This window comes from Parasteatoda tepidariorum, chromosome 1, assembly GCF_043381705.1.
Source record: "Parasteatoda tepidariorum isolate YZ-2023 chromosome 1, CAS_Ptep_4.0, whole genome shotgun sequence".
Classification (NCBI taxonomy): domain Eukaryota; kingdom Metazoa; phylum Arthropoda; class Arachnida; order Araneae; family Theridiidae; genus Parasteatoda; species Parasteatoda tepidariorum.
The window spans coordinates 96818819-96869401 of NC_092204.1; the positions used below are offsets into that span (position 1 = coordinate 96818819).

General features: G+C 31.0%; 2 protein-coding genes across 3 annotated transcripts in view; one reads left to right on the forward strand and one right to left on the reverse strand.

Moving 5' to 3' along the window:
- Nucleotides 1–967, forward strand: part of LOC107438321 (ribonuclease Oy) — a 25610-nt gene extending 24643 nt beyond the window's left edge. Inside the window, exon 11 of the mRNA XM_043045462.2 lies at nucleotides 482–967. Within this exon, the coding sequence (XP_042901396.1) occupies nucleotides 482–500 (19 nt within the window). The 3' untranslated portion in view covers nucleotides 501–967. The remainder of the gene's footprint in view (nucleotides 1–481) is intronic.
- An 8451-nt stretch (nucleotides 968–9418) lies between these two features.
- Nucleotides 9419–39009, reverse strand: LOC107438320 (uncharacterized). 2 transcript variants are annotated; one of them, XM_071184254.1, is made up of 4 exons: nucleotides 38675–39007; nucleotides 38553–38599; nucleotides 15547–15806; nucleotides 9419–12018 (listed from the first exon to the last, which is right to left on the reverse strand). In XM_071184254.1, the coding sequence occupies exons 3-4, from the start codon at nucleotides 15739–15741 to the stop codon at nucleotides 11740–11742; spliced, it is 474 nt and encodes a 157-aa protein (XP_071040355.1). In that variant the 5' UTR covers nucleotides 15742–15806; nucleotides 38553–38599; nucleotides 38675–39007; the 3' UTR covers nucleotides 9419–11739. The 2 variants fall into 2 exon arrangements, with proteins under 2 accessions (XP_071040355.1, XP_015906069.1); XM_016050583.4 differs by lacking the exon at nucleotides 38553–38599 and having other exon boundaries at nucleotides 38675–39009.
- Between the last annotated feature and the right edge of the window lie 11574 nt (nucleotides 39010–50583).

The window sequence follows — 50583 nt, forward strand, 5'->3', positions numbered from 1 at the left end:
GGGGCCTCCCTGGCCGAGCGGTATCGCCGGTCCAAACGCTCTGTTAAGCGTGGAGGTAGCGGGCTCGATTCCCGCCGTAACCCTGGATGTATTCTTTGTGATGTCTTTCTCTGAATTGTTCTATCTGTATTTTCTACTTGACAATGACTTATAAGCCTATATTGAGCACACAAGTCAGCAAATGTATGTAATTTCAATTAATCAAATCATATATATATACGCTGCTGATCTTTTTAAAATCAAGTTATTTACAACATCCTGCCAAATCTTTGATTTATAAACACTTCATTAGATTCATATACAGTATGATTTTATACTTATAAAAGTGTAAATTTCAGTGTTTGTCAACACTATATTTCTCTTATACTGTAACAAAGAAAATCCTCATTTCTTTTTTACATTGGTAGCAAAGATGTAAAATATCAAGCGTGTGAGCTATCATAAGCATGAAAGTTTAAACGTGCTTGTTTACAAATTTCAGAATGAAAATTCTTTTCTGAGATGGATGACAAAAAGCTGAAACAAGCTGAGCTATAAATTGGGAGGAATTGAAAGGTTAAAAATGTATAGTTCATATCAACAAAGTGTTCTATATTATGTCTTAATTATATTTATGCAGGTTCCATAATATTAATTTTATGCATTGTTATTGTTATTCATTGAAAAATATTAGTCAAATGAAATGAGCATAAGTGAATGTTTATTTTTATTCAGCAATATTACTGTAGAACAATGTATTCTCTCATATTATGAATTATAACTTTAAAAACTCACAAGTACATGTGAAATTGGTTTTGTATAAATGTATTGGTTTGTATTAAATATGTAGCTTATATTAATTACTGTAAATGTCCATCAATGGGTTTATTACTGTTAGTCATTTATTTCTTTTAAAAAAATAGTGTATTTCTATGTTACTGTAAAATTATTTGGACTGTTGAAATAAATAAAAATTTATTTTTTTGAATTTTCTTTCTTATCTCTGTCTATTTTAGCATTCCATTTAAATTAGGAAAGGTAAACGATTGGTTTTTTTTTTTTAAATCTTTGATTCATGCACATATCTCCAATATTTTTATTTTAATGTAGTTTTTCTGTTGATAGCCAAGGTTCAAAATCAATTCTATAGACATTCAAATAGAAAATCTCCGAAGTAAGGTATCATTTTTCTACGATAAGAACTCCACAAAGTCCAAGGCCCATCTGCTACTGTGGAAATAAGAATAGCGCATTTCAGGGAGGGTAGCTTCTCTTCACTCTAGGGCTAACTCAATTGACTGAAGAAAAAGAAGAAAAAAAAAATTTTTCTCTCTGAAATGTTGTTGAAATCTCGCTCTCTTTCGTTGAAGAGGCATAAGTAACGTCTGAGCTAACGTTTACCACTAGCAGATAACCACCGATAACCATACACGCCTCGCTACAGCCGTCTATTTATTCGGATCCATCCGCCGTTCAGAGGGCGCTGCTCAGCATACGCATGCGCTACGGGTCTGAAATTGTAATCATTTGCATATTATGCTCTACTTTGCATTTCCTGAAAATTTCAGCACACTCGCGAAAGTCCTTCATGGTGTTGCAATTTTCGCAAACATGGGTTTATATATATATATGAGTTTATATATATATATATATATATATAGCATAGTAAATAAATACAATAAGAAAAGAAAATTAATAAGTTTTATTTACTGCGCATAAGCTGCAAGTAAGTAGAACTCATAGAATAAGTTCAAAATGTAGAGAAAACATGGAGAAAAAAATACAGAACAATTGGGGGGGAGAAACCGGGGAAAAAAGGAAGAAAAAAATTAATAAAAAACCGGAAAATAAAAGATATAATCTTTTCATCAGCTCACACGATTATATCTGCAAAAAAGAGTTTTTCGGGCCCATCCTTGGTAACTAACATATCAAACGCACTTCAGTACTGCAGTAAGAACGGACTTTAATACAAAATTCCTCTATTTACGCTTTTACCTGAATTTGCACTTTTGGTTTCATATTTTGCAATCTTGTTACGAAAATATTTTAAATCATTCTTGAAAAATTTCCCGTTCATGTAAGTTCATTTGAATTCGCTACTCTCTTTATAGATTTCATTTCATGTTTTATTCTGTTTTTTCTTAATATTTTATTTTTTTACGTGATATTTTTACTTATTGTGTTCTATTTTATTTGTTATAATTTTTTTGCAAAAATTTTTTTTTGAGTGCTCCTCACACTATTATATTGATATATTTTTCTTTAGCTATATTGATACAATATTAGAAAGCGCTCCTTTTTGCGGATATAATCGTGTTAGCTGATGAAAAGATTATATATTTTATTTTCCGGTTTTTTTATTAACTTTTTTTCCATTTTTTTTATGCGCTGTAAATAAAACTTATTAATTTTCCTCGTGTTTTCTTCGCCAAAATCGAAAATCATTTTTGTGTAAAGAACTCTCAAACTCAGTCGGCACTACTGCAAACAGCCGCCGTCGGTTTCTTATGTGTACGTAGTTTTAAACGGGAGCCGAAGTAAAGATGTGTGCGTGCATATTTTGTCCAAACAGTAGCCATCGGTTCCTTGTGGTGTTAAACGGGTGAGAACTGGTATTAAACGGGTTATGTTAAAAGAACAATAAACGCGTTTCTCTCGCTTGGACCCCTGATAGATAAGGAGAAAAGATCGAGGAAACCCAAGAATAACTTGGTAAGAGAGAAATTTTAAAAAAATTTAGAGGAAGCCAGGGGGGGGGGGGCACGGTTNGCGGGGGGGGGGGGGCACGGTTAAATAGACAGAATATCATGTACGCTAAACAGACTAATGTAAAATGCAGTAACAGAAAATTTATAAAGGCGAGAAATTCTTAAAAAATAAAAAAGGAATGCTTTTTTTTCAGTACGAAGTCTATTAGGTACAGTTCGATTTTCATATCGAAAATAAAACGAAAATGAATCTATATTTTTGAATGGAATTGCGGCAAGTTCAATATAAAAGAATCATAATCCATTCATAAGTCTGTTCGTGCATTGAATGAAAATTATAAAAATTCTCCAATTTTTTTCGCATAAAAAGTTCTGCATAGAATTACATAAAAGATCCTATAATCTAAAAAATAGTGATAATATATTGTTAAATAAAAGTAACATAAATAGTTTGCATGAGAAGTCGGAAAGAATAATTATAAGAAAAAAATGCCTTTAAAATTTGAAGATTTGAAAAAACTCCGAATGTTTTTTTTCTTTTTCTGTCTACGTGCCTGCCGCATCTTAAGAAAATCAAACATTGTTATAAAACTAAATCTGTCAATAAAATCGAAACGAAGGAAAGATCACGAAATCTATTAACAGTTTCTGGAATGTGTCAGAAAAAGTGAGTTGTCCTGGTAGAAAAGATATATTCAATGTGTCGTTTTTGACACAACTGTGCAAATCACTCAAAAGTTTGAATAAAATTCTAACACATTGTTACACACCCACATAAACTCCAAGAAAGTGAGTGGAAAAGTGAAGTTCAGAGTAGTTTAGTTCTCCCTTGATTTTATTTTTTAAAATAATGTTATTCGTATACATTACCAATCAAAATATAGATAAATGTAATCATAATATTTTTTTCGTTTTCATAAAAAATTTATTTTAAAAATGCATATTAATACAATTTATACTCTATTTTAAGAAATTATATAAATTATAGCTTGTTATATAACTTAAATATTAAATTGAGTAGCTTTGAAAGACCAGCAGCATATTATGTTGATTACGCATGCCATTCATTTATTTCAAATAATTTCTTGAAACATCAGTACAAAAGGTCATTTACAGTTAGAAAACATTTTCAAGATTTTAAAATTTATTTTGTTGTACTTTTTTGATGCCATTTCAGGCAAAAGATTATTGCTAATGCATTTTATGTAAAAGTTTGTCGTTTCTCTGCAAGGTCAAGTGAGCTTATAATACAGTTTCCCCAATTCAATGAAATTATGATGTAGAACATAATAGCATAATAAATTTTCTGGAAAAAGTTTTTTCCCTTTTATACGGTTTTATGAAGATTTAAACAGAGGTGCAGTGGGGCCGGAGCTCACCGGTATTTTTTTTTTTTGAGACTTTAATTCGAATAAGTTTTTAGAATCTTGATCGAAATGAAGTAAAAACTGTATATAAAAGAGAGATCCTAAATAAATTTTAAAGCAAAAAAAAAAAAAAAAAAAAAAAAAAAAAACGACAAACGGTATCAAAATTTAACAAATCATATCTCGGGTTTACAGTACAGAAATCATCAAAAACAGTTCAGTTTCATTACGAAACTTAAATGCGTTTTTAATAAAAGACTGTTAAAATTCTCCCTGTTTCCTCCGGCAATTAAACAGACTTTAATGTTTTCAGTCCCGCTTCCCTAGTAGTGATTTGTTTGCTTTCGATTGCTCTGGAATATGTAATAATTTGGTTTTTTAATAATTTATTCCAGTTTATGTAATAATTTGGGATCCTTAATATGTTTATTTCTTTGACTTCATTCACAGCAAGAATTTGAAAGTTCATATTAAATGTAAGTTCATATTAGTAGTGATTTGTTTGCTTTCAATTGCTCTGGAATATGTAATAATTTGTTTCTTTAATAATTTATTCTAGTTCATGTAATAATTTGGGATCCTTAATATGTTTATTTCTTTGACTTTATTCACAGCAGGAATTTTGAAAGTTCATATTAAATGTGGTCATTACAGAACACCGTATGTATTTCTTATGTAAATCGTCCTTCTCCTTATCCATTCTGAAGAAAATATTTTTATCCCGACAACACTGGGTTTAAAATAGCATTGAATAACATTCCGTGACAAACTTTACTTATTTCAGCTGTCAACAAGCAAGATAAATAGGTAATTCGGTTTTGAAAGTTTTTTTTCCCTTTTATAAATTCGGTTCTTGATAATAATAATTTTAAAAAAAGTAAACTTAATAGGGTAGTCAATTCGATAGGTTTGTCTAGTACTGGCCTAGTCTTTTAATTTGAGTAGTATGTAAAGATTTGCAATTTGTTTAAATAATAATAATTCCTTTCAATCAAATTAGGCACATAGTATAATCAAGGAAAATAATTCGCTTACGTTGTTTGGCATTTCTTCTGCAAACTAAACGGCAATAGGTTAGATGTCATAAACCGTATAACGAGTGCTTACATCATACGTGACGCTACTGCCACTTCATTTTCTATTTCCTTATTTAAAATTAAACTTCTTTTGTTATAATTCTTAGAATCCCAGAGGCATTTTAATATTTTATTCCACCGCGTACTTCACTATAAATTGACAGTCCTAATAAAAAAAAGTTTTTTAAAAAAAAATCCATGAAATGGCAAAATGATTAAAATGAAAAAGAAAAAAAAATATTCTCCTATACGGCAATTTCTTTTTTAATTCTCAACAAAGAACTAGGAATCGCAATGTAAACGAAAACAAAATATTCCTGCTGAGGGTCTTATCAATTTACGTCATTTCTGAGGGTCGCGCATGCTCAGTTCCCCCACTGTAAAAGCCTTAGGCCTTTTCGAATCTCATTACATATCTTTCAATCCGGAAGTTCGGATGGAGTGCAATAGTGAGGGAGTTTTCCTCAGGGATGTAAACTTGGGATCTTTCATCCTTGCTCTCTGTTTCTAGAGGGATTCCTTTTTCATCCTAAGCCAAAATAAAGAAAGTGGATAACATGCAAAAACTTCAACTTGAGCTTAAATAAGATTTAAATTCGAAATAAAGTTTTCCACTCTTCATCAATTTCATTAAATAAATGGTCCCCCCCCCCTAAAAAAACTACTCATCTGTTATCGTCTTAAATTGAATTGTGTTCCATCCTACCGAAAAAAAATACGCATTTAAATTTTGCGTGAATAAATACCAATCATAACTTTGTAAATCTATAATAAATGCGAATCGTAATTTCTCTCCAGTAAAATTCTGTTTTAACAATAATTCATAATAGAAGATGAAATTGTCATTATAAGCAAATATACGTATTTAATATTAAATAAGCAATAAAAAGACTTATAAATGAAATTGACATATTTACCTCTTTTTCTTTTATTTTCAATCATTTTGATTTAAAATACATATCTAGATTATTTTGCTTTTGCAGTAAGAATTAAGCAGCTTACTTTATGAAAGGCAGATATATCAACGACAGGAATGTTTGAACAACAAATTTTCAAATCCTAATAAGTTCTTACAGGAAGACATTGAAATGTTCAGTAGTTTCTGACGTCACTTGATAACAGTGAATTATAGTGAATAGTCAGTGATAACAGTGATTTTCATAGCAAGTTGTCAAGAAGGGAAAAATGGATATATAATAGGTATGAGGTCAACAAAAGGCACAGTTTTTCTAAGGGCGCAGCAGGATTTCTGAAAATGGCGGAAGATTTCCTTTGCTAGGAAGAAGATCACTTAGCCAGTGGTCACCCACATATTGCTTTAAAAATAAGGGTCAAAACTGTAAGAGGAAACGATGATCATTTTCGCTTTTTATACTGAAACAATAATACCAGAAATAAATAAAGACATCTTCCGTTTAAATCTTTTTCGCATAACATTGCGAATTTATGCAGCAAAAAAGTGTATTTGGCTAAAAACACTTTGTCCTAATCGCGGAAGGCTGATTATTTTTAATTTTTTAAAAGCATGCAATTTTTGTGCCTCTAATATTAGAATTTCGTTGGTGACTTAGAAATTTATCGTTATAGCGGACTACTCGTAAAAAAAAAGCAATCGTTAAATCGAACTTTAACTCTATTTGTACAAAAGAAAAATGTTTTATTTTAGTGACACAGTTAAAAATATCTTAAAACAAAAGGCGTTGCATATTTTTAAAATGAAGCACTTTTGCTACACTAAGAGTTTGAAAAACAATTGATGTCTGAGTTCAGGCTTGTAACCTATCATGTGGAGTTGTCAAGTAATTTTTAATAATATATATACATCTATATATATATATATATATATATATATATGCTAAAAAATTTTCTTTGATAATTTAAATAATTTTTCTATGTGCTAATCCATATCGTGCAAATCCGCGGCTAAAATTATTTGCAAAGCAGGCAATTTATGTTTCTCTCTTCTATTTTATATTTTTTCTTAAATAAACATGTATGTTCTAAAACTATTTATGATCAATTTTTTAAAATTATCCAGTATAATATTACCTTGCGCACATCCATTTCGGGCCCATCCTTGGTAACTAACAAATCGAAACTCAGAATAACAAATCACTTCTGCAGTGCAGTAAGAACGACGCTTTAAAACCCTCTTGTTACACTCAATTTGCGCTTTGTTTTCATATTTTGTAATATATCTTATATCATATTTGTAATATATATGGATTATATCTTTTTTTTCAGGTTTTTTAAGTAAAATTTCATCTTTTTTCTTTTTTTTAAAAAAACTGTTGTTTGTTATTTTTTTACTTATCATCCCCCCCTTTTTTTCACATGTCTATAATTTTCTTTGTTTTATTCTTCATTTTGAACTTATCTAATGAGTGCTTTTTACTTGCAGCTTAAGCGCAGTAAATGATACTTATTGTTTTTCTTAACNTTTTTTTTTTTTTTTTTTTTTTTTTTTTTTTTTTTTTTTTTTTTTTTTAAATAAAATATTGTTTGTTATTTTTTTTACTTATTATTTCCCACCCCCTTTTTTTCATATGTCTATAATTTTTCTTTGTTTTATTCTTCATTTTGAACTTATCTAATGAGTGCTGTTTACTTGCAGCTTAAGCGCAATAAATGACTTCTTAACTTTCTTAGTGTTTTCTTGTATTTATTTATTATATATATATATATATATATATAATTTGAATTGTATGTTGGCGCAAACCAGTATCATCTGAAAACTTAGCCCTGTAAACTTAGTTTCAGCAACTTATACTTTACTTTTACACCGCCGTCTAAAATTTTGAAAATAATTGTGTAATTTACGAAAAATATTAACAAAACACGTTACTCAAATTGAGTAAAAGAAAGTAGAGGACTCCACGAAAAACAGATAGTGATGCAGTGACGTTTGCTTCAAAACGTCAAGCATTACTTTCGTAACAAAACTTTTACCATCGTCGGAAATCCCCCCCCCCCACAGTGTTAACACTTAGCCGACTGACCAGAGAAATGTCTCAGTTTTGTAATAGTTAGTAGTATCTGTTTAAAAATGGTGATGCCCGATACGTTTATCGTTTAAGAATTTTTTTTTTCTAGTTTTGCTTCATCTTCTTGGTTTGACGAAAAGTAGGCGAAATTTAGATTGATGATAATGTGGCGATAAGTTTAGCTCCATTTAGGAAACAGGTGTAACCATTGTTCTAGTACGCTTCACGTGGTTGAAGCCTGGAGATCTGGCTGGTCAATCTATCCAACCAATCTCTTCACTTTCAAAATGAGTGATCATCACCTCCCGTAAAATGGAATAAGGGCTAACTACAATTCTAAAATGGTAAATATAGGGCTCTACGACATTATAAAGCAAAATTAACGGTCGCCACCAGCAGCAGGTCGATTAAATGCAATAAATGGTGTTTAACAAATTGTCCACCAATCGCCCCTTTTTACATCAAAAATGCATCCTATGTGTAGATATTATAATTGTTTTAAAATAAATATGGATTTGTTATGTTAAAAAGTTTATGATATAAACTTAATAATACTTTGAATATTACTTTATGTATCGCTTGTTTCTATTTATTTTTTTTTTAAATGTATCTCGTATTATTCATTTTCAAAATAAGAAATGCTTTAAAAGAAATGCCTTAGTTTTCGAATCGTATAAAACTTTCAATGTATGAAAAAATGTTCACATATTTTTAAAAAGTGGCCACTGTTAGGAAATGCTACAACTGTAGTCTCGTCTCTGACCAGTAGCAAAATTCCCTAATTTTGCCCTATGCAAGACACCACCCTTATACCTCATGCTAGTCATATAGAACCACTTTCAAAGACTGAAAGGTTGTGCGCCAATCCGATATGGACTATCAACCACTGCTATAATGTTCTATTTCTCGGACATTTGAAGGTATACTTGATTCATGCTTTTATATAAAGAGATCCGTTACCTACCCTCCAATGTTCGAGAAATGGCATCAACGATTTGATGGACTCTATGTTGGGTGTACTTGACGACTGTAGAATAGAAACTGACTGGTGTAAGGTACAGAGATGAATCCGATGTTCCCATTTTTTTATGTGCACCGATTAATGGATGAAAGCAGTGTTCAAATAGTCGGTTATTTTCTGGAAAGTAAACGATCGTCTAATGAATAACCCAAATAAATTTGATTAAAATCTGTTCAGTGGTCTCGGATATATACGGTGAAATCTGGAAATTCTCTTAATTTTAAACACCATTATAGGGTTGCAGAATATTGTGAAGACTGTAACAAAACAAAGAAATATATTTTACATAACACATTTTGATCATTTATTTGCTAAGGCATCATATCAAAGTTTTTTTTTTTTTTTTAACATCCCGTACATTGAAATTTTTCATCTTTACTAATTTTAAAAAATGTTCAAATTTTATAGCTCATTTGAGAAATTTTTAACACAAATCATTTTAAAAAGAAATGGAAAAAAGGATTTAGAAAAAAAAAATTCAACAATAATACATGAAATAGCTGCAACATTAAAACCTTTATACTTCTTTTTAAAAACACCTTTTTTTACACTCTCTATATCTAACAGTTTACCTACTTCTACTGTATACAAAAAATTGCATACAATATGTGTAGTGCTGTATACAACAATTCACATTTAAATGGACGGGATTAGTGCATAGTTGAGTTGGATATAATAGGTCTTTGAACACTTAAGATACCATTGGCACATTAACAATGCATTGTGTGTTGCAGGTTGTTCATATAAGTAGATTGTTCATTTTTATTCATCAGTCTCGCTTTAACTGCAGCCATTCTGAACTTTATATTCTTTGAAGATAACAATGATTTTAAATACCAGACCAGAACGACTGCCTACTGTTACCTCCACTGAAACTGCAGAGATTTCTATAGCGTGACCAGGAGTGTACCCTGTTTCTTGTGATGGACATGTCACGTTATCACATGTTACGAACTGCTCCTTAATAATGACAGCACAAGACAAAGTGTTTGGTTTGCTTGGCGATGAGTCGGCCCTTCATCTTTTAAAAATGCTATGAGATGTATGCATAACCTTGCTAGGGTCACTTAAATCGTAATGTAGTTGTTTTTGGATATACCATGCAGATTAATGCAGTCTGACATAACAGGCCTGGTATAACAGTCTGATAAACTTTAGTTTTTAAGAGGTTCACAAAAGAGAAAAATATTCGATATTTATCCAAGTTTTGACCAACGAAAAGATAATCTGTTTCCTAACAACGAAGAGGCATTCGAGAATTCTGGCTTAGAGACGAGATGTTCACTTCAGAGGCAACGGACTTTGCTTTCGTAAAACAAGACCGAGCAACATTCTCTTGAACCCTAAGACATTAGACTTAGTTGTAGTTTGAACAACTATGAAAAATAATTTACCAAACTCTATTCGCAAATATTCTAGCCCCCCCTCCCCCGCTGTAAATTATTAATACTCCAAGAAGCGACTTTTGTTTCGCGCCAATTCCTTGAATACTATAATATTTTTGTTTATCTTACAATAAAAGATTTTGAACATTTTGTTATACAAGACGCAGGTTGTTTTCACAAATATAAAAAGAGATGTTTTTGCAGTGATGTTAATTGTGTGCTAAGACGAATATATAACATAAAAAATTGTCTTTTAACAGTCATGTTTTTGCAAAGTTTGTTTGTAAAACATGAATAATTAATCTTTGCAATATGACAGACCTAGTGATACACATATGTTTCAGGTGACGAAAGTGACAAATTTATCATAAACGTAGTGGTGATAACTGAGTGGATCCTTGTTAGTTTAATTATCAAAATTAAGAAATCAATTAAAAAAGTGAAATATAACCTCTAAGATGCAATTTTCTTTTTTGAAATCATTATCAATTTCATGCTATTCAAAGCTCTCTCAAATCGCCACATCAAAGACTTGCATTGTTCCAATATAGTTGCAAAACTTTAGATATTTTATCGTTTTTGTAAATAATTCATAGGGATTAGAGGAAACTCACTAAAAGATTTCTGATTTATTGTTTCCTGAATAGAAATCTTTTTAGTATCGTCACACATTTTGCGGCATCTTGTGGTGGTCATCAACAATTAAAATAGCTAACAATTGATGGAAGGGGAGAAGAAAAAAGGTAAGTTTAAAGACTTTTGGTTTCGTTTTGTATGTCGTTGGCGGCCATCAAAGTGTTCCATAATTGACTATGGACAAAAATAAAAAAGAGAGCAAGTTTTTAGACTTTCTTTCTTCTTGTATGTCGTTGGTGGCCATGTATAAAAGAGTTATGCAGTCGACAGTTGATGAAAACGAAAAAGAGAGCAGGTTTTCTGACTTAGCCATCCTCTTATATGTCATTTTGGCCATTAAAGAGTTCCATAACCGGCGGTTGATGATAACGAAGAAGAGAGTAGGTTTTCAGATTTTCGCTTTCTTCTTGTATATCGTTGGTGGCCATCAAAGAGTTCCATAACCGACAGTCAATGAAAACGAAAAAGAGAGTAGGTTTCCAGATTTTCGTTTTTTTCTTGTATATCATTGGTGGCCGTCAAAGAGTATCGCAACTGACGATTGATGGAAAGGGGGGGGGGAAAGGAAGATAGCAAATTTTCAGACTTTGCTCTCTTCTTGTATGTCATCGTTTGTGTCTGAGGTATAAAGAGTGGCACTAATTTCAGGGATTGGATTGGTAGGTGACAATTCCAGGTCGTTGCCATTGATAGTTGGGACACATTTGGGGAGAGATGACCGTCTTCTGGAGAGCCGAAAGAACCTGTCTCTTTGCATCAGATTGTGGAACAATCGGGTCAGCCTAGCTTCGTATCGTTCAGAGCGTACATATTTGATAATAACAAGGGTCATCGCCAAAACGTAGATAGCCAAGACAATCTGTAAGAAAAAATTAAATTCATTAAGAATTAAATTTGATTTGGTAGCAAGTGGTCAGGGTAAGTACTCTTCTTTATTCGACAATATTTTGTAATGCATGCAAAGGTAAATAAAAATAAAAAATAATAAATTTCAAATATAAATAAAGGAAATGAAACACCAGATTAACTTATGATCAAATGTTGGGATTTTCATATACTACCTGCTGCAGGTTTTATAACCGTCGTTGAACAGTCGACCCAATTTTTGGGTTTACGACTACTAATGTTCAACTCCGTAGCCTTATAATTTTGAACCCAATCCAGAAGACAAGGGAACTCCTGGATCAAGTATTGTGAGAAATTTGCCTTCGTGGAGGACTTTTTGATGGAACTAACCCGCATTTGCGTCATATGGAGAGGAAGACCATGACAACCTCCCACGGTTAACCAGACGGCAAAGGTACACTGACCCATGATCCGTCTATCACTGAGGATATTTCACGTCAGCATCGTGGTCGGTGCAAGCCAGATGCGGAATTCGTATCGACCAGTCATCGCCGGGATCGAACCTCGGTTCACATCATTGGAAGGCGAGCGCTCTATCCCCTGAGCCATCGCAGCTCCCTGATGCAGGTTTCGAAATAAACGGGGTTTTTAATACAATGTTATTACGACGTATTGATTTCAAATTTAAGTTTCGACTTTTTGATGCTCTCGATTCATGAAAATTCTATCATAATTTCACGTTGTGTGAGAAGTTTTTTCAGGAGTTAATTATCATTTTTTCGAGGAGTTATTTATCATATTATTCATGTCCCGCAGATACCTTTGCATGTCCCCCGTCATGTCAATATTAAAACATAAATACCGATTAAGCGCCCCCTTAAATTTCGATGAAAATTAACCGAAGATGCTGAATAGAGCGGATGAACGGTACCAAAGATGAGAAAAAAAAATTATTATGTTTAAAATGACCTTAATGCTATTGAATTGAATTATAAAAGTAAGAATTTATAAATCTTGATAAGCATATCATTATTTATCCCCTTAGTTAAGGTTATTTTTATTAAAAATAAGTTCAGCCAAATCACTAGGCAATGTGAAAGTAAACAAAGCGCAATAATTACATCGATTTATGGGTGATTCTCACGAAACATGACAATTCAGACCAAAAAATTTCTTCAAATTTGAAGTCTTCAAAATAATCTAAAAATTTTTTTGTATACTTCTTTAGCTACACTTATTAATATCTTATGGACAGNCATCGATTTATCTTGATTGATTCTCACGAAACACTTGAACACTCGAACTTGGGTGATTCTCACGAAACATGACAATTCAGACCAAAAAAATTTCTTCAAATTTGAAGTCTTAAAAATAATCTAAAAATTTTTTTGTATACTTCTTTAGCTACACTTATTAATATCTTATAGACAGCAGTGTAGTTTATTGACATTTGCTCGAGAAAAGAAATAAAATAGATATTCACCAATTCTTGAATGCCAGGAAAATGACATATTACCTTAGAAGTTTAAAAAACAGTCATTTTAAGTTAATAGTAAGTAACTCAACTTAAGCCTTTATGTTAGATGGACCATAAATTGCTTAAATTAATTCTTTTTATCCACTGTAGAAAGAAACAAAAAAATTTTTGTTGCTGATATGTACAGAATAAAATTGTGTATAATAATCAATCATTAAATAAATAAATAACTTTGATTACATCCAAGCATATTACAATCATACATAAACTTGGTATTAGGTTAATATTTGCTTTCCCTCTTTACAGTATTAGCAGTTAAAAAGAATTTCTGGTAACACTTCAATGTCCTGGCATTCATAAGCCAGGAAAATGACAGCCAGGATAATGACAAATTCGCCATTTTATAGCATATAACTTTACTTTAATTTAATATTTTGGCCGAAGACGTTTATATTCTGCAGAAAACAACAGTATTTCTTAAAATAACTCAAATAAATCTATGTAGTTTTTGTTATTAATGATTTCAAGAAGCCAGGAAAATGACAGCATAAAAACCTACTCACCTTGAAAAATTTTTTGAAATAGATTTTGAGCCAGAAAATTGGTTCTTTATTCATGCAACAAGACATGTTCAGATAGGAGGGTATCTAATCAATCTATTAACATAAGATATTGATTCCTGGCGCTATCTATTTTGGTTATAAATCACTAAATAAAAGTAGCCAGGAAAATGACAGATTTTCATGGGACAAACAAATTATTGACAAAAAAAACTATTTTAAACGAAGTTTTAGTAAACGATACCCTCTGCGGATGTTCTAGAAATGCTTACATAGGATAAGATAAAAAAAATTAGATTTTGAAAAATGTATGGGAAGTTTTAAAGCTAGTTATTATTGGAAATATTGTTTGGGACAAGCCTGGAAAATGACATTTTGACATTCAATTAAATTTTTTAAGTATACAAAACAGTCAATGCTAGTGCAAAGTCATTTTAAAATACTAACAGCAATGCTATTTATTAATTTTTTTTTTAAATAAGTTCTTTTAGTATTACAGTATTAGATTTTGGAGCAAGGGACAGTGAATTTCATGTTTCGTGAGAATCACCCTTATATAATTCTCTTTTGAGATCAGCTTCAAAACTGTGTGGGTAAAATTTCTTTTAAAATTCATTCCAATTAACTGAATTTTTGTTAACATATTTGAACTTCAAAGGCCTTTTCTTATTAGGAATTACAGTGGAATTAGATATACAAGCAAATTACTTTGATTTACAATCGAATTACTTTAGAATCACGTTGGATATTCACTGGAATTCGATATACAAGCAATTATCATTTTTTTGAAAACGCTAAGTTTTTTTTAAAATCAAAACTTCACTTTACAAAGTTGTCATTTTCAAGTTAGAACGTTAAAATCTGATCGCTAAGAAAGTTTTTGTTACTTGTAAAATTAAGTTCTAAAGCTGGTTTTAAAATAAAACACCTCTAATGCAAATTGGTTTAGAAAATATGAAATTTTAATTCTTCAAGATTGGAAACATGTTTAAAAGGATTTGAATCCAACTGTGTTAAATTTCGGCGTTTCGTGATTACGGCTGATTAAAGCATTCGCTCTGTTTGGATTTTAGCTATCGGTATTGTGTCCACGGAATTCAGTTATCAATGCGTAACGTTTTAAATCTCTGTTTTGTTGTTCTTGCTGATGTAGGCCATTAGGGATGGGGTGTAATTTTTCTTGTTTTCAAGTGATGCCATCTGTGGCCAAAAATTCGACATCTGCCACATCCATACGTCACACCCGTTTATAGAGTAGACCCATTCATACATCCATTCATTCATCCACAGATTATAATTTTGACCTAAACCATCAATTCAATCTCCATTTCAGTACCCTTGAAGGTATGATTTGTTATGGGAACAAGGAGGAATTTGTGACCCGACAGATTTAGCGTGTACCAGTCACCATTTACTATACGGGGGGTACAGTCTTCGGGCGACGGGATTCGAATTCCGGCTCTCACCTGCAAATCTCTTATTTTAGTTAATGGATTTCAATTACCAGAACATAAATGATGGCGTTTGCCGAGCTATTTGCGTGCATTTCCAAAATGGCTTCATGTCCAGGTGACAAAGTCGTCTGCCTGAAAAAGGGTGGAATGAATACCGGGGGTGGATTAGTTGTTCTGATGATGGAGCTGGCAGTCGGTGGTCCGGCGGCATCTCCCAAATCGGTATAATTTTCAAACGGTGCCATTTGAACATGGTTGAGATTCTCACAGGATCTGAATGACCTTCTTTATGGCCCACAAAAGAAATAATCTGAAACGTGAAAAAGAAAGTATCATTAATATTTAAAGCAAGAAGAACACTTTATATGTTTACTTACAAGTTTTTTCCCCTTAAATTTCTTTTCTTTTCTTTATTAAAATGCATTTTATTTTCACTTATTTTTAAACCGTTGTCCATTTTTTTAAAAACTTAGTTTTAAATCTGAAATAACTGAATAATTGTGAAAATTGTTTTTATTATTATTAAGTTATTTCATTATTAATTTATTCCATTATTAGTCGTCATAGGAACCGATAAAAATAAAATGAGTGAGAGAGGTATTGTTTGATACGCTAATCAAGACCGAGGACGCAGATTTTATAATCACCTTTCTTAACCCCTTCCTTCTGGTTCCCGTGAAAATGACGGGGTGAGGTTTCGCCTTCTATTTCTCGCTCCAGTGAAATTTCTGGGCTGGGGTGTTCAGTAGTAACGCACCAATAAGAATAAAACTAATTCATTTCTTTTGGCCTGAAAACATTTTATTTCTCATTTTATTCACCAGATGGCAGTACCAGGGTATTTTTAAGGTAATTGTAGATAGTTAGTTTATTTTAAACTCGGAGCGAGCACTAGATACCAGTTTATTTAAAAATAGATGTCAAAAAAATAGGAACTTTTATGACCGTTTTCTTCAAAATTAACCGAACGTTAAGGGGTTAAAAAAAATGTAATTTTCATTATTTTCATATTTTTATAAGCTATATGATTCATTCACTTTTTCTTTTTGAAAGCTTTATATTCTCGAAAGATCAATTTTCATAAATATACAAAATTTATAACTTTAATCTAGAATATATTTTTAGTGAAAACGTTGCACTTATAACCTTTTATTCTGTTGTGGTTAAGTTCAACTGCGAGAAAAAATTGTGATATATTTCAAGTATACTTTAAAATTCCCTGCATATTTTTTTATTATGCACTAAATAAAAATTAAAAAAACGTTACATGTTTTGTAAAAATTTTAAATTGCCCCTACACTTTACTTGGATCCCGGCATAAATGTAGTCCCTCATTTACTTGAGTACAACTAGGGACATGTTTTGCGTTTCTTTCTTCTCTTTTTTCTTTTTAAATGAAACATTTTTTCAAATTTAAGTAACTGAAAAAAATCAGCATACTAATTAACTAAAACTGTTTTGATTACTTGATACGATCTATTCTTTACCGAAAATATCACTACATTCCTATACGAAATACAATTCTTTAGAATGACGTACGAATTTAGGATTTCTTATTTATTGAATTCCCTCCCCCCCAACCCATATCATCTATTTACATTTCCACAAAACAAATAAAATTTCAGAAGCATTAAACGTGGGAATTTCACAAAATACGTTTTTTCGAATACTTTAAGGCCAAAGTTGTTCAGAGTAAATATTGATGGAAATATATATTTGGATTCTCCAAAATATGAAATACTCCTCTCAAGACAGCATCAATCGAGGGCATCCACATTTTTCTTTATTTTTTTTTAAACTTTTTTGAAAATATATATATATATTTTGGTATTTGGTATTTCTCAAGGTTGAAGAGTTTATGGAAGTTTAGATTTGTTTCCCTTGCTCAAAAATGTATGTATTATTTCATTTATGGATAATTCTTTGCGAGTCTAAATGAATATTCAACTGTATGCAATGATAAATTGGAATTTATATGATCGGATTACGTGTACTTTGTTAAACGTTGCGAAAAAGCCATCTGTGAGTGTAAATTTTAGGATCGAAATACGATAAATAAATAGAGTGTCATTCTTATATACACTTACAACTAAAATGATATACAATATTTGCAATGTACAAAATAAATGATCCATGTGTGTAACTATTTGCATAACATTAGTAGCATTCTAATGTGCAAAAATGATTGGACAAAAGCAAAAATCTATAACATTAGCAGTGTACAGTAAAAAATAAATAATCTAAGGATCGTGTACAAAGATTCAATCTTGATGTTTCGAGTGTTTAATTTTAAAAGTGCAAATTAATTAATCTAGACGATATTTCAAGAACGTATTCTCTCTGAATAAACGTATCTATTCCTTATGGATTTGGATCCTCAAAATTGGGTTAATAACCGCATTCTTGAAAGCATGGTTGCAATGGAGTAGAAAGTGGGTGTCATTTAATGTGAGTCTCACTTTTTTGCGTAATTCACCGTTTCAAAGTAGTCATAATTTGAATCTTTTATATCATTAGAACTATTCAAAATGTAAATTTTGTGATTTGAACTTGTGTTGATAAATTTGTCATAAAAATGTGTGTACCTTACTGTTCTAATTTTTTTCAACTATTAGCAAATTAAATAACAGAAAATAATTATAAGAAACCTGTTTGAAATATCGTTGGCCAAAGAAGTATGCAAAGCGTTCGGACTCGTTTCATAAGTTGCAGGAGCCGGCCAGGTGGCCTAGCGGTTAGCGTGTCGGACTGCGAAGCCAATGGCTGCGGGTTCGAATCCCGCTCTGGGCATGGATGCTTCTCTCTATCTGTTGTCCTCTGTTGTGTGTGATGTGTGAGTGTGGCCCACCCTATGAGCGGGTATTTGTGGCAGTGTGGTGTGAGTAATGTTGCTCGCCTCCGTGACCTCTGGGTAACGTTAAGTGAGCATCTGTTATCTTCCGAGGTGAAGAAAGAAAGTTCAGTACCTGCCGTTAAAAAAAAGAAGAAAAAAAATTCGAAGAAATTTTCTACATTTTCGACCTCTCTCTTGCCAAAACATGACCAGGTGGTGGTTTGGTTACCTATATTTCGAGGGTTAAGAATACATATCTGTCAAATTAAAAAAAAGATGTTTATTCAGAAAAATACGTTTTTGTATCTGATTTTGTAATTTAAAATATCACCTGATCAATGCTGATTAATTATAGTGAGGTCCTCAAACCATTAGGATTGAGTACTTTTACGTGAAAATCCTATTATTTGATCATAAATTACTAAGGTATTCGTTTTTTTTAATTGTGCAAATATGATTCGTGAAATACAAGAAATTTGTTAGATGATTAGCAGCTTCGTAACGAAGAGAGAGCAAAATAAATAAATAAATAAACGGACCACCCTAAATATCGGATCTTCACATTATTGGATTAATTATCGGTTCTTCACATTATAGAATCAATCATCGGATCTTCACATTATTGGACTCCATCTTAATGGTTCTAGAGGGTGACCTCAAATATGCTAATTAATTAACACACATAATATTAAGTTAAGAAATCAGACACAAAAACGTACTTTCTCTGAACAAACATGGCGTTCTTTCAACGGATTCGGATTTCTGACTCCAAAAATATAGGAGGTAGCCGCAATCAGGAAATTATGGTCCCCATTGTTTGGTCAGGAGAGCGATCCAAAATTTGGAGCCCTTAAAGTTAATTATACTTTTTGCGTATTTAGTCATATCTCGATAACTTTTTAAGCGAATTGAAAAGTTTTTGAGCACAATTATAAAATTCTTTTTTGTAAAGGTAATTCCATGCGAAAAATTAAATTTTAGTAAATATTTATTATTTTTTATTATTTTATTTAATAATAATCGAAAAGAGTTTGAATAGTTTTTTGCATCGTTTCGAACAATATAATTTTACATGGCAAAATACAAAATTTGAGCGAAATCGGTCGAATAGTTCCAGAGAAATTGAATTTTCAAAGCGCGACTTTTTTAATAATCGATTTCTCAGGAACTATTTGACCGATTTCGCTCAAATTTTGCATTTTGGACAAAGATTATATTTGATACGTAGCAAATATATTACGTTAATAGAAATTACAATGCACTAATAACGTGCGAAACGTGAAAACTTTTCACATTCGTAATGTAAAAAATATTTTACAAAAAAATCAAAACTTTTTAACGAAAACCCTATAAAATATATCTTTTATTTATGTTTTTGCAATGCCACGAAAACACTCAGAAAGTATTTAAAATTATTTCGTGGTGCTCTGACGTAGGAAATAATAAGCTGCCATCGATTTTTTTAAAAATCGATTATTGATTTATTAATGATGGGATTAAATGTAGAATTTGATGGCGCAAGCTGCTAATATACTATGATAAACTGTAGGTTTGAAACTTACAATATTACGTAATTTACAACGCAGTAAATTTGAACGATAAAAATTTTTTATTCGAAAAAGAGAGAGAGGGAGAATGGAAAAAAGGAGGGGAAAAACAACTAGGACGCTTCATGAAAAAGCAAAATTAGAACTCAATTTTGTTCTGCCGAATGAAATTCAATACCTAATTTAATGATGAATCAATATCCACTCCAGTCTTCTGTGTCCTCTGATGCCTCACACCGAAGTAATGCAAAAGCGAAATTATCAATATTTTATTTTAATGATTTCGTGCCTAAAATATTTTAGCACAGAAAAAAAAAACATTTAAAAGAAAAATGTTTTTTTTTTATCGATTAAATTTGTTAAACTTCAGAACAAGAACCATTTCGAGGAAAAATCGTTATATGTTTTAGGGAAAAAAATTTTCTAAAACATGTTCGGTCAATTCCATGAAAAAGTGGACACAAAGATTATTTTTAAAATTTTATCAAAATAATTTCTTTTTTTTCGGTTAAGACCAAGAAAAATTAATTTTGCTTTAATTTTAAAAATGCAGATGAAAAAAGTTGGAAATTTAAGAAATTGAAAAAGAAAGAACATGATATTAATGCAATGGATTTTTTTATGATTAATACTGTTGAGCTATTTTTAAAGAGAAAAATTACAAGCCTTATATTCAAAACTTTAACTTCTCATATTATCTTAAAATATGAAATAAATATTCACATTTTCTTTTCTCATTTAAAGCAGTAAATCATAGAATTTGCAAAAATGCATTATAGACGAGAATAAAAACTATTTTATTTTTATGCTAACCTTAAACAGTTAATAGTAGTGTCGAGTTACGTCTTTCACAAAAACTAAGCTTCTTTCATTTCTACAAAACATTAAATACTTTTAAACTACATTTCATCTTTTTCTGCAACAAGAGAAAAACAGTAAATTATTAAAAGTTTAAAAATAAATTTTGAAATTTATTAGACTACAAACGTTTAACATTTGTCATGCCTGTCACATTTGTCATGTCTTTCATAATTATCACAATGGACATTAGGGTCAAACTAGCATTTGTTAGTGAGAACAACAAATCTTACAGTATTTGTTAACTTCTCAATTTAAACTTTGAACCTTGCTACATGATCTGATCCAAGCAAATTTTTAAGCCTAGTAGGCTATGAACAAAAGTGACGAACAAGCAAGTTGGTATTTGAAAATTATAAGGAGTGAATACTTACATTTTGATCAGGTCGATAGCATAAAGAATTTGTTTAAAAGAAAATTATTTGAAGTATAATTCTAATTATATTCCAAAATATTGATTCTCACTTAAAAAAAAACCACTTAAAAAGTAATACTACAGCATTGATAGTGCCACAATATAATTTAATACTTAAAAGTGGATTATTCTTAGTTATAGCTAAAATAGCAACAGAAAGGCAAGAAGACAGATACACTGGGCTTAAAGAAAGTGGATAGTTTTAAAAGTACAAGCAAAAAGATATCTAAAGAGTTTAACTTTTATGCAGGAAAAATTTGGTTAAAAAAATGAACAGCAGAAGAATATTCGCCAAGGGAAAGACAGAAAACCGTCTGCAGCTAAAAGGAGGAAAAATAATTTCTAAAAGTTATCATATGAAACATAGCAGTTTTTGTAAAGGATTTAGAAATAATCAAGCAGAATTACAGTAGTCGTTAAGAATTTAACAGTTCAACTAACTAGCTCTTGCTTCTCATAAAGTCCATAATTTTATGGATGAAACAACAAAGAAAGCTTTTATGAGTTTCAATACAATTGATTGCATTTATCAAGTCAGGCTTCTAGTTCTGAGAAATTACCTTACTAAATGAAGTTGGAAAAACAATGATATAAAAAACGATATCTCCTGCTTTGTACCCAAAAAGTATCAAAGATCTGCCTTGTCATCAGTATCTGAGTCCCCTGGGAAAAAATCGAATGATCAAATATAGATTTGAAAAATTAATGGACTATAACGATGAGATAAAAGAATCACCAGTGAAAGCAAGGCACATTACTTATGGTCTTGTTCACCTGGCATTGTATTTTAAAATGTGAAAAATGCACCTTATTTAAGTTTAAAATGAGGGAATGTACAGGGATTATACTGCCAACAGAAGTTACTTATTTAGAATATGTGTTTCAATGCCAAGGAGGAGATATTTCAATGTTGTTCCTTACGATAATTAGGCAATTCATAAACTGATAACAAAAATAGTAATGAACAATTTTAATAGAATTTCAAACTGACATCAAGAAAGTTTTTGGATTTAAATCTTGAGACCAGGTTATCTTGTATAAAATTGAAACTACAGTCGAAACCAGAGCCCCTATATTAATAAAGTTTTAAGGATATTAAAAGCTTTACCTACTTCATTTTATATTTCATTCATAATGTATACTTTTTGCCACCTTTCTTGCATAATTGAAATTAAATATTTTCATTCGTAGTAAAGAAATGGTTAATACAGTTTAAAATTTTATACGTGCCATGCCTGTTACAATACCTTGTTTGTCTGTCTCGTCAGTAAATATTTTTTTTTAAAAAAAGGTTGTTTTTTTTTAATTTGATAATTTCATTGCTTTATGCCTTAATATTAGGTCTTGATTTGTTAAATTGAAAATTCGGAAGTATACACCATTTCAAAGCTATTAGTCAAGTAGCTCAGTAACTCAAAATTCATGTTCATTTTTCGTCAATTTGTAGCACAGCATGTTTTTGTTTTATTAATTAAAAAGCTTTTTTTTTTATCTAAAACAATTATTTTTCATTAATTTTAAGTTACAGGTGCATGAGCTACCACACAGCAAAATTTGTGAGTATACTTTAATATTCAGTATCTAAAATTAGGCATAAAAATAGTCTGATGTCATGCCTGTCGCACATCGAATGGACGAGTCGCATTTTGAGAAATAACATCAAGTTCTGTGCTAGCAGCCTGCGCCAATAAGCCATTTCGGGAATCTTTTCAACATAAATACACGAAAAGTATACCAAAATATAGATTCAAATAACTAGGAAGGGTGCACAACGACCCATATGAACTCGAGAGGAAGAATTTTCGAAATTTAGAATTTCTTTCATATACGGTTATAATTGAAAATAAGAATTGTTTTAGAACAGTTTTGATTTTCCTCGGAGAAATAAAGCAAGGTTATATCAAAGTGAAAAATGATTAAATAAAATAGGATAAATTATAATAATAAAAAAATATACCCTTTTCTCATAAAAATTTCGAACTAATAAGAAACTTTGCCCCTGCTCGTTGCCACTCGAAAGTAAACAATCCTTCATTTTTTTTTACCACATGCCTACCCGGTATGTCATATAGGTATCAGGGCCCCATAGTAGATGGGCAAACGTTGCTCCAGCAGAAAAAAAGGACAGATAGTACAGAGAACAGAAAGAGCATTCATGCCTTATTCGGGATTTGAACCCAGGAGCGATTTTCCAATCCAGCAGCTCTTAGCGACCCTCTCATTAGCATTTTTTAAAATGAAAAAAAAGTTATTTCTTGACTTTTTTTTTTTAGTTCAGGTAACAAATTTTAAATGAAATAAAAGCTAGTATTATAATTGCGATCCACTTCCACCAGGAGGAAAATCTCCAAAAAAGAGAACGAGTGGTTAAAAGTTGGATTGTAAATTAGCAAACCGTGAGCTTTCTGACTTAAGATCAGCTTCCTGACCACCAAATAGGCCGGTCGGCAAACAACACATCGTCTTTCAGCTTCAGGGCACAGCTGGAAATGCGTATTTAAGAAAATTGTCACAGCTCAAAATACGTGTTTACGACAATGGACACAGCAAAAAATGCATGTTAAAAAATGGACACAGCAAAAAATTTATTCAACCCAAATTTTACAACTATAAACAAGGAATTTCATACATACTTTTCCTTACTTTTCTTAAAACTAAGCATAATTACTACGGAGACAAAGTTCTCAACTTCAGGATCGGGTATATAACAAATGTAATTTTGCACGCATCTCTCCGTATTCAATACATTTAACACTAAAAAATAAAGCAGTTATTAAAAATCTAAATTTGTACAACGTTGATTTAATATCACTATTATAGATTTGTAAGACCCGTGACAACCTTGTAGAACGAAATTTTCACTTTTAATGATTTTTCAAAAAAAACTAATTTAAAAATATGTGCTAAAGCAATAAAAAATGCACAAATGGGAGAGGACGTTGTAAACTACCTTGGATTCATTAGTTAATTCTTTAAAAAAATACTATGTTCATTCCAAATATGGTATCAAATGCTAAGCCCATTTCCTTAAAATGCATTTCAAGTTGTTTTGGGAATAAAAAGTTCACCGACGACATTTTGTTTGACTAAAAGAGAAGAAATTAATAACCGATTCTCCCCAAATCAGGAAATGCAGAAGTGAAAAAAATCGTTACTATGTTACCGCCACAGAAATAAATTAAATTTTATGCAACTGGTAAATTTATGTTCAACAAGAGGAAAGTAATTCATACATAAAACACAAAGCAAGTTTGTTAGTGAATAAATATGCGACTGTTAAATGAATCCCGAATATAACTGGGTTTTGCGAACTTATTCTTTCTCCTTATGTAAAAAAGCAAACCATTCAAAAAAATGTAACATTGCGAAATAATTTATGAAAGCAAGGACATTTTATGAATTAAAAAAAAATCCGCAACCCTTTTATCTCTGTAATTTCGCATACCACATCGTATAAAAATGCATGAAATTGGAGGAATATTAGCAAATGTAAACTCAATCTGAAATTGCTGAATAAAAAAATAATAATAAAAAGGGAGTTGGGAAAAAGATAAACGAAAGAGATAACCGTCTTCAACCGGATGATTTCTCCCTTATAGAATATTTATTCGAATCCTGATCAAATACTTACATCATAAATGAGATACTCTGCGTCTTCATCCTCTGCATTTTCTTTCGTTGCTATGACAACGTCATAATCCAATTTACGGCTCGGAGATCGGGGGGAACCTGCTGTCATATTCTTTGGCTGCACAACAGATTTTCTCGGTGGCTTTGCTTCACATGATGGTTTTTTTTCCTTCTTATAACAGATTTATTACCCATCGAAAGAATGAAATGACTTTATCTCAGGTTGCTTTGGAATTCCGCTTATTGAACAGGCGACATTTCTAATGATAACAACACGTTGTTGATGCCCACTCCTTACTGTAGTCAGATGGATTTACAAAATTTCACGGTCACCACTTTAATTAAATCTGCTTAACTGTTTCGATAGATGTGACAGAAATACCGCTTGTGGCAAGCGCATCAGAATCATACGAATGAAACTCGCCTTTGTATTGAAAATGAAATCTCATTAGTTTCTATGTTAGATACCTAATAGTTGTTGAACTCGGTGTTCCTCAGATAAAATAAAAATGCATTCTTATTAGCTGATTTGTATAAACAGTGCGTAATTCTACGAAAATAAGTGCCTCCTTTTTTTTGTCAGCATGACCGTGTGGTAAAGGCCAGAGTTGTTCCAACAAGTCGTCTTTAGTTTGTCCTAAATAGTGATCAAATAAGAGTTATGGTAATTGACTCAAATATGGACACTACACCTAATATGAGCATTGCTAGAGAAAATTAAACTCAAAATGTGGAAATATAGATGGCAGTACATGCGGTTATAGTCGTGTAAACGAGTTGAAAGAGTGATAAGGTTTTTACAATTCAATATGATACACAGCAAAGCAGCAAATTTTTTTTTATGAATCGGATGCACAAGCGTTTCCCTTTTATTTAAAGAAATCCAGTTATGATCATGAATCCCTATTGAGAGAATTAAGGTGATTTGGGTGATATGTTTCTAATAGCCTTGTCACGTGTTTTGAATCTTTGTCCATGACCGTCAATTCGAAGTGAAAATGGGCAATGGGATTATTTTAGGTACTGAAAGTGGTCTTAATAGGGTCACATCAAGGATCCAGCTGTCGAGTCGAAACCAGCCTAGATACCAAGACAAAAATGATATCAGCTGTTGCAGCTGAACCGTCCTGCAGTGGTCTATACAGCTCAAAAGAGTCCTGGTCCTCAAGAAATGACACGGTGCAATACGTGCCGTTATGTGGCCCTTAAAGACTCTGACTGAGTGTGAAAACTATGAATAAAATTTTACGTTGATATAAGGGTTTGTTTCATAAATTTAAGGGAAGATTACAAATTTGGCCATAGGGTACTAACAAAGGCAATGTTCAATGATATCTAATGCTTGATCGTGGTTGGGTGATGCGTAAGTCTATCTGATGTTTTTAACTATTAATTCACATTTCTTTCCCTGTTACCACCTGCAAGAAGGATCGACCCATTTTCGAATTTTGAAAAAGTCGTGTTTTGAAAATTCAATTTCTCTGGAACTATTCGACCGATTTCGCTCAAAGTTTGTATTTTACCATGTAAAATTATATAGTTTAAAACGTTGTAAAAAATTTATATCTTTTTTCGACTATTATTAAATAAAATAATAATAAAAAATAATAAATATTTACAAAAATTAAATTTTTTGCGTGGAATTAATTACCTTTGGATAAACGAATTTTATGAATGCGTGCAAAAATTTTTTAATTTGCTAAAAAAGTTATCGAATTGTAGCAAAATACGCAAGAAGTAAAATTAACATGAAGGGGTCCAAACTATGGTTCACTCTCCTGAACAAACTATGAGGACTATATTTCCCAGATTGCGGATTGTATTCTGGGGGTCAGAAATCTGAAGCCGTCGGAAAAAGGTCAATTTATTCAGAGAAGGTACGTTTTTTTGTCTGGTTTCTCAACTTAAAATATCGTCTACACTAATTCATATAGTCTATTTGAGGTCACAAACTATAAAGTTTGACTGCTAAAACGTGAAGCTCCGATCATCAGACCAAAAGTTATTTAGAGTGGTCGGTTTTTTTTTTTTTTTTTTTTTTTTTTTTTTTTTTTTTTTTTTTTTTNTTTTTTTTTTGACTCACTGTATCGAGAATAATTTGAACAAAATTTTTAACTACAAAGAATTTGAGCAAAAATTTTTTCAGGTAATGCGTGAAATAATAAGTGCTCTTAAAAAATAAAATATAAAAACTGCTAACTATTGAAATCAAAATAAGAATACCGCAAAAACATTTTATTGGATTCATTTCCTTCATTTGGATTAATAGCCTTAAAATGGAAATTTATTGATCATTTTAATGACGGAAAAAATCCTCCGGTACTTCGATAGAAGAAAAAAAAAAACGAAGATTTTTTTTTTTAACTGCCTTCGCAAAACGGAATAGTTTCTACATTTCTCTTGCATAAGAACCGGAGAAAAAGTTAAGCTAATGAAAAAAAAGTGAAGCTTAATGAAAAAAGAATTTCATTAAAACATATTGATTTATTTATATTTTATTAGAATTTAAGCAGCGTTATTTAATGTAAGAAAAGCAAAAGTTGATTATTTTGAAAATTCACATTCATGATAGTAAATTTGCGAGTTTGAAAAAAGTAAATTAAATAATGAATTAAAGGATCTCACCCCTAGAAAGATATGGCTTAAAGCTTCATTTAGGGTCTAAATAAAAATAATTTACTTTTAAATTAGATGTTGGTACTGTTTTTTTTTTTTCGACGATGTTATTTAGTGGATGCCTTTTTTAATGAGATGTTTTGTTTTTCATACTTATAGTTGGTGAATTGTTTGATATTTCAGTTATTTATTGCCAACGCGGAAAAAAAATATTTCGTCGATATTTTTAAAAACAAATATTAAGAGGCTTATAATAGTTATAAAATATTTAATTATTATAATTTTACGTAAGAACATTTTATTAATCGTAACAAAATTAACGATTACTTGGATTTGAAATATAATAAAATAGACTTGAAAAAAATTTAAATTTAGAAATACAGAATAGGTGACGCAATAAGAAGTAATTGAGAAAGAAATAATTTGCCTTGTTAAAAATGTTTTCCGTTTATCTTATATTGTACAACAGCTCAAATTTGGAACAATTTTCTCTCTTGAATAGTTTATATTTTTAAAAATTTTGATATAAAGATTAAGATTTACATCTGAAAACATCTAATGTCTTTTCCATGAATATTTTTTATTTCGTATATTCTTTTTTGTTGTTGTTATTTTTGTCATAGAGCCAAGCGCGAGCTTATAAAATGAAGATCTCGAGAGAGATAAATGTATTTCTCTTCGACAATGAATAAATAATCATTATTTAATGAGAAAAAATATTCGCGGAGATAAAAATCTTAAAATTGCAATAGCTTTTGAATAATTTGAAATTTCGGGGNTCGGGGGGGGGGGGGAGTTATTAAATGGAATGACCCTTTCCGCTTGTCAAATTTCAAATAGGTTTTTACATTTTGGTGGACTGTAGATTGACACGCAGAGTAGTTTTTACTGCACGTTTTTAAAGCTTATAATTCTCAAACTAAATCTCGAATCGTGATATTTTTTTTAATTCCATCGTACTCCTTGCGCATTTCTCTACCCAAATTTGTAATTTCAAGTTTTTAAATCTTATAGTTTTTGCTCAATGAAGCAAAGCAAAGGAGGTAGCTAAACGATTTTTTAATATGAATATACATTTTTATTCAAAAGAAATACACATTCAGTGACTTATGCAAAAAAATAGGTGAATAGCTGACAAAATAATTTTAACGTAAACAGTATAGTAGTTAAAAGCAGTTGCACGCAACTTTAAATGCACATTAAATATCTTTTAAATACTTGAAATAACACATAAATGTATAATTTATAGGAAATACCAGAAATAACTACTATTAATAATATGACGTTGATGACGGTTAAGGATTTCTGGATTTTTTTGTCGATTAAGGATCCAATTATGGTTTTTCTGACCGATAAGAATGCCCCGACAACAAACGAGAAACGATTTTTGATGATTATCTTTTTCATGTAGGAAAAAAAAATAAAGTTCGTGTTCTTATTTTTCAATTTATACTCCTCGACCCCATTTGCTTTACATACCGCACAAAAAATTTAATTCAAGAGGTGGGCGGTTAAATTGATTTAACACTCGTTGATTAAATTAGTAATGCACAGAATATTCGATAATTACTCTCAGAGATAGTAATTACAACGCCTTTCTATCAAAGATTTCGCCATGTGGTAGAGAATAAAAAAAAAAACTATAGAACTTTGTTAAGTTTTGCCTCATCGTGAGATAAGTTGGAAAGAAAGGCTTTTTATATAGTATTTAAATACAATATTTATACATATGTCCTGATTGGGGAAAATCACTTTAAATCAAATTTACTAATCACACATAAAAATATGAATTTAGTTCCAATAAATAAATAAAAAATTACCAACATCTATTTTATGCGATATTCAAATAGACTTTTCGATCTGCCCATCATTATAGAAAACTGCTAAATATTCGGATGAGCCAAATAATCTCACATTTTATTTATAAAAATGATTTACTTATGAAGAAGGATTGAGACTGAAACTATACACACTGTCTGGGAAAAAGTACCGACACTCAATGGTACGGATAGTCCCGAAACATCTAGATTCATTTGACGTTGATCCCTTTTTTGCATCGATGCCAGACTGCACTCCACTGGAGACACTTTCTTCAGTTTTTGAGCCGATCACTGGTCTAGTGGTTACTGTACTGGGCTACTGGGCCAGTGGTTGTGGATTTTATTTTATATTACAACCGTCGTTGAACAGCCGACCCAATTTTATGGATTTACGACTGCTAATGTTCAACTACGTAGCCTTGTCATTTTGAACCCAATCCAGCAGACAAGGGAACTTCTGGATCGAGTATTGGGAGAAATTTGCCTCCGTGGAGGACTTTTTATTTTGATAGAGCTAACCCGCATTTGCGTTACATGGAGGGGAAGACCACGAGAGCCTCCCACGGTCAGCCCCACGACAAGGGGACTCTAACCCACGATCCGTCTATTACTGAGGATATTTCACGTCAGCACTGTGGTCGGTGCATGCCGTATGCGGAATTCATATCGACTGGGATTCGAACCCGGTTCACCGCATATCCGAACGCTTTATCCCCTGAGCCATCACGACTCAGTGGTTGTAGATTCGAATCCCACAGTAGACATGGATGTAACTTACTCTCTCTCAGTGTCTTCTATGTCCTTTCTTCTGTGTGAATGTAACCCGCCTATAAACGGGTTTGTGATTGTATGACGTGGGCGACGCTACTCCACTACCGTGACTCAGCCACAAGTGCCTATTGGGTTAATAATAAGAGAGTAGCAATTCTAGCATTCCTGAGACCAATGTGAAATTGACCGAAGTGCCCACAATTAAAAAAATGTTTTCCGGTTTTTGGTAAGTGACCATAGTATTTCAATTTCAGGCTTCCATATAAAATTGGAAAGATGGCTTAAAGTGAGGATGATCTATTTTGCTGACTACGTAATCTGTGCCCATACAGTTGTTCTAGGCGATCGTGTCCCTGAAAGGATCTGTCCAGTTTTGAACACCCATCTGCGGTAGTCTCAATGAGTGAACCAAGTAGTGGTCCAGATGGAAGAGAAATGAGCCGAAATATTCCATGGGAGAATACATCTAAGAGGCCAGCCTCAGGGGCATCGACCACCCCCACATAATCTTCTTTAGGCAAGAACACTTCTGATGATACTTCTTTGCGTCTGATTAACTTAAGACATGTTAAAAGTTGATCAAATAAACTCTGATTTTCGATCTTTTTTTTTCACTAAGCAGAAAACTTAATCAGCAAAAGATTAATTTTCCCCAAGTTTACAAACAGTTTTTTTTTTTAAAAAAAGAAGACAATTACAGGGGCAAGAACACAGAGTTTAAAAAAATTCCATCAAAATACATTTTTGGCTGAGTTAAGGCTGAAAATATTTTCTATTCGTAAGGGAAAATATTTTCCGTCTCTTCCCAAAATAACAGTTTCGTAAAGCTATGAAATGACATCGCTGTTTAGGGAGGGGGGAAATCTATAAGACTAAAAATAAATGTGCATTCCTTGGAGAAAAGAAATATAATAAATGTTTATTATGATCGAGAATAGAAAGTAAGGCAATAAAAAAAGAATGAAGTAAATAAAATTTTCTCAATAGTTTCACGTGGAGTATTAACTCGGTTTTCACTTTTAATCGATTTTTCGCATTACAATGTTCAATACATTTACTTCTTAATTTTCATATAATAACAACTTAATATTCTCTCTACTGCTTATTTTATTTTCATCGAAATACCGCTGATTCACATAGTGGATTTCACTCCAACGAATTAAACCTATTTTATTTTATTTTATAACCGTCGTTGAACAGCCGACCCAATTTTGAGTTTACGACTAATAGCGTTCAACTCCGCAGCTTTGCAATTTTGAACCCAAAACAGAAGACAAGAGAACTCCTAGATGAAGAAGTGAAAAAAATTTGCCTTTGTGGAAGACTTTTTCATTTAAGAAAACCCCGCATTTGAGTTGCATGGTGAGGAAAACCACGAAAACTCTCATGATTAGCCGGACGGCATGGGGACTTTAACCCATGATCCGTCTACCTCTGAAGATATAATTAGTCGACACTGTGGTCGGTGGGAATTCGTATGGACCAGCTATCGCTGGAAATCGAACGAGTCACCTCATTGTGAGACTAGCGCTCTATCCCTTGATCCACTAATTCCACTTATTTGTCATTTGAGCTCTAAACTCGGCAAACAAGGATCTAGAATATATATTGTCTACTTTACGAAAGAACTCCTCTCGCCTGTAGTCTTGAGAGCCCATCGGTGAGTATGGATATGAGGTTTACATACTGCAAGTTGGGTAATAAAAATTTAAGACAGATGGGTTGTTCAAAAGCTCTCCTCTTTTTTTGTTACCATAGTAGCAGAAAGCGAGGGACGCGGGAAGAGTTCTTTCGTTAGACATCTATTATGCTGCATAATATTTGATACTGAATGTAAAATTAGCAAAAAAAGCATATAAAAAACGAAACTGGTTATTTACAAAATGAATGAATTTTTTTTCTATATATATATTACACAATATGTATACTTCAAACTTTGGAAAATTAAGCTTAACGTTTATCCTCAAAAATTAAATTATTTAACAGCCGCAAGAAAACAAAATATAAAGGGTATTATATAGGAAACAGAGGAAGATAATCTCTATACTTTTTTTCAATGCTAACTTTTCATGCTTTTATTTTGGATGCAGGTTTCAACTGTCACTTTTCGCTTCTAATGGGTCTTCGTTTAACTAAGTGACTGTTATTAACTGTTACTTTTATTAATTTAACACTCAATTTTTCTACAGATATACAATGAATTTTCTGCCTAAATTTTTTTTTTCCTTTTTGTTTAATTATTTACACCCCAATATCATTTTTTTAAAAATATTTGTACCGTAATAGCATTTATTGCTATTCGCTGTTTTCCGCTACTCTTTAGCCAGTTTCGCTTTAAACTCTTATTAGTGTTTATTGTTGCCCGTTACCATAACTTTGTGTTTTCTACTGTCATTTCGATTTTAAACACTAGATTGCCTAAGGAAGTCATTTTGACTGCTTTTAATTTCAATTAGAAGAACTATGATGCATATAATGACACAATTTCTTAGAATTTTGTGATTTTTTGTACAACATATAATTTTTTTTATTGTTAATATTTACTAATAACTTGTTACATAACTGTAAATGAAGTAAAAAATTTTAAACAAATTTATTTACGCATTCACAATCTAGTCATTTTGACTGCATTTGGGCAATATAGTTATATACTAATTTTCCGTCTTTCTAGTGTTAATGTACACACAGGGGAGAGCCTAACTATCTCCTTCGCTCGAGCTCCTTATTAACTCGGGGACTGACGGATTATACCTACCGTAAGCTCAGGATTAGGCATGATGGATTACCAAACTATATTAGGGTGAGCGTTGTACTATCATCGAAACACTAATGTTTGACTTCTCAGATTTACAATCTAAAGACAACATTTAAAAGTGCAAACATTTTCCACTGTCATATAATTTTTCCAGAACAAACATTATGAATAAAAAAGTTTTGTCAACCATTTAAATTAGAAATTGCAAACTGCCCCAAGCTATACATCAGTTTCAAAACACAGTCATACACTTGAATTAGATTTATAGCAAAATTGATTGAAGGCACTTCATTGAGAAAATATATACTACACAAATTGTACTCCACCTCATACGTTAAAACACATTCATTGTAGAATCACGATATAAAACTAAGGATGAACATCTGGATCGTAAAACACATAATGACTCGTCGCATTTATTGCAACAAAAACGGTGGATATTAATACCACATTATTCTACTCCTAGTTTGATAATGCAGGTAGAATTATTCTTAAGGTGAGGAAAAAGGAAAACTAAAATTGAAACTTCTTATGAATGTTTTGAACAAATTAAAAAACTTTTTTGCATAATAATATGAAGTAAAGATGATAATAATAAGAAGCGATAAAAGAAATGTAATTATTGAAAAACTGCAAAATAGTCAAGTATGGGATTTTGTCCAAAAAGCTGCTATGCAGTTCCCTGTGCACTCCTCCAATTAATACCTGTTTAAGTTTTCTTTTTTTTTTTTTAACTGTAAAAAACTGACCGCAAGTGGCCCGCGGACGGTTATTTGCTCACCCCTGACTCAATATGATAATCTATAGGATCTAGTTAATAAATATAAAATAAAAACTAGAACACTAGGATCAAGCTTACTCTTCATTTAATAATAATAAAATTGGAAGAAAGAAAACAGTGTGTGACAACAATTTAATTCTGCAATGTCCAACTTCGGTTATAAATTTGTGCTTATCTTTTTGAGTAGTAAATTTGACTTTGTCCTTACTAGAGAAATTCTGTGTCACTTCTTAAAAGTAAGAAGTACGTGACCTGTATTTAATATTGTCTAGTTCCAAGCCATATGAATTGTCTGATAAATAAAACATCCAAAATTCAAGCATTTTTTTTTTTCAGATGAAAGTATTACTTGCATTTTTCATGGATTATACGAATTCGAAATTCATTATTTTTGGGGACAAAAAGAAGAAAAAAATAAATTTCCGAATTGAACGTGCTTTGAATTCAGTTTACTATGAAAGAAGATAATAAATTTTGCTTTTTTCTCTCTCTACACAAACAACAACATTTTAATAGATTCTTGAGAAAAAATAAAAATAACATCTTATTACTAATATTTTTAAATAATATTTGTGATATTTTTAATTAATTAAATTAAAAGATCATAGTTAGAAAATTATGTATAAACAAATTCAAGGGGAGATAGAAATGACTTACAATGAATTAAAACATGAATTCATTTATGTAACCACCTTCAGTTTAGGGAGAGGGGAGAATATACTAAATAAATAAGGTTCATATTATTATTGCAATTTGATATTATTAAATGTATAAATATTGCCATTGTACAGGTTATTAAGTGGATCGCATTAAGCTGCATCATAAATCTACTTTTCTAATGACTCCAGCAATATGAAGCATTTTGCAGTACATAAAAAATGTGATAGTTTATATTAGTGATTACAATCTATAGCGTATGATAATGCAACACTTCGAAAAAAGAGTTAACTCCCGTCATTTCTCGTTTTCGTGGCCACCAAGGTCACCCGACCTCACTCCAATTGATTTCTCTCTATTGGGATACTTAAAATCCACAGTATATTCGTCAAATCCAACAAGGTTGTCTGAATTAAAATCATAATAATATCATACGTACGATTCAACAAATTCTTCTTAACATATTTCGTGCTTCCATGCTATACACTATTTATCGGATGCAAAGTGTGATCATTTGTGAAGACGGCCATGTAGAAGATGTATAAACGTCAAATACTTTCTCAGTTTCAGTCAAATACTTCTCCGTTTTTAAAGGTTTTTATCACTTTCTTCTCATTTGCGATAAAAAATGCCGAAGCCAGGCAAAGGCCCATCGTCGCGATTTCTAATGCTAAAAATATCGTTCCAACTCAATTTTAAGTTTTCTACTGTAAGGATAACGCTTTGATCTAGAAAAAAAATGAGCCATTTGAAAATTCTATCACTGTAACTGTAAGCGTGGGAGCGGCGCAATCGTTTATGGTACAATTCTTGAACGCATATGACATTATACCCATCTACAGCATTTTATTATAACCTCACTCAAACGGTAAGTTCTCCATAGAATCTTATTTTATGATCAATCTGTACATACAGTCGAACCTCAATAAAGTGAACACGCTTAACATGAATGTCCTTTAACGTGAACTAATTTTCGATTCCTCGTCAAATTGTATAAGGATATAATACTTTAAAGTATTTTGCCACGTTTATATAAACTTGCCTTCGTGTATGTCTGTTCGGGTGGAATTTTGTAATCGATTTTAAACTAACTTCCCGACTTGCTACAGACTTCAGAATTGAATGATTATGCATGAAAAGGAAGAGAAAGAAGACATACAAAGTAAAATAAAATTAAAATTAAAAGAAATTAATATTTTCGCTATTGTCTTTTGTTTTCGATTCGATTATTTCAAATTAGTACCACATGTCAGTTGAAAAGTTTTGTGNAAAAATAAACAAAATAATAATAATATTTTTAAAAACCACGTTTTTGTAGTGGAGAATAATAATTAAAAAATAAAAATTAGAAAAACGAAAAACGTGGGGCGCATGAAATACATAGCGGTACATATACACATACATATACACATTTTCTTACTTATACACATGCCCAGCCACATACACATCCACATATACACATGCATACACACAAACGTATTCCACATACACATCCTCATTCAGATACAATTACAATTACAGATATACATATACATATTCTCATGAGCACACATACACTAATATAACATTACTGTTATGTATTTCACGCTCCCCACGCTTTTCGTTTTTTAAATTTTTATTTTTCAATTATTATTCTCCACTACAAAAACGTGGTTTTTAAAAATATTATTTTTTATTTAACATGAAATATCTTTTAAAGTGAACAAGAATTTCTCCACCATTGGAATTTTTTTTTTATATGAACAGAAAATTCATTTCTCCTCCGAGAGGTAAGAAAACTGATGATTCACAATATCTATATCTATAAGAGTAGGCATTTTGAATGCTTTGTTATAATGTTGATAATTGCAACATTACAGCAGTCAAATGAAAGAACTGTATTACTTAGGGAGGAGGGCATTACAGGAAACAACAAAAGTCTTTTTGTACTCCAATACAAATAGATTTTTCTTTCACCTCATGGGTGTGACTGTAAAAGAGCACGTTGATGCTTTGTTCAATATGGGTGGTCATTTCTCCAACACTCTTATAGGTTGTTTTAAGAAATTTATATTGAATTTCCACAAGTGAACACGTGTGGAGCTAACATTTTTCTGAAATTTTACTAGCGAATACTTTGGTTTACTTTCCACTCATGGATGCTTACGAAGCAATTTAAACTGCTCGTTATTTTGTAAAGCAAAACGAAAATTCAAACCATTTTTGGATATAGATGATAAGTTCCAAGACTTTTGGAAGGCATGAGCGAATAAGAAAACAAAATTGTGAACTATTAACTGTTATTTTGTTAGTAATTTTCACTAATTTGCGCAATAAATCAGGTTTTTTTTCTTCTATCAGCTCGTTACTTTTCATTAATTTTTTATTTGCTTTCCCAGACTCTTAAGGAGAAAAAAAAAGATAAAGCTTCGAAAGTAAATACACTTTTTTAAATTTCGTCTGAACAAAATTTTTTCATAACCTTATTAAAAAATTTTTCATTTAATTCTTCCTTCATAACTTTACTTTTCTTTTCAAAAAAAGAAATTGATTGTATTTATTATGAGATGTAAAGAAGTGATTAATTTAAAGCGCAAAATAAAAACATTTATTGAAAGGAAGTATATATAAATTTACAGACACAACTAGATAACAGATTTAGATAACAGAAAATGAGTGTGTATTGTTCGATTTTCATCACAAAAATTTCTAAACTGATACCGTGAATTACTTTCAACGTGAACAAATTTTCTGTTTTTGACGTTAACGAGGTTTGACTGCATATATATNATTGTGTGTGTATATATGGTTGGTAGGAAGAATGATTCTGAGGTCGAGAAGGTCAAGTCATGAAATTCATAAATTCATTAATTGCTACTGATAAAAATTGACAAAAATCAAAATGGAACTAATTTCAACCTAACAATACAAGGATCTAATAATATAAATAATCTTAACAGTGCACATTTTAAATTATGTTAAAGCCTAATAAATATTGCTTTATTTTGAACTACTAAGCTTCATTAAAACCAGTTTCAAATATAATATACTGCATTAAAAATTTATTTTTTATATTTATATAGAAAAAAATTATTATTTAAGTCAAATTTGGTTTTTATTTTCAACAGTAGTTTTTGATAAATCAATATTAAATGCCAGCTGTGAGTCAAAGGCATTAATACTCATTTTGCCATCTGCAGTAAAAATAATCAATTTTCATAATCAATCAATATTTTGAAAATAAAAAAATTTAAATGTGCTGATTCGGTAGTTATTCCTAAATGTTGCTGCAGAAAAATAATTTTAATATCACAATTAAGGGAAAATTTGTAAATTATGTATCAAATACTTTATAAAGCTAATCATGCTTAGTAAGATTAATGATTGATAATGATTAATAATAAAGAAATCATATTCTAATAATTGATGTCCAAGTAATTAACTCAAATTATTATGACAAACTATTACATGTTCAGGAACTATGCGTCTTAACTTGCTTACGGAAACATTTTGTTTAAGCTCATTATTGATAAATTAAAAAAAAGTGAATCTAAAGACAATAATAAGCTAAGTAATAAGCATATTCATTTATAGCGTGATGCTTTCTATTATTCAAAATAATGAGTGATGCATACCATTTATCAATCCACGAAAATTTTAAGATAAATTTTGAATGATAAATAGCAGAAACATTTCAGCTACCCAAAATAGCCTAATGTCGACACTAGTTCCCCTATACACTTATCGAAAAAGTTGCTCTAAATATAACTACGAAAATTGATTTTTTTTAAAAAATTCTGAAATCACATTTATTAACAAAATTTTTAAACTAGTAATACACATTGTTCGATTTAGATTGAAATATTAAAAAAAGGGACATTTACATATTTGTACATATCTAACATAAAATATATTGCTTTTAAAAGTTCATTTATACGTATGGATCAATGTCTGAAAAATTGAAATTTCCTGAAAATTTTAACATTTAATATTACACAATATAATAAAATACTTTTTTAATAAAAGCTCATTTATCTGTCCTATTTGTAATAACAACCTTTAAATATTAAAGGTGTCAGGAAAACATTTTAAAAGGAAGTCAGGAGGATTGTCAGGAAGATTTTAAAAAGTACGTTTTTTCATTTTACCTTTTCAATAAAAATTAAGAAATTCAACACATTTATGCATATTTTATAATGCTCGTAACTCGATCTGTTTTCGTATCAAGTAAAAAAAAAAGTGTTTATTATATTTTGCTACAGTTCATGCTTTCAAACTAGTGAAATAATTCATGCCCGCGAATTGTAATAACACTATCCTTTCTATCTGAAAGCTAATTTTAGAGCTATATAAGCACGATAATAAACAACAAAAATCAAAATAAAATTACTTACCTTGACATAAACTGCTCAACATCAAGTAATTTTTGGATCTTGAAATGCTTAAACAAAATTCATTTGAAAATTGCAATTTTCAAAAAAAAAATTTCTGGCAAAAGGAAAGAAACTCCACTTACCCTATTTTCGGGGCAGTGCAACAGGGTATACGATCAAAAAGACGCAGTCATTGTCAAAGTCAGGAGATCACACTTTCAGGAAAGAAGATTCAGTCGGTCCAGTAATGTTGTAGTACTGGGGGGAATGGAGCTTCATCTGGAAACTCGGTGCTCGCGCCTTTTCCCAAGTACCAAAAAATCAATATCCAAGACCTTGATTTTGTAGCGTGTATGCACATCTTTTTGAAAAATTCTAATTAACAGTGGTTAGTTTAGAATGCTTCGCTTATCACTGTTAAACCATATTCCTGAGAATATGTTTGCGAACGGTTAATTAGATGAAGGTGTTTATTTTTACTGTAACAAGAACATCTAACATTGCTACGAAACTAGATACGTAGGGGAGAGTGGGGTAAAATTCAAAGGCCTATTAGAGCTAGGCCGTTCAACTTAGCCGTCAGATTTAATCAAGATAGACATTATTTAGTTGTGTATAACATATCCTTCTTGAAAAAGTCATAGATGCACCGTTTTTTTTTTCTTCTTAGAAATGTTTTTTTTTTCTTTCTAGAAAAAGCCAAACCAAGTCTTTCTAGAAACTTGCCCCATCTACTAGGGAAGTAAGAACGAGTGCATAAGCAAATTCTATGGAAAATTTAGAAATATTAGAGATTCAGTGAAAAAGTAGCAGATTTTAATTAGAATTTGCAGTAATTATCTTCTTCCTCCACTTCACTTCGGCATTCGTGGGGACCAGCTAAAACACTTTCTTCTATAAATCCACCTTTTCAGTAAAAAAACAAACAAAACAAAAACACCTTTACCGTATAAACATCTTATATGTTTTTGTCATCTTCATTGAAAGAAACATCAATGGATGGTGTTTTCAATATAAATATAAACAACAATTTCCAGCTCTTGACCTGCTCCACTTCCGGTTAGAAAGTATACAGCTGCTTATTACAGCTTATTCTGCGGCGAGACGGTATTTTCAAACAGATAATTTTGTTTTTAATTTAAAAAAAATAAATTATATAATTTCTGAGCTCAAATCTTCTATATTTCATAAGATATTAATTATGTTAAGAGTAATTGTGGTAAGTTTGAATTAAAATTTTTTTTTAGTTATTTATAGATGTATTGTTAAAAAGGTGACATGGTTGCTCGATTTCCGATATGGCTTCTTTTTATTTGTTTACAACTGTCTATCTCGTTGCAAGCGGTGCACCATCATGTTTCAGTGTTAGTATATTTGTTCGAGCAGCGAGATTAAGCTCATATTGTAAATTATCATTTAGGTTTAAATTTCGAAGTTGGCATATCGTTGACAAGGTGAGAAGTGTTTTAGGTATAACGATTCTTTTTTTCAAATGACGATTCTTACGTCTTGAAATGACAGGTCTTCAAATGACGATTCTTTTTTAAACTCAAATAATAAATCATATAACAAATGCACGTATACAAGAAATACTATTCAAGAAAGTCTCAAAACATAATGATCACTTTTTGAGCAAAATGGTTTCAATATACACCTGAAACAGCAACCCGGAAGTATAGACAGTAAAGAGCTTGCAGTGCCCCCTGGTGTAGAAAACAACATCCATAAAGAACAAAACTGTTTTGTTCTATTGGTTCCTAATGCATTTCTCTTTTTTTGTTTTGAGGTTTTTCATTTTTTGAGCGTCTGCAAAACAACTTTCAGCACACTTTTTTTAAATGTTCTTTTTCTTTATCCTGAGTTTTTAAATCGTCTTTATAGGGTGATGGTAGTACACGGTCTTATCCCAAAAGCAGTGGTTATCGAAACAAGACAGAACCATGTTACTACTGGACTTATGAATTCTTAGTAAACGTAAAATAAGTTGCTATAAAATATTTTATAACAGTAATGATCAATAAATAAGGATAGTTTAAACACAAAAGAACATTAAAGAGTTGACATAGCAAAGCAAACTTATCAACACAGACGCTATGAATTCTACAACAACAGTGCACCTATAGGACAGCTTCTTATTGCCTAGTACTTACATCAAAACCACAAAAGTAACCCGAATAATAAATAACTAATCGATAACTCTGGGGAACAATTTATTTGTCTGTTGCAGATCTTAGATATTTTTGCGTCTCTGATTTCAAATCTGCAATCGGTTTCTCTCTACAGATTGCAATTTTTATGCAATTTAATAATATATTCCTGATCAATATTTTTTGAAATTCACTCAAGTGCAAACAGTTGGTAATCACGCACTTATGCACATAAAAGGTAGCAGGGATAAATATTGCTAACCTTTTGTCTCGTGCATGTTCACTTGTGTTGTCTTCACTTTATTTACTTCCACAGTACAGGAGTACCTAGTGTGACTTACTCGAGGAATTATGGCATTATTAATTCAGATTGCCTTTTAAAATAAGAGTTTATCATTAAATAAATATAATTAGTAGATATAAGTAGGTGCTCTTAACAAAATGGAGGATAGATAAGTAGGGAAGTGAAATTTATTAAAAGTTATACATTACATTATTAAACAGCGCTATCCAGCGGCTAAAATAATAAACAGTGAATTATTGAATTGGAAGATTAGTGATGAAAGATACATTTTATGACACAAACTCTTCTCTCCAACGATAATGTATTTCGATGCATGATGAGATACGTTATGATAATATGCTTTTTGTTTGAAGTGTTTTCAAAAGAACAGACAAGTGTTTAGGTACGTATATGCTACCGTAAATGACCGAAATAAGAAGAAAGTCTACTTTCACCGGCAAATGTCAACAATCACATAGTCGCTTTGGCGAATGTCCGAAATGAATGTTATATCCGACTTGATATTAATTTTTTCGTTGATATTATCATATTTATTCGACATTTTAATATCTGCTGAAAATAAATTGGGAGAAACATGAGAAACATTACTGCTTCACTTAATTTTATAACCGACGTTGAAGTGCCGACTTACGACTACTAATGCTCAACTTCGTAGCCTTGTAATTTTGAACCAATGCAGAAGGCAAGGAAACTCCCGAAGCAGTACCCCCAGAGGTATTGATTTGTTAAAGGAACATGGAGGACTCTGTAAATCTACAGATTTTGCGTGCATCAGTCACCATTCACTACACGGGAAATCTTCGGCCGGCGGGGATCGAACCCACGACCTCTTGGTCATGAGCCCAGTGCCCTACCAACCAGCCTATCCCGACCCAACTTTAATGTTTGGAGTACCAGTTGAATGCATACCGAGCAGTGGCACGGAATCTTAAAAAGACATTGATGTAGAGCCTACCGGGCAGTGGCACTTGACGTAGTATGTATTTCGGACAATTACCAAAGCGACTATGTGATGGTCAACATTCACCGGCGATAGTCAACAACCATCCTTATTGGTCATTCGCAGTAACATATATAAATCTATATGTTCTTTATGAACTTTTGAATTTTTACAAAAAATAAACTAACCTGAAAATATCATTTTGGAAAACTTTTGTAGCTTTCAGAGCAAAATTAAATTCAGATTTTAAATTCCCACTCACCCCGACCATTCACCCCGAATGAGGTTGTTGTTGTAGTTGTTGTTGTTGTAGTTCATGTACGTCACACTAGAGCTGCACAATGGGCTATTGGCGACGGTCTGGGAAACATCCCTGATGATGATCCGAAGACATGCCATCGCAATTTTGATCCTCTGCAAAGGGGATGGCACCCCCGCTTCGGTAGCCCGACGACCTGCACGCGAAGTCGAGCATTTTACGGTAGAACAGTTTAATGAGGACCAATACCGCACACCCTCGTTCCCTCCGCAAACTGATCCAAGTGGTCACCCACCCGCACACTGACCGCAGCCAATGATGCTTGACTTCTTTGATCTGCTGGGAACCGTGCCTTAACGATCAGTCCTCTGCGGAACCCCCGAATGTGGTAAGATCAAGTACTTGTATAAATACAACAAAAAATTTGCTCCCCAGTTTAATCAAGGGATCATGTGATAGATTAGTCCCTTTAACCAGTTTATTTGATTATTAACATTGATAATAACCAAATTGCTCGAACTGACAATATTCAAAAATTAAAATTTTATAACTCAAGAAGGAAAAAAAAAGGGCAAAATAAGATCGGAATGGAAAAACCTTCATTTAAAATAATAAAAAGTTGTTCTCTCAGTGGAAATGCTCATTTCCTGCTCCATGTCGATAATTTTATTTCTTCGACGGAAAAGGGAAGAAGAATGACGAGAATTAAACGGCTGATTGAATTTTCTTTCTTACTACAGAAACGTTTGTCTTCTTCTTTATCGCTTAATTTTCTGTTGCATGATTTTGCCTTATTCTTCCTCCTTGCTATTCTTTATACTGCTTCATCTACTGAATACCTCCACAAATACTGAGTTGTTGGGGGGGGGGGACGGTAATAATTTTTATTGAAATATTAGTTATAAAGTGTCTTTTCGCTATAATGACTTATTTACCTATTTGTTTATTGTATAATTTAGAAAGTTCAAGGCATTAAATTTTACATTAAAACAATTTAATTGAAACAAAAATATATTTTTTGAAACCCATCAGCTTCTTATAGATGGATCTTTTCAGGGCAAGTAAAGGTGGTGGGTGCGCAATACTAACCACATTGCTACAACTATGCCGTTGGTCACGAAATTGTGGAAATTTAACCTCCATGGGGATCCCACTACAGAAGGCTGTGGCTGAAATGTTTTTTTAAAACACATGTAATTAAAGACTAGTTAGGAGAGGTTACATTTCTCTTTTACGATTCTTTTAAGAAAATCTTTTCAATTTATTATTTTTATTTTCATTTATATTTCATTTTGTTATTCAATATTATTGCTAAATTTTATTACTACTGTTTTTATGATTGTAATATATGTTATTATCAATTTCATCATTATTATTTTTCTAAGGCGATTGGTGCGCAATGCTAACTGCATTGTGCTGATTGCAACAGAATCATGCCAATCGTAGCGAAAAAGTAGAACCCAAACTTCCATGGCTCTTTGGCCTACAACGGGTTGCTTTTTTAATCGTTTTTCTAAAGATGCTCAACAAGTTTTTCTAGATACTTATTAATATTTTTCAAAATTTTGAATCACGCTGTTTCGTATGAAAAAGTTTTAAGCGATTCATACGATGCAAAAAATTTTAATAATTTTTAAAATCGTCCTCATATGCCACTTGTTGCCAAACTCAGGCGCTATTAACAAAATTATATATATATATATATTTTTTTTAAAAAATGCTCCGTAAGTACTTTCAAACATTTGTTGATATTTTAAAAAATTTTGAAGGCCGCTGTTTTATATGAAACAGTTTTAAATGATTCTTTACGATTCAAGAAACTAATAATTTTCAAAATTGTTCGCATTTATCGTGCCGTTTATTGCAAAATTCAGGTGATCTCAAAAAAGTTTCAAATTTTTTTAATGACTCTGTAAGTATTTTTAGATACTTGTTGATATTTTTAAGTGCATGTCAAAAAAATTTCAAATGATTCCTACGATGCAAGAAATTGTAAAAATTTTAAAATTGCCCTGATATATACCATTTACTGCCAAAATCAGGTGCTCTCAACAAAATTTAAATTTTTGAAAAACTTTTCGTGAATATCTCTTAAGTTCTTGTTGATATTTTTCAAAATTTTAAAGCTTACTCGTTCATGTGAAAACACATTTTATTGATTATTGAGTTGCAAGAAATTATAATTTTTTTTGAAAATCGTCTGCTTAATGTAGAAATCCGGAAAAAAAACGAAGAACATAGAATTATTTCGACTTCCTCTTCATGGTTTGACGGCTTAACAATTATCTAATAACAAGAATTTTCTAATTTTAGCGCCTTCATTATGAACGCAATTACAAAAGAAAAAAAATTATAATAATAATAAATAAATAAATCAAGGAAATATTTTCTTTACGTTATAATTAGGCAAAATAAAAAACACAAATATTTTTCTTAAATATAATATTTAAAAATTAGTCGCCTCCGGGATTCAAACCCAAGCCCTCGGGACTACCGATCTGCTGCTTCATACCACTTAACACTACCGGTTTACCGGAAGCTTATTAAGTAATTTCTGCGGTTTGTCGAGGTAACCATATTATGCCCCATTGTGCACACACTAACTAATTTATAATCACTTCCTTCGGTATAGAAGTATATTATGTTACAGTATAATATCCGATCGTGTATCAAAATTATAGGTTAAAATTAAAAGGAAATCTTAATCATTATACAGTATATGAGCAACAATTTCCTATTTTTAATGCTTCTTTTATTAATGCAATTGCAAAAAAAAATTTGAATAAATAAATAAATAATAGTAAGTAATGGAATATTTTATTTACGCTAAAATATAGCTTATTAAGTAATTTCTGCATTTTGTCGAGGGAATCATATTTTGCCCCATTGTGTGTCCCCTAATTTGTCGATAATTATTTCCTGGGGTATGGCGAAATATGATATTATGATATAATATCTGACCATGTTTCCAAGATATTGGTTAACACAAAGGGAAAAAACGGGGTATTATAAATATAGAGTTAAAGGGCAACAATTTCCTAACTTTAATGCTTCCATACTCAAAATATCATGTATAAATAAAAAAATTTATCTTTATCCATTACGTTATCCTTTATTTACGTTACGCTATGAAACTCGTTTTTAATTGTTATGAAAAATGAAATTTGATTATTCGTTCTGCGCAAAAAGATTTTTTTTAAGAAAATTTTCTGAACGTCTCAACGTTTTCGAAGCAAATTTAATGCAAAAAATCTCGCTATTACGAATAACATAGATTAGCAACCGAGGAATAATTTGAAATAAAAATATTAATTTGTTATAAAAAATCACATTTGATTATTCATTCTGCGCAAAAACAATTTTTTAGAGAATTTTCTGAACGCTAAACTACCAAGAAATAATTTGAAGTAAATTGTTATAAGAAAATTCTTTGCAAAAACAGTTTTTCAGAGAATTTTAGCAACGTTACGTTTTTTAAACAATATTATTAGACAAACTTTCGTTATAACGAACAATTTAGATGAATTACTAAGTAATTTTTTAGAAATATAATTAAAGAAAAAAACCAAACTTATGGGACCACATTTACCAGATTGCGGCTACCCCTTATATTTTGGGGGTAAGAAATCTGAATAAGCTGTAAAAAAGATTCATTATTCAGTGAAAGTACGTCACACCTTAAAACCATTAAGATCGAGTGTTAGAAAGTGAAGATCCTATCTTTAGATCAAAAGTTATTTAGGGTGGTCAGTTTTTTTAGCACCAACTTTTTTTTTAAAAAAAGCATATACATATGAAACAATATATTTGTAAAATACTTTTAAAAAAATTTTCGTTTGTCTTAGTCTTTCTATTCGTGAAGCATAGATTGTGCTGAAATCGCTAATTATGCAATTATGATGTGAGAAGTATTTAAAAAATCTTTTTAAACATTGTTTTAAAGGGTTCATAATCTAAAATTCAGTAGAACTCATTTCCGTGTTTCATGAACATAAAATTATTAATTACTGCAATTGAGTGATTCAACTAAGGGACACTTAATTAATTTTTTATAATTTTTCGGCATTAATATAATTTCGATAATTATATAAAGTGAAAGGGTAGGTGTTAAATTTTTTATAAACATATACATATGGCATAATATATTTATAACTTTTAAAACGTTTTCTTTTGTTTCAGTCTTTCTATACGTAAAGACTAGATGGTGCTAAAATCGCTAATTTTGTAGTTATGATTATGAGACCTGTTTAAAATATCTTTTTGTAAACGCTATTTTAAAGGGTTCATAATTTTTAATTCGCTAAAACTCCTTTCCGTGTTTTATAAATATAAAATTATTAATTAGTGCATTTTAAGGATTCAACTAAGGGAAAACTGTTTAATTTTTCATAATTTTTTGGTATGAGAGAGAATTTTAATAAACATTTAAAGTAAAAAGGTGGGTGTCAAATTTTTTAAAATCATATACATATGGTACAATATACTTGTAAATTATTCTTAAAATTTTTTTTCTTTAGTCTTAGTCTTTCTATACTTAAAGCATAGATTGTGCTGACATCGCTAATTATGCAATTATGATGTGAGACGTGTTTAAAAAGTCTTTTTAAATGTTATTTTAAAAGGTTCATAATTTATATTTCGTTATAACTCATTTCCGTGCTTCATAAACATAAAATTATTAATTACTACATTTAAGGGATTCAACTAAGGAACACTTTTTTTAAAATTTTTTTACAATTTTTCGGTATGCGATAGAATTTTGATAATTATATAAAGTAAAAGGGTAGGTGTCAAATTTTTCATAAACATATAGATTTATTATAATATATTTTCTGAATATTTTTAAAAAAAATTTCTTTTGTTATAGTCTTTGTATACGTAAAGCATAGATTGTGCTAAGATCGCTAACTATGCAATTATAATGTGAGGCGTGTTTAAAAAAACCTTTTTAAACTTTTTTTTAAAGAGTTCTTAGTCTATATTCAGTTATAATTAATTTTCGTGTTTTATTTACATAAAACTATTAATTACTGCATTTAAGGGATTCAACTAAGGGACACGTAATTATTTTAAAGAATTTTTTTTTTTTTTGCTGTGAGAGAGAACTTTGATGTTCAAATCAATTGACAGGGTCAGAATTAATTTTCCAAAAACACATGCGTGTATACAATATATTTGTAAAATAATTTTAAAAAGTTTTCGTTTGTCCTACACTTTCTAATCCTAAAGCTGAGGTGGCACATAATCGCTGATTTTGCAATTATGTTACTAGACGAAATGAAAAGGCTTCATAGCCTTCACTGAAAGAGTTCATCTGTTAATTTCGTTTTTACGCATTTCCGTCTTTTTTATTTGCATAATATTTTAAATAATATAATTAATTGCTGTATTTGCGGAGTTGAACTCTGGGTCACGTTATTAATTTTTTATAATTTTTTGGTATGAGAGAGAAATTTGATAAGCATATAAAGTGAAAGGGTAGGCGTCAAATTTTTCATACACATATTCATATTTTATAATATATTTGCAAAAACAGAAATTTAAAAATTTCTTTTGTCTTAGTCTTTCTCTATGTAAAGCATATGATGTGCAATTATGATTAATTGTACATCATAATTGCATAATTAACTGATATTGTTAATTATGCAATAATGATGTGAGACGTGTTTAAAAAGTCTTTTCAAACGTTATTTTAAAGGGATCATAGTCTTTTAGCACATAGTCTAGTCAGCATTAAATTTTTCTTAAACACATGCGTGTGCAATAATATATTTGTAAAATATTTTTAAAAAAACTTTTCCTAGTCTTTCTATACCTATAGCATAGGTGGCGCTTGCATCACTGATGAATCACTGCGCTTAAATTACAATTATGATATGTGACGAGTTGAAAAAGGCTTCGTAAAGGCACTTAATCTGTCACTTTAAATACGTAAAATTTTAATACAAAATTAATTACTGCATTTGCGGGATTCAAGTAAGGAACTTTTTACTAATTTTTTATAATATTTTTGGTATGAGAGAAAATTTTTGATACTAATATCGAGTGAAAGGATGAGCATCGAGTTTTTCATAAACATATGTATTTGCTATAATATGTTTGTAAAATTTATTTAAAAAAATATTTTCTTTTGTTTCAATCTTTCTATAATTTAAATAAAGATGGTGCTTAGATCGCTAATTATGCAATTATGATGTGTGAGGTGCTTAAAGAGGATTTTTAAACCTTATTTTAAAGAGTTCATAGTCCACATTTCATTAAAACTCTTTTCCGTGTTTTATTTACATAATAATATTAATTACCGCATTTGAGGGTCTCAACCTGCTCCTAGAAAAAATTATATTCCCTAAGGAATTATATATTTTTTTGTTACATACATAAACTGAACTTTCATTTTCTCTTTATTGTTTTTTTAAGAAAAACGATTGGAAAATAAAACAATTTACAATTTGCGTTTTGCAGTTTTACAGAAGAAAAAAAATGCAATCAGAAGACGAAAATTTTGATAACACTACTTGTTTTTTTACTTTCATGAGGTTCACCTGGTTGCACTCTTTGCAATAAAGTTCCTGGAAAGTTAGGATTATAGTAGTTGTACTGGTTGTTCATAAGTCTTGTGGAATAACAGAATGTTGAAGATTAGATGATTGACTGCTGGAAAGTGACAAAATTGAAGACAGTAACTTGTTCGTGATAAATCTAAATATAAATCAAATTCTTATTGTCACCACCTAAGCGGTGGGTGAGGGTGAGTAGACAAATAAAATTGGGATCATAGAAAACAAGTCACATACGAAAAAAATTTAAAAATATATATACACACACATATTTTTGCCATAAGCGATCAAATAAAACTTGTAAGAATTAAATGAGCAAGTAAATAATGCATAAGACTCATAAATTAAACATCAAAAGAAAAGTGTTTGTTGTTGAGAATGTATAGAAAAAGTGCTTGAGAAAAAAACTGAAGAGAAAATACGTCAACTCATATCCATAAAACTTGTTAGGATGCTTGAAATTTCTTTTTGTTTAATTAAAGAAATAAATTACAAAATAAAATAAGGTATATTTGACCTTTCAATATACCAAAACAATTTGATTGGTTAAATTGGCCAAATCTCAAAAATATTTTTCATCTGGTGAAGGTTTGACAAAAAAACAAAGATTGGGAAAAATGGTAAAATGCGACCCATTAAAAAAAGGCAAAGTATGGTCAAAGTGACAGAATAACCAATGAAATTATATAGAATATTATAGGTGATTGTAAAGCGCGTGCACCCAAGAATTGCTTTCTTGAAGTAAACAAATTAAGTAAAATGAATTAATTGACTTCTCATATGTAAAAGGATGTACTCTAAAGTAATGATTATAAATTTTTTTTCCATAGTGTGATTTTTTCTGTCATTTCAGTACATTACGACACATAATAAAGGTATATTATACACTACTCATTAGTACCATATGCTCAATCCATAAGTGATCCGAAGGAATTTGAACCATGAAACAGTTACATATATTAGGTATATTTTCACATCAATTATTGTAGTCACTACTGCCAATTTAATTTTTTTATGAACCTGCTCACTCTTTTCTGATACCAAACTGCTGGGACATTTTATTTTATTTTATAACCGTCGTTGAACAGCCGACCCAATTTCATGGGTTTACGACTACTTACGTTCAACTCCGTAGCCTTGTAATTTTGAACCAATCCAGAAGACAAGGAAACTCCTGGATCAGTACCCCCAGAGGTATTGATTTGTTGTGGGAACATGGAGGACTTTGAGACTCGACAGATTTAACGTGCATCAGTCACCATTTACTACACGGGGAGTCTTCGGCCGGCGAGGATCGAACACACTACCTCTTGGATATGGGCCCAGCGCCCTACCGACCAGGCTATCCCGGCCCCTGTCTTGAAATATCAATCATTTTGACTAAAACAAATTGGACGATATGTAAAAAAAAAAAAATTTAATAGTCAATCTACACTCCCTGGCCAAATTATTAGACGCACTATAAAATTCGATGTAAAATCCTAATTATCAGGTACTTTGTATATCGTCCTATCTAGCTTAGTCTAGTCTTCATTTCACTTGTCGTGAGGCTTTTAAAACGTTGGTGAAGCTACTAAAAATTCTGGAAGCTTCATTTATAATGATCTAGCACACTATAAAATATTTTGCATAAAGCGTAAAAATTGGAGATCCTGATTAAGAAACAATTCTTAAATTAGAAAACAATCAAAGATATAATACAGAAAAACAATACCTTAAAGGTTTTTATCAATTTTATGATGAAACCAAAGAAAATATGGTACTCAGTAAGGGAAAACTGAATCCTACCATGTGATTTTCCTGACGGTAAAAACGTCTACAATATGAGACAACTTTATTTCTTAT

Bases quoted from the DNA above. Each gene is read 5' to 3' on its own strand.
- LOC107438320 (XM_016050583.4), bottom strand. From the start codon at position 15,741: ATGGCACCGTTTGAAAATTATACCGATTTGGGAGATGCCGCCGGACCA. The intron at 12,019-15,546 runs GTAATTGAAATC...TTTTTCTTACAG, and splicing joins ACGCCATCATTTATGTTCTG to ATTGTCTTGGCTATCTACGT.